Raw genomic sequence first — 72,089 nt, 5'->3', positions numbered from 1 at the left:
TTGGGAGGAAAAAGACAAATCACAATAAATAAAAAATAAATAAATAAACGAGCAAATAAATACATAAATGAACTGACATCAAAAAGGAAGTTTAAAAAATTAAAGAATGTACCGTCATAATTATTGATCATAATTATTTGTTCATTTAACAAACATTTATTAAGTGTCTCCTATGTCTTTGGAACTGTACTAGGTGAAGAGGATTCAAAGACAAAAGCTAAACTAACTGTACCCTCAAGAGGCTTACATTTCATGGGGGAAGGGAAGAGATAATATGTAGATAGAAGAGTAAATAGAAAAATAGACCCCACAAAGTAGTTATTGGAAGAAGACACTAAAAAGGGGTGGGGAAAGAATCAGGACAGGATGTAGAAATGTAGGAGATGATACTTGATTGGAATTTCACAGAAAGTTAGGGATTCTATGAGGCATATGTCAGGAGGGAATGTATTTCAGGAATAGGGGACAACATATATTCAAAGGTACAGATACAGGAGACGGGATGCTGCGTGTTGGGAACAAGTGGACTTTGCCTGTTCCTCACTTTAAAATAAGGGTTCCATCTTTTTCTCCATCACTACTAGGGCAGAAAAATGAATTCATAAACTATAAGAAAATATTTCAAAAGGATTGAACAAAACTGTTACTTAGAAAATTTCATTAGCAAGAGAATCACATTCCCTAAGCAGTGGTCAAATTCAATTTAGTTCAACAAACATTTCTTAGGAGTTTACTATGTGTAGAGCACATTCTAGGTACTAACAATCAAAAATAAATATCATCTTTGCCTCTTAAGAGCTTCCATTTTAGTGTGGAAATGCAATGTGGACACAGAAGTAAATACAAAATCATCTCAGGATGTGGGAAAGAATGCTAATAATTAGGGGGACTATGAAATGATCTGTGTATGAGGAAGCACTTGAGCTCAGCCTCCAAACTGAGGATTCAGAGACAAAGTCAAAGAGGAGTACATCTGAGGTATGGGGGACGGCCCATACAAAGACAAGGAGACAGGAGTTAGAATGCTAATCTCAGGGAACAGTTTGACTATAGTGTATGAAAGCAGATGAGAAATAAGTCTGAAAAGGCAAGTAGACTGTGGAAGATTTGAAACTCCAGGATGAGAAATTTGCATTTTACCTAAATATAACAAGGGTCCCTTTTGAATTTTAAGAAGGGGATAGACGATGCATTTTAGGAAAAAAATTTTTGAAGATATATGGAGGTTGGATAAGAGAAGGTAAGACTAGAACCAATGGGACCAATTAGAAGGTTATTACAGAAGCCCAGGTAAGAGATGATAAAGACTGGAGTAGAAGTGTTCACCATATGAGGGACAAGAAGATGAATGGGAAACATATGAAAGTGGACCAAAGGAAGGGCAAATAATTAGATGTAGGAGTGAGGGAGGGGAAAATCAAGAGTATCTTTGAGACTGAACACCTACATAACTAGAAGATATTGCTGAGGAGTAGCCTCCACAAAAATATAGAAGTTTTGAAGAAAGGAAGATTTGGGAATAGGTTTGATGACAAGTACAGTTTGGGGATATGTTGAGTTTGAGATGCCTATTGGACATCCAAGTAAAGATGTCCAAATTGATAGTCTATGAAGGTAGTGCTGCACACTTAGTACGTATGAGAGAAAATGTTAAAGTATCTTTATGGAATAGGACCCACTTGTGAGAAGGTAAAGAAGGGAACAAACATTTATTAAGTGCCTACTATGTGTCATGCACTGTACTAAATGGTTTATAAATTTAATCTTATTTCATTCTCATTTATAAAAACATAAATGCCAGAGAGCATTCCATGCTCCCAGAAACCTCTTTATCCTAGAATTTTATTCTAACTATGAAACTCATTCACTGGAAGTACCCTTATCTCTGCAGCCTCACCCTCTGATTGAATGGCTTCTCCTAGAATCTCCCTTTAAGAGGTAAGGGGATGCTCAGGCTAGGCATATCTCATTCCTCTCCAGGCTGTACTTCTGACTTTCTCTAACATGCCCCTTTACTAGAGGTACCTTTGTCTCCCCAACACCCACCCCTGCTTTTCAGCTTCCTTGTAAGTGTTATCTTTCCCCATTAGAATACAACCTCCTTAAGGACACAGGATGTCTTTCTTTCCATTTGAATCTATATTACCAGCACTCAGCACAGTATCAGACACATAGTAGCTCTTAATAAATGCTTGCTTACTGACTGACTGACACTGGACAAGACGTACAAGTTCAAACATTGTTGATTCAGAGATGATAAATGAACCCATTGCACTGAGGAAGGAAACAGAGAAATATAAGAGGACCCAAGACAAAACCCTACCACATTTGGTACTTAGGATATGAGAAATGGATTTTCTGTAACAGAATACTGAGAAGCAGTTACATAGGTAGGAGGGGAACCAGGAAAAAGCAGTATCACAGAAGAAAGGGAGGGAATATTAAGGAGGAGACAGAGGTCACCCTTCTCACAAGCTGTAGAGAAATCATGTAGGGTGAAGACTGAGAACATACAACTGGGGCAAATGGCAGGGTTGAATGAAGCTTTGTCTTTTTCTTTTTTTGAGGGTAGGAAGAGCTAAGAATGCTTGTGAGTAAGAGGGTATGAGCCAGAAGATAAGGAGATTGAAGATAAGAGAAAGAAAGGAGAGAGAAAATGGAAGAGAAATGAGAAGAAAGAGGAGAGAAGAGAGTAAGAGAGGGGAGAAGAGAAGGAGAGAGAGATCTGAGAGAGAAGAGAAAGAGGAGAGAGGAAAAAAGAGAGGGTGAGGAGAGGAAAAGAAGAAGCAGTGGGGAAAGAGAGAGGATGGAAAGCAAGGAATGAGGAGACAGAAGGGAGGGGAAAAGGATGAGAAAGGAGAGAGAATATGATTGATGAGCAAATTTCAAGAGAAGAAAGAAGATAGAAGCAGGGACACAAGTAAAGGAATTGACCTTGGCAAGAAGAACCAACTCTATATCAGAGATAAGAGAAAAGGAGGGAGGAGGAGATGATGTAAAGGGTTTTTACATTGTGGAGAAGGAGAGAGGAGAAAGCTCATGACTGACAACCTCCCTTTCCTCAGCTGAAGCCCTATACTGATGAAAAAGAAGGGGTGGCACAAGATGCTGGAGGAGAAGGGAAAATGTTTCAGTCACTCCTGTGGGGAGCACACATTCAGATATGGCAGACAAAGTATTATCCTGTAGTAGTGAGGATCCAGTTAATATTGGAAAATGATTTCAGGAGATACTGTCTGCATGATTGTGTAACTTCCTCCCATGGCATTCAATGGCATATTAGTAGGAAAAAAGAAGGCATATAATGGTAATATCATAGCATCGGGGTTTTCATCACAATCTCTAAAAAATGATGCCTAGAATAGACAGTGGTAGAACAAGGAGGAAAGGGATTCAAATGCAGAGAAAGTGTAACTGTGTGTGTGTCAAAGATGGGACTTAAAGCAGGGCTTCCTTACTTTAAGGCTAGTTCTCTGTATTGTCTGTCATAAACATATTTGTGGGTAAATATGTCTTATCTAGTTGAAACAACTCTGTTTTTATTTGAAATATCCTATAAAGGGGTAAGGCCAGCTAGATGGCACAGTGCCTACAGTGCTGAGTCTGGAATCAGAAGACTTATCTTCCTGAGTTCAAAAATGGCCTCCAAAACTTATTAGTTGTATGACCCTGTATGTATGTCACTTAATCCTGTTTGCTGAAGTTTCCTCATTTGTAAAATGAGGTGGAGAAAGAACTGACAAACAATTCCAGTATCTTTGCCAAGAAAACCCCAAATGTGGTCACAAAGAGCTGGGCACAAGTGAAACAAGTAAATAACACATAAAGGGAGACATTTCAGGTTCGCGAATGATCATGACTCCTAGATGACTCGTTTGGTTACTCATTTGTGCTATAATTTGTCTCCCAGTCACATTCCAAGATACTGTGATGACAGAAGGTGTCATCACTTTATTCTCTTTGGAATATCGAGTTAGAAAGAAGATTAAGTCAAGTTTTGAGGTCAGTAAACGCCTCTGATCATGGAAAATAAGTGTTATTTTTATCCCTTCTCTATACTTAAGGAAACAGGTTAAGTGACTTGACCAGGACCCCACAGGTAGAAAGTGTCGGAGATGGAATATGAACTTGGGTCTTCCTGAGTTTAGGCTCATTGTTCTAGCCCTTGACTAGTATCAAAAGGAGGATTTGAATAGGCTTTGGAGTCCCCTTACCACGAAGGTTACTCTGCTCTGGACTCCTTCAATTTGTCAACCATCCCATCTGCTTAAATTAAGGGTCCTTCCGATCAATTTCCTTTGAGAAAAAAGCCTGAGGTCACCAAATATACAATTCCTGTACATTCACTGATGTGGAAACTCTTTTACTGAAGAATATTACAATGTATTCATAATTAAAAGTCTTAAAGCGTTGCTAGAGGTAGCAAACTGATCAAACAAAATGGTTCATACAAGGACAGTTCTGTGGGTGATGAAAGTCACAGTGCTGTCATGTATGGATTGGTTGAAAGAACTGGGAATACTTAGCATGAGAAAGAGAGTGTTGAGCATTTGGTTGCCATCTTCAAATATTTAAAAGATCATCACATGGAAAAGGGATTGTTTGCTTTGCCTGGCCCAGAGTAGCAGAAGAAATAGAGAACTAATGAGAGAACATTAGAGCTTCCTAACAATTAGAGTTGTCTAACAGTGAGACAGATTGCCTGAAGGAGTAATGAGTTTCCCTCACTTGAATTGTTCAAGGAGCTGGATGAACTTTTTTAAGAACATTTTAGGGAGAATGTGTGTTTGAAGTAGGCAACTAGCTAGATAATCTGTAAGATCCCTTCCAAAGAATCCCAGTTTTAAAATTCTAGAAAACTCCTTACATGCCATTGTTTCTTCCTAGAAAAAAAATCTATAATGATTAGGCAATGATTTACATCAGGGGTCATTGGGATTCCAGGGTAATTATCAATCTGGTCATGATTTCTAAGAGGATGAACCTGACTAGAACAGAAAATAAAGTACCCACTTTATGCTCCCTAAGTTTCACTGTGACAGGCCATTTACTTCCCCTCTTCCTGAATGGAGCTTGTACTCCAAAACTAAAGATGGAAAGAGAAAAAATCATTGTTAATAAACCCGCTTCCTACCTCTTGGTGCCTCTCGATGGACAAAAGGTGCAGAATGAAACATTCATTTTAACACATGACCAATTAAATGATTAGTTTTGTTTGACAGTATTTATTTATTACAAAGAAGGGCTTCTGTGGGCAGGTGGGGAGAAGACTGGTGGTGATGGGTAAGTTAGAGAGAAGTGATAGAAATGCAAAAGAAAAGATATCAATAATGCATAAAAATACAAAGAAGAAAACAAAAAGAATGTCAGAAGGGGAAACAAACAGTACAATTTTGTTATTACTATTTTATCTGTTATGATTTTTAAAACTGTGATTTTTCCTCAATTACATGTAAAAAAACATTTTTAGCAAATTCCAGTTTCTCCCCCACATTGAGAAAGCAATTTGCCATAGATTATACATGTTCTGTCTTGTAAAACATATTTCCATGTTACAAAAGAAAACAAACAAAAAATAGAAAAATAAAAGAAAGTTTTAAAAGTATGCTCTGATATGCACTCAGATTCCATTAGTTCTTTCTCTGGAGATGGATAGCATTTTTCTTTTTTTTTTAATTAAGTTACTTGTTTTCAGTTTTCTACAATCACTTCCATATATCTTAGATTTTTTCCTCCTCCCTCCTCTCTTTCTCCTCTCCTTCCCCCTTACCTCCCTGAGATAGAGTGCAATCTTACTTAGGTTCTACACATACGTTCTTAATAAAAACATTTTCACCTTAGTCATGTTGCATAGAAGAATTAAAATGAAGTGAAGAAACCCTGAAAAAAACAACAAAACAAAACATAACACAAGAGAAAATGGTCTACTTCATTCTGCGATCCAATTCCATAGTTCTTTCTCTGAATGTGGAAGGTGTTTTGCCTCAAAAGTCCACAGGGAATTTTTTAGATCCTTGCATTGCTGTGAAGTACAAAGTCTATCAGAAAAATTCCTCACATACTGTGGTTGCTGCTATGTACAAAGTTCTCCTGATTCTGCTCCTTTCACTCAACTTCAGTTCATATAAGTCCTTCCAGGTCTCTCTGAAGTCCTCCTGTTCATCATTCAATATAACACAATAGTATTCCATTACATTCATATATCACAACTTGCTCAGCCATTCCCTAATTGATGGGCATCCCCTTGATTTCCAGTTCTTGGCCACCACAAAAAGAGCTGCTATAAATATTTTTGTACATATGAGACCCTTTCCCATTTTTATGATCTCTTAAGGATACAGTCTTAGAAGCAATATTGCTGGGTCAAAGGGTATGCACATCTCCAGAATGGTTGGAGCAGTTCACAGCTCCACCAACAATGAATTAGTGTTCCAGCTCTTCCACATCAGCTCCAACATTTATCATCTTCCTGTTTTGTCATGTTAGCCAATCTAATGGTGTGATGTGGTACCTCAGAGTTGTTTTGATTTGCATCCCTCTAATCAATGGGAATTTAGAGCATTTTTTCATATGACTATAGATAGCTTTAATTTCTTCCTCTGAAAATTGCCTGTTCATATCCTTTGACCATTTATCAAATGAGGAATCACTTGTACTTGTACATTTGACTCAATTCTCTATATATTTTAGAAATAAGGTTTTTATCACAGTCTCAAGTTGAAAAAATTCTTTCCCTGTTTTCTGCTTCTCTCCTAAACTTGGTTGCATTGGGTTGCTTTGTGCAAAAACTTTTCAATTTAACATAATCAAAATTATCCATTTTGCATATCATAGTGTTCTCTATCTCTTGTTTAGTCAAAAATTTCTCCATTCTCCATAAATCTGACAAATACACTATTCCTTGCTCCCCTAATTTGTTTAGAATATCAATCTTTATACCTAGATCATGTGTCCATTTGGACTTCATTCTTGTGTATAGTGTCAGGATTGGTCTATGCCCAGTTCCCACCGCACTGTTAACCAGTTTTCCCAGGGGTTTTTGTCAAACAATGAGTTCTTATCCCAGAAGCTGGGGTCCTTGGGTTTATCAAACAGTAGATTGCTAGATTCATTGACTACTGTGTCTTGAGTACCTAACCTATTCCATTGGTCTACTCTATATTTCTTAGCCAGTACCAAGTAGTTTTGATGATTGCTGTTTTATAATACAATTTGAGATCTGGTAGGGCTTGGCCACCTTCCCTAGCATTTCTTTTCGTTAGTTTCCTTGATATTCTGGACCTTTTGTTCTTCCAGATGAATTTTCATACTATTTTTTCTAGCTCTAGAAGATAATTATCTGGTAGTTTGATTGGTAAAGCACTGAATAAGTAAATTAGTTTAGGTAGAATTGTCATTTTTATTATGTTACCTTGGCCTACCCATGAGAAACTGATGTTTTTCCACTTACTTAGATCATACTTTATTGGTGCAAAAGTGTTTTGTAATTGTGTTCATATAGTCCCTGGGTTTGTTTTGGTAGGTAGACTTCCAGATATTTTATAGTGCCAATTGTAGCTTTAAATGGGATTTCTTTTTCTATCTCATGCTGTTGGGCTTTGTTAGTGATATATAGAAATGCAGGTGATTTATATGGGTTTATTTTGTAACCTGCAACTTTGCCAAAGTTGTTTATTATTTCAAGTAGATTTTTTATTTGATTCTCTGGGATTCTCTAGGTAGATCATCATATCATCTGCAAAGAGTGATAACTTAGTTTCTTCTTTGCCAATTATAATTCCTTGAAATTACTTTTCTTCTTGTATTGCTAAAGCTGAAATTTCTAGTACCATATTGAGCAACAGTGGTGATAATAAGTATCCTTGTTTCACCCTGGGTCTTATTGGAAATACATCTAGCTTATCCCCATTACATATAATGCTTGCTGATGGTTTTAGGTAGATGCTTATTATTTTATGGAAGGCTCCATTTATTCCTGTGCTTTCCAGTGTTTTCAATAGGAATGGGTGTTGTATTTTGTCAAAGGCTTCTTCTGCATCTATTGAGATAATCATATGGTTTCTGTTAGTTTTGTTGTTGATATGATTAATAATGCTGATAGGTTTTCTAATATTGAACCAGCCCTGCAATTCCTGGTATAAATCCTACCTGATTATAATGTATTATTATCGTGATAAGTTGCTGTATTCTTTTTGCTAAAATCTTATTTAAAATTGTTGCACCTATATCCATTACAGTAATTAGACTATAATTTTCTTTCTCTGTTTTGGCTCTTCCTAGTTTAGGTATCAGAACCATATTTGTATCATAAAAAGAATTTGGTAGCAATCCTTCTTCACCAATTTTCCCTAATAGTCTATATAGTATTGGAATTAACTGTTCTTTAAATATTTGATAGAATTCACTTGTAAATCCATCTGACCCTGGAGATTTTCTCCTAAGAGTTCATTGATGGCTTGCTCAATTTCTTTTTCTGAGATGATGTTATTCCTCTTCTGTTAATTTAGGCAATTTATATTTTTTTAAAATATTCATCCATCTCACTTAAACTGTCGAATTTATGGGCATACAGTTGGGCAAAGTAATTTCTAATTATTGTTTTAATTACCTCCTCATTGGGAGTGAGTTCACCCTTTTCATTGTTGATATTGGTAATTTGGATTTCTTCTTTCTCTTTTTAAATCAAATCGATCAAAAGTTTATTAATTTTATTGTTTTTTTCATAAAACCAACACTCCATTTTATTAGTTAAATAGTTTTCCTAATTTCATTTTTATTAATCTCTCCTTTGGTATTCAGTATTTTCAATCTGGTATTCACTTGAAGGCTTTCAATTTGTTCTTTTTCTAGCTTTTTCAGCTGCATGCCCAATTCATTGATCTCCTTTTTCTCTGTTGTATTCATGTACAATGTAGGTGTTCAATGATATTCTTCCCCTAAGAACTGCTTTTGCAGTATCCCACAAGTTTTGGTAGGTTGTCTCATTATTGTCATTCTCTTGAATGAAGTTGTTGATTGTTTCTATGATTTGCTGTTTGATCCTCTCATTCTTTAGGATTAGATTATTTAGTTTCTAATTAATTTTTGGTCTATCTTTCCATGGCCTTTTATTATATACAATTTTTATTGTATTACCTCTGCTTTTCTGCACTGGATTGTGAGGTTTTTATGCCTTAATACAGGGTCAATTTTTGTATATGTGCCATATACTACTGAGAAAAATGTATATTCCTTTCTATCCTCATTCAATTTTCTCCAGAGATCTATCATATCTACCTTATCCAGAGTTTTATTCACCTCCTTAGCTTATTTTTTGTTTATTTTAAGGTTAGATTTATCAAGTTCAAAGAGGGGGAAGTTGAGGTCCCCCTAGTATTGTTTTGCTACCTATTTCTTCCTGTAACTCCCTTAACTTCTCCTCTAAGAATATGGATGCTATACCACTTGGAGCATATATGTTTAGTAATGAAATTGCTTCATTGTCTATGGTGCCTTTTAGCAGGATATAGTTTCCTTCCTTATCTATTTTGATTAGATCTATTTTTGCTTTTGCTTTTTCTGAGATTAGGATTGCTATGCCTGCTTTTTTTTACATTAGCTGAAGCATAATACATTCTGCTCCAACTGTTTACCTTTACCCTGTGGGTATCCCCGTGTTTCAAATGTGTTTCTTGTAAAGAACATATTGTTGGATTATGGTTTTTGAACCATTCTGCTATCTGCCTCCATTTTATGGAAAAGTTCCTCTAATTCACATTCACGATTATGATTACTATCTTTGTCTTCCCTCTTTCTTCTTTCCCCCCATTTATGCTTTTAGTTTTCCCTTCTCCCTTCCCCTCCACAATAGAGTTTTTATTTTTGATGACTGCCTCCCTCAGTTTTCCCTCCCTTCTTTCAGCCCCTCTCCCTTTTACTCCCCCTTTCCCTTACTACTTCTTCCCTCTCTTTTATCCTGTCCTCCCTTTTCTTTCCCCTTTCCACTCCTATTGCCTGTAGAACTAGTTAGATTTCTATACTTAACTGAGTTTGTTGTTCCCTCCTTGAAACAAATCAGATGACAGTAAATCTCAAACAGTGCTGATCTCTCTTCCTTCTTTCCCCTCTTCTGTAATATGTTTTTGTGCCTCTTCCTGTGATGTAATTTAACTTTTTCTGCCTCTTCCTTTTCACATCTCCCATTACAATCCCTTTGTCCCCTTAAATCACATTTTTATCATCACATCATTTAATTTATACCCACCCCATCTATCCATGTATATCCCTTTTAAATATCATAATAAATATACAATCCTCAAGATTAACAAGTATCATCTTCCCTTACGGGATGTAAACAGTTTGCTCATATTGCATAACAAGTTTTTTTTTTTCCTCCTCTTTACCTTTTTATGCCTCTCTTGAGACTTATATTCAAAGATCTAATTTTCTATTGAGCTTTGGTCTTTTCATCAGAAAGTTCTGGAAATCCCTTATTTCCTTGAAAGTCCATCTCCTTGCCTGAAATTTTATGCTCAATGTTACTGGGTAATTGATCCTTTGTTGTAGTCCCAACTCCTTTGCCTTACAGAATATCATATTCCACTTCTTCCTATCTTTTAATGTAGAAGTTGCAAGGTCCTGTGTGATCCTGACTGTAGTTCCTTGATATTTTAATTGTTTCTTTCTGACTGTCTGCAGTATTTTCTCCTTTACTTGATAGTTCTGGAATTTGGCAAAGATATTTCTTGGTGTTTTCAGTTTGGGATCTCTTTCAGGAAGTGAACAGTGGATTCTTTCAATGACTATTTTGCCCTCTGGATCTAGGACCTCTGAGTAGCTTTCCTTGAGGAGTTCTTGGAATATATTGTCCAGGCTCTTTTTTTTTCATCATGGCTTTCTGGCAGATCAATAATTCTTAGATTTTCTCTTCTGGATCTATTTTCCAGGTCAGTTGTTTTTCCAATGAGATGTTTTACATTTTCTTCTATTTTTCATTCTTTAGATTCTGCTTGGCTGATTCTTGATGTCTCATAGAGTCATTAGCTTCTACTTGCCCAATTCTAATTTTTAATAGATTGTTTTCTTCAGCTAACTTTTGCATCTCCTTTTCCATCTGTCCAATTGTTCCTTTTAAGAAGTTATTTTCTCCAGTTAATTTTTGTACTTCTTTTTCCATTTGTCCAATTTTCTCAGTTAGGTTTTGTGCTTCCTTTTCCATTTGTCCAATTATCCTTTTAAATTCTTCCATGATTTCTTCTTTCATATTTTTAAAATCATTGGGCAGTTTTTCTTCTATTTTTCTAATTTTCCTTTTAAAATCCTTCTTGAGTTCTTCCAAAAATGCTCGTTGGGCTTGAGACCAGTTCATATTCCCTTCTCAAGTTTCAGATGGGAGTATAATCTCAATGCTGATCTCTATGGTACTTGTATTTTGGTCCTTGACCCATAGAAAGATTCTATGGTCTTTTCTTTTCTAGTTTGCTTCTTGTTCATGTTAATCACCCTTTTCCTGGCTTTTAAAGTGGATCTCTGCTTCTGTGGTACAGGGGGGGCTCTGTCCCACAGTTCTTGTGCTTAGAACTTGAGGCTTTTTGTATTGTGGTCTCTGGTTCTTTCAGCTAGAAGCTAAGATGCTGCAGCTTCCCTGGTGCTGATCTGGCTGGTATGCGAAAATAGAGCCAGGTGAAGTCTTTTTGCATTTCCCCAGAATTACCCTGGAGTTAGCTGCATTAAGTATGGGGGAGGGGTGGTCTGGGCACAGTAGGTCTCCTCTCTCGAACTGGAGCACAGGCAAGCCCAGCAGTTGGTGAACCTCATCTGTGCCAGTGTCTTTTTGATTCCCCTAGCTGTGCTGAGGCATGCCTAGGGTCCTGGTGTTGGAGATTACAGGCTCCATCCCCCTGGTGCTCAGGATCTCCTCCCAGTTCCCTGAGATGGGCTGCCTGGGACAGCTCTGGTCCTACACTGGTCCTCTTCAGCCACAGAAAGAGGGACCCCTCTTTGCAATTTTCCTAGCCTCCTGGGCTAAGAGACTGTTTAGTCTCTGATTCCACTGTTCAAAGATTTTTCCTAAGGAAATATTCTCCACATTTTTCAAGGTCAACAAGGGCAGGGAGATATCATTTACTGATCACTCTGCCATCTTTGCTCCCAGAAGTTCAAGTAGCTGACTTACAGACATTTAATCTGCGAACTGATAGTCTCCAGAGCAGCGGTTGCTGTTACCTAGGGTTCTGTGCTTCTCTCTTGCTCAGTGGAAGCATTTTTCATCACAAGTCCTTCAGAATTGTCTTGGATTGTTATATTACTGAGAATAGTTAAGCCATGCACGGTTAATCATCTCATCATACTATATTACTATTAGTGTATACAGTGTTCTCCTGGTTCTGCTCACTTTACTTTGATCAGTTCATAAAAGTCTTCCCAGGTTTATCTGAAAACATCCTGCTTGTCACTTCTTATAGCACAATAGTATTCAATCACAATCATATACCACAACTTGTTCAACCATTCCCCAGCTGATTGTTGTTCCCTCAGTTTCCAATTCCTTGTCACCACAAAAAGAGCTGGTATAAATATTTTTGTGCATGTAAGCCCTTTTCCCTTTTCTTTTATCTCTTTGGGAAACAAGTCTAGTAACAATGTTACTACCATTTTAAATGTAATTTATATTTTAAAAAGATAATAACATAAATTAATGACTTCGCATATAATCTTATTTTTATTGTCTTTTATAATGTTTGTGTTTGTTGATGAATATGCTATTAATAAATAAAATTTTAAAAATAAAATATTTTAAAATCATCTAGCTCTTTCTGAATACAAGAAATTCCCCACTTACATATGCATTATTTTCCAAAAGAGGATTTGTCATAAGTGCATTATCGCTCAGTATATTTTCTCATAGGAATGACTACATGAATTACAATTAGAATTCTACATTAGCCCATAGTTTAGCTGAATTAGGGTATTAGCAAAATGACCCTGAGTTAGGGACCCTAGAAGCAACTAAGGGAACCATAACTAAGTCTGGATAACTAGGACTTAGTCTAAGGACACTGAATTAAGAGGGTGAAAAATTTAGAGGTAGATGACAGCATTTGTGGTCCTTCAACAGCAAAGAAACAACAAAGCTTAATTTCTAATTAGCAAAAATATGATTCATTAGAACAGAGTGCTACCAAATGGCCAACTGGGGTGAACTCTTTCTTTCACATTTTCCCTTCTTCCTGACATGACAAATAGGGATTTCCCTTCAAGCAACTTCATCTCACTCTCTCACCAACATGTCCCAATCAAGTACATGTGTTGAGGCATTGGCCATAAATGCAGTTTGTGCTACTTTCTCCAGAGATGAAACTTTCTCATTGTGAGTCTGACAACTAGATTATATAGTATGGAAAGGAGGAAGACAATTTACTCCACCTTTCCTAGAGATAGAGCTAACCATAGGCAAAATGCTGAAAATGAATCAGAGAAATTAAGTTAGAATTATCCTTAGAGAAGTCCAGACTCCCACTTTAGATAAAATCCCCTTTCAGAACATCCGTAGGAAGCAGTCACCTCTCTTCATCTAGACCATTTCCTATGAGAAGGCATCAACTACCTCACAAGGAAATCCATCCCATTTTTTTTTATTATATCTAATTGTTAGAAAATATTTCCTTATGTTGAATCAAAATCTGCCTCCTCTTTCACTTCTAATTCTACCTTCTGGAGCCAATCAGAATAAGGTTAATCCCACTTCCATAATGGCCGTCTTTCACATACTTGAAGAAAACTATCATATCCTTATCTACTTCTCTTTTCCAGGCTAAACCTCTGCAGTTGCTCATATAATATTGTTTCCTAATTATTCACTATCCTAAGCACCCGTTCTCTGGATGATTCTAGTCTGTCAATGTCCTAAAACCATTAGAGGTGCATTGACTCATATGGGCATCTCAGGCCCAAGGCAGTGTGCTAAAGTGGAGCACCTTCTAGACTGACTGATGACCTCTCAAAAGTTGACTTTCTTTTTAGAAAAGCAGATCTAAGAACCTGAGATAGCAGGCCCTCCTGTGTATGTTGGGGTTGAATGTGTTCAGAACACTTGTGTGGAACATCTGTTAAACTAAATCTCCCCTATCCTATGCAGTTGGTATTTTTTTTAAGTACCAGACTTTCCCATTTATCACCATTACTTTTCATCTTGGTAATTTTAGTACACTGTTCCAGCCTGTCAAGATCTTTTCAGATCCTGATTCTATCAGTTTTGCATAATATAAAAATTTGATAAGTATGGCTTCTCTAGGTCTCCATCTAAGACATAAATAAAAAATGCTGAACAGTCAAGAGCTAGGAAAGAATGCTATGGCACACTGCTAGATTTTCCTTGCCAGGTTGACTTCGATCCATTAATCAACACATATAAACCTACCCAACTGCACTATTATCCAACCCCAATGTCTCCATCTTGTTCACATGCGTAAAATAAGATAAACATATTAGAGTCAAGCAGTCAGTGAATAGGTGCTGCAAAAGCAACTGGAAGAAGAAAGTGAAAGATTTGGAAAAATTTAGATCAAGAAGCACTATGTATTTGCTGAAGGAAGCCGGGCTGATATTTCAGTAGTACAAATTAGTGGTAATTAATAATAAATAGGAGCTTAGTAGCAGCTACAAAAAGAAGATGGTATTACCAGGTCAACTTAATTTTGCCAATCACAGGAATCCTCAGTTAACCAAAAATCCAATGTTGAACAAGAAGTAGATAGGCAGTTTATCATAGAAGCTTATGTCAGGAAGAATAGTGACAAAGAATTTTCTTGATGATCAAAAGATATGAATCTTTAGCAAACTGTTTGAGGGACCTTACAGGATATGCCTTACTGTCTGAGGGACTTGCTGCTTGCAGAATATGTCCCTATATTCAGACTTGTTAGAAAAATTTTAGGATTTCTAGATAGGATGGGAGAAGTATACGAGGGAAATTAGAAAGAAAAAGATTTTGATGAGATACATAAAAGAGAATCAAAATAAAATGTTAAGAGTAGGCAAGTAGAAGAATGTGACCCAGAAGAAAAATGGAAGAAAACCCTTTACACAAATTGGCCTTTATGAGAGGCATAGAATTCTTCCACTGAAGATGAAGCCAGACCTTTTGAAGTAATAACAGCAGCCCATTCACCACAGAAAAGTAGGGAAGATTGGAAGGTAATGAAATGTTTAAGGAATTTTATTATTGACTTTGAGAGAAAGAAAAGTCTTGTCTCTTGTCTCATGACATCCTGCCGAGGATAGCTGTGGAGATTGTGTTATATAAACCTGACATGACTAATTAATCAAGTTCTTCAAGATGTAACAGAGAGTTTATCAAAACATGTCAAACCCATTGACTGCTATCCTCTTCTGATGATTCATATGGGAACAAATAACACCAAAAATATAATCCCATATTTCTAAGGATTTTAAAGACTTAGGTACGAAACTGAAATATTTTGAAAGGAACAGATAGTTTCTACTTTTCTTTTTTTTCCCAGTTGAAGGTGGTAGCTTTAAAAGAGGAAGAGGAAAATGGAAGAGAAAGAGGCATGTGGAATATAAATAGCTAGTGTCATCTACCTGTGAGATTCACCTGAAGAAGCCATAGGCTTTTCAAACTCAGCACGTCCAAAACAACCAATCACACAATCACCAAGTATTTAACTAAGCACCAGTCACCATGTTAAGTGCTGGAGATACAAAAAAAGCACAAACAGTCACTGACCTAAAGAATCTTATTGTCTAATTATCTTCAATCCAACCCCTTTCCTATCTTCCCTGCTTCTGTTGAGAGCACTACCATCCTTTCAACATGATAGGTTTGCAACCTCAGAGTTATCTGCAACTCCCCATTCTCATCAACATACCCCCATACTCACTCAGTTATCAAAGTTTCTTACTTCTACCTCCACAGTTCTTACATTTGTCCCTTTCTCTTCACAAAGGCAATCAAGACCCTGGTTCAATCCCTCAGTACCCTTTGCTTGAATTCTAACCTAGTCTTTAATCACTGAAGGGGCATTGCCTCAGACAAACTGAGGCTTAAAAAAGCCAAGGTCTCCCACTGCATCCTGGACCATTGCCAGTTGTCCTGACATGTCTTGCCAGTGGATTCCAATGACTCTGGAGGAAAGAGTGAGGATGATGACTTTGCCCAGCTCTGCCTCACTTAAGTCTAATTCACTTGCAAGTTAAGACATCACCCTCCTGATGTCATTGGTCTTCTTTGAGAACAAAGGACTGACAACAACAAACCCTTGCCTAGATTATTTCAATAACTTCTTCAATGATCTCCAGGCCTCCAGTCTCTTCCTTCTCCCATTCGTCACACAGTTTCCAAATTGATATTCGTCAGGCACAGCTCTGACCGTGACAGTACTCTGCTAAAGAAGCTTCAGGAGCTCCCCATTCATCTCTAGAATAAGATAAATACTTCCCTTTTTGATAATTAAAATCTTTGACAATCTAGCTTCAACCCATCTTTTTGGACATTTCGTGTTACTTCTTCTGACATAATATTCTGTGTTCTAAAAAAAGTACTCTCACTATTGTGCTCCATAGAAGGTATTCCTTCTCTCATCTTCCTGTGTTTGTACAGGCTATCCTCCATGCCAGAAATGTTCTGTCTTCTCACTTCTGCTGCTCAGAATTCCTAGGTCTCATCAAGGCTTAGGGCAAGTGTCACCTCTCCACAAGGCCTTTTTAGACCTATATAGTAGCTAGAGCTGCTCTCCCAAAATTACTTCTCATTTATTGTGTATGTTTTTTTTCATTTACTTAGCTGTATTGCGTTGTCTTCTCTCCCCATTTTGTATTATAAATTTCCTGAAGACAGAAACTATCTTCATTTTTGATTGGGTAGTGGTCAACAACCATTTATTAAGCATTTCTATTGTGCCAGACACTATACTTAGTGCTGGAGATATGAAGGAAGGCAAAAGATACTCCCTATGCTCAAAGAGTCATACTTTAATGCAGGGGATAACATGCAAACAAGAGAAATAGCTAAATAGCTAGACAGACAGACAGACAGACAGACAGACAGACAGACAGACAGACAGACAGATAGATAGATAGATAGATAGATAGATAGATAGATAGATAGATAGATAGATAGATAGATGATAAATGGTGGGCAGCTAGGTGGTGCAGTGGATAGAGTACCAGTGCAGGAGTCAAGAGGATCTGAGTTCAAATCTCATCTCAGACACTTGACACTCATTAGCTGTGTGACCTTGAGCAAGTCACTCAACCCCAACTGCCTCATCCTGGGTCATCTTCAGTCATCCTGATGAATATCTGGTCACTGGATTCAGATGGCTCTGGAGGAGAAATGAGGCTGGTGACCTTGCACAGCCCTCCCTCACTCAAAGCAAAGTCAAGTGCAAGTCATGTCATCATTTCTCTGATGGCACGGTCTTCTTCGGCAAGAAAGGATGAACACACAGATAATAAATGATAGCGTGAACATCATCTTAGCAGGAAAGCACTAGAATTAAGGGGTCCCAGAAAAAGCTTCTTATAGAAACTGGGAGTTTTGCTAAAGAAATCCAGGAAGAGAGGAAAGAAGGGAGAGAGTTCTGAGCAAAGGAAAAGCCAGTGAAAATGCACAGAAACAAAAGATGGAGTGTTCTAGGCAAGGAAAAGCAAGGAAGCCATTGTCACAGGATGATAGAGTATATGCAGGAGAGTAAGGCATAAGAAGATCTGAATGTAGAGGCAAGTTGAGGAAGGGTTTTAAAAATCCAAAAAGAGGATTTTACATTTTATTTTAGAGGTAACAAGGAACCACTGGAGCTTACTGAATAGGGGAGGTGACATGGTCAGACCTGTCCTTTACCAAGACCGGTTTGGTAGCCAAATGAAAGATAAACTGAAGATTCTCCCAGTGACTAACTTAGTAGATGCTCAAGAAATGCTAGCTGAATTGTTGAGTTGATTTCACAAGGAAACCAATTCAATAGGAACCTACTTGTACTGTATTAATAATAGTAATAGCCATACTTGTATGGTGCCATAATGGTTGTAAAGTGCCTCACATGTGTTATCTCATTTGACGCTCTTAGTGATCCTGTAAATAGATTCTATTACTACTCCTATTTTACAAATGAGGAAATGAAGACTGAGAGACATTAAGTACCTTGTGCAGCATCACAGGACTAGTAATTGTCTAGCAGCAGGATTCAATCTCAGTTCTTCCTGATTTCAGGTCCAACTCCCTTATATGCTACACCACCTTAGGCACCATCCAACATACTAGAGTTTATTATCTGATAGAACAATGCCTCACATTTCTAAAGCAGTTGAAGGAGGCCCAGGACAATCATGCCTTAATTCTCCTCCAGACTGCACTCCAGACTCTCTTAAACTTTCTCTACAATGCCCTCATTATATTTTTTCCTTCCCACCCTTTTTCAGTTCCCTTTTTTTTTGTCTTATCTTTTACCCATCTTAATTCAAGCTCCTGGCTTTCTGTCTGTAGTCATATTCCCAACATCTAACTCACTTCCTGGAACATGTTGTTGAAGCTGTGTCAGTTTTCAATTGTATCTGACTCTCTGTAACCCTATTTGAGATTTTCTTGCCAAGGAGACTTGAGTGATTTGCCATTTCCTTTTCCAACTCATTTTACAAATGAAGGAACTGAGGCAAAAAGGGTTAAGTGAATTTCCCAAGGTCACATAGCTAGTGTCTGAGACCTAATATGAACTCATGAAGAAGAGTCTTCCTGAAACCAGGTCCAGTGCTCTATCCACTTTGCCACCTAGCTGCCCCACCTAGTAAAGAGTAAGCAAGTTGACTTAATAGATGCTAGTTGACTTAACTTGCATAAAACACTTTCTTCATAAAAGATGAAGAGAAGTAAAATAGAAGAGGAAAGTAAAATAATTTACCCCTGGTCACAAAACTTTTATTTATCAGCACAGGACTAGAACTCCCAGCTCCACATCATGATTTAGGATACTGAAAAGATAGGCTTTTACAAAGGGGTAGAATATCTCTAATGAGAACTGGGAAGTACATGCCTGACTGGGGACACACAGGGAAAAGAGAATAATGTCAGCTCCCTTAGGTTCATCTGGCTTTTCCTAGCTCCTTTCCATTCTGAACCCGTCTCTCCTTTTGAAACTATAAATTCTAGAAGATCTGCAGGTATTTTCACATAGACTCCTAAAGTAGCAGCCGCTGACCTCTGCACCTTGATGGAAAGTACAATTAAAGGAGACAACTCAAAGTGGTCTTTTCTCTGGGGTCTGACTAAGGGCAGTCCTACTGTTTAAGGAGGAGACAATCTCAGTTAGGTGGTCTGCCTCATCCCTAACTGCAATTGCTGGAGGCCTGGTGGCTTAGGTAACACATCTCTGCAGATCCCCAATTTGTACAAATTCATGGAGTTGGCATTCCTGGTGATAAACTTAAATGGAGCAGAAATAAATCTGCTCCATCAGGTCTTTCTCTGAACTGATTAAAGGTCACTTCAACCTTATCAGCAGCTCAGGAAGAATTTTGTCTTTAAGCTAAAGAATTTTAACAGTTCCTTCCCTACAGAAGAAAATCACTTAGCTAATTTCCTCCCCCACATTCAATTAAATTTATTAATTCAATTCAACAGATATATATTAAGTGCCTACTCTGTTCAAATTCTGCCCTCAAGGAACATATGCTTTATTGGGAGAATAGATACAAGGTGGGCAGAGATAATAAAGGTAATGCAAATATTGTCACATTTGGCATAGTTCCAAGCTGCCCCACACTTTTAATTTTCACCTGATCCGGTGGTTATTGTCCTCCAAGTTCAAAGAGGACCAAAATGACATCACTAGGTCAGGGTCAATGTACAGTGTGTCCAACTGTGACTGATCAGACCTATACAAACTTGAAAAACTCTACCACAGGTCAGGCCCAAATAGTTCACATGAATATTTGGAATGGAGATGCCTCTAAATTTGTGCATCTCACATTTCTTTTGAGTTACTGCTATTCTGCTTGCTCATAGAGCAAAGCATCTTCTTTGATTTGGGCACACCATGCTGGTTGGTCCTGTGCCAGTGTCTCCCATGTTTTATAATTGATTCCAAAGTTCTTCAGAGAGATAATGTCCTTGTATCACTTCTTCTGACGTCCATTGAGCATTTGCCTTGTGAGAGCATGTGCCTCTGCAAAATGGTCTTTTAGGCGAATATATGTTTAGCACTCCAACAAAATGGCCAGACGGACCATAGAAGTTGCACTCTCTGCAGTCGAGTTTGAATGTTTGCTGGTTCAGCTTGAGAAAGGACCTCAGTGTCTAGTCTCTCGTCTTGCCAGGTGATCGTCAGAATCTTCCTAAGACAACTTAGATGGAAATGATTCTGTTTCATGACCAGGTGCTGGTAGCCTGCCGAGGTTTCATAGGCATACAATGAGGTCAGCTCAATAGCTCTGTAGACCTTCAGTTTGGTAGGCAGCCCAATATCTCTTCTCTCCCGCACTTTCCTTCAGAACCTCCCAAACACCTAGCTAACTCTGACAATGCGTGCATCAAACTTATCATCCATGTATACATCCCTGAAAAGTCTTTGCTAAGGCAAGTGAACTTATCCACAGCATTCAGAATTTCTCCATTTGCTGTAACCAAAGCTTCTACATGTGGATGGTGCAGTACTGACTGGTGGAGAACTTCTGTTTTTTGTGTGTTGTCACCAAAATTAGCACATGTGGTGGAGAATTTATCCATATTCTGTTGTATCTCACCCTCAGAAGCTACTTTGTTTATATAATCATCTGCAAAGAAAAAGTTGAACACCCTCACCAACTCTCCCTCCACTTTAGTCTTGACTTGTAGTCTTTTCAAGTTAAGGAATTTACCATCAGTGTGGTAAGCTGACCTTGACATTGTTTTCATCCTTGTTGAAGGCATCTGACAACACTGTGAAAACATCACGTTTTTAAAAAAGCATGGGATCAAGCACATAGCCCTGCTCCATTCATTGGTGACTGGGAAAGACTGGGAAAGTTCCTTTATCCAGAAACCATAAAAGCTGCCATGAAACTGGTATACGCTACTGAAGAACCTCTCTCAGCAACCAAATTTTGCCATGATCTTCCACAAGTCCTCAGGACTGATAATGTCAAAGGCCTTGGTCAGATCAGCAAACATTGTGTTCAGATTTGTGTTCTACTCCCAGCATTCCTCCTGGAGTTGTCAGGCAGCAAACACTACCTCAGCCGTAGCTTGGCCTTTTCTGAAGCCATACTGGTTCTCAGGCAGATGACCATTTTCCAGGTGAAGGATCAGCTGATTAAGGAGGACTCTGACAAGAATCTTGCCAGCAATGACTGAGAGAGATTCACCTATGATTGCCCCGGAACAAACTATTTCCTTTTCCAAATTTTAACTTTCATCTACTTTGATGAATGTTGTCCTAATCTATTTTGGTCTCACAATGAATAAGGAGGCCACTAGAAAAATGATGATGCTGATACAGATTCACTAAAAAAAATACAGTCTTGTGCATTCAATTAATTTTAAAATACTTTCTAAATAGTTAAAAGGTGGCAGATGAATGCTGTGGGGGAAAAAAAGTAAAAGATAATACCTTTGTCTTCTAGGCTGTTGTAGCCTTGCTGAGAAAACCAAACAAAACCTATACAAATAGAATACTTAAATATTATAAAATGCTAAATTGCAGTCTTGGGATCATCTTTCACCCTTTCCCTATCATATGTCCCTATCAAATTCTCTCAGTTTTGCCTATAAAGAACTGGAAAAAATATTTAAATTTCTATTGATCTAGAAATGGCTAAGCAAACTGTGGCACATGAATGCACTGTTATATAAGAAAAGATGAAGATGAAGCATAAGTGTGTGTGTGTTCATCCTTTGTTACCAAAGAAGACCATGCCATCAGAGAAATAATGACATGACTTGCACTTGACTTTGTCTTGAGGGAGGGAGGGCTGTGCAGGTCACCAGCCTCACTTGTCCTCCAGAGCCATCTGAATCCAGTGACCAGATATTCATCAGGATGACTGGAGATGACCCAGGATAAGGCAATTGGGCTTCAGTGACTTGCCCAAAGTCACGCAGCTAGTGAGTGAGATGTGAACTCAGGTCCTCCTGACACGTGCTCTATCCACTGCACCACCTAACTGCCCACACAGATGCATAAGAAGGCATGAACTTAAGAAAAGGGAATTAAAAAGAACTAAGAAAATACCATACCATGTTATTATAATGTAACTGAAGAGAACAAGAAACCAAAACTGAACGTTTCTTAGTTGTAATGACTGACCTTTATCAGCTGAATGGAAAGAACTTGACAATTGTCTTTATAGGATAGAAAAGGAAGAGATACAAGTACGCATCTTTCTCTTGGAAGAAGATGGGGACTAATGGTGCAGAATAATGCTGAACAATTGGTTGAAATATTGGTTAATTTTGCTTAACTGCTCTTTTTCCTCTTCTTTTTTATTCATTGTTATAAAAGACAACTCATTGTAGGGTGGTATAAAAACCAAAGGTATCAATAAAACATTTCTAAAGCAAAACTTCTACCAATGATAGCTCTTACATGTCTCTTGCTTTCCATACCCACCCCAATATTCTAGTCCAGGCCTCTATCTCTTCTCTCCTTTATTATTATTATTACAACATCCCAAATGACCATACTGCCTTCATTCTCCCATCTCCAATGGAACCATCATCCTGTTCTTATTCATATTCTCAAAGTAGCGTTGTTCACCTACTCTTCTTTTCAAAAACATTGAGAGGAACCCTGTTGTCTTGCCACATCATGTATACTGTAAATTTCTGATATGAACAATTATGCCCTTCTACTATCTACTTCCAACACAGAGATGGAATAAATGAAAAATCTTACATTTGAGATAGTTATAGGCAGCATAGCAGAGAGAATGTGAGACTTGGAGTCAGGAAGACTTGAGTCCACATCTTGACCTTGGGCAAGTCATTTAACTTCTCTCCATCTCACTTTCCTCAACTGTAAAATGGGAATAACATTGACACCTACCTCCCAGGACTGTTGTGAAAAAAAATTAGGAACCATTTTAAGTACTTTGCAAATCTCAATGCACTACATAAATGCTAACTATTATTCACTAATATGTTTGGGCTCAAAAGTGTCCTTTACAAGTTCAAGAATAGATAGGTACGGTTAGAGAGCATTTCCTCTGAAAAAGATCCGGGATTTTTAATTGAGTACATCCTCAGTATGAATCAACAGTGAGGTGTGGCTGCCAAAATAATAATGAGGAGGAGGAGAAGAAAGGGGATGGGGAAGGAAAAAGAAGAGGAAAAGGGAGGAGATGGAGAAGACTTCATCAAGAAAAGCACAGCTTCCAGGAATAAAGTGATAACCTATTCGACTCTCCTCTGATTGGAGGAGTATTTGTTTCTGTGTATAGCAGTTTAGGAAGACTATTAATAGGGAAATCATCCAGAGGAAGACAGTCAGAGCAGTAAGGGTCTTAAACCCATGCCATATAATATTTAACCTGGAGAAAAGACTTAGGGGTGTTATGTCAGCTGTCCTTGAGTGTTCAAGCGATCAAGTGGTTAAAAAACAAAGAAATTACTTACTCTTCATCCTGGAGCCATAGGTGGAAGTTCTGTGTTCATCCTTCCTTTTCGAAGAAGACCATGACACCAGAGAAATGATGATATGACTTGACTTTGTTTAGAGTGACGGAGGGCTGTGCAAGGTCACCAACCTCACTTTCTCCTCCAGAGCCATCTGGGTCCAATGACCAGATATTCATCAATGCATCAATATGGATGGAGATGACCCAGAATGCAATGGGAGACCTTGATCTTTTTAGACTGACCTTTTCAGGTACTCATTTAGAGGGAGATAATACCCATATAGGAATGTAAATAGTTTGCTCATATTAAATAACAAGTTTTCTTTTTCTTTTCTCTTCCTGTTTATTTTTTTATGCCTCTCTTGAATCTTGTATTTGAAAACAAAATTTTCGAATGAGCTCTGGCCTTTTCATAAGGAAGGTCTGGAAATCCTTTATTTCATTGAATGTCTATCTCCTTGCCTGAAAGATTATGCTCAATTTTGCTTGGTAATTGAGCTTTGCTTGTAGTTCAATCTCCTTTGCCTTATGCAATATCTTCTTCCAATCCCTCTGATCTTTTCATGTAGAATCTTCCAGATCCTGTGTGATCCTGACTAGAGTCTCTTGTTATTTAAATAGTTTCTTTCTGCCTGCTGGCAGTATTTTCTCCTTGACCTGATAATTCTGGAATTTAGCAACAAATCTATGACACAATGAATTCAGGTAGCAGAAGGAAAAGATCAGATACAAGAGGAATAACAGAGGATGCAAGGTGAGAAAAGGAGCAGGTACAAGGTGAGTACTGTTCCAGGTATTTTATTAATGACAAAGTGATGGACTTAGACCCAAAGTCATGGGAAAGTTCCTAATGATGGGAGTTATTCAAAAGCAGACTGGGCTTCCTTGGAAAATATTGGATTCTGGCTTACTGGAAATCTCTGGAAAAGAGACTGGATAATCTGTTCTATTGTAGGGAGATTTTTTTCAGGTATATATTGGATTAGGTGTCCAACGACATTCCTTCCAACTGCCTCTGTGATTATGATGTCATCTCTGGTTATTGCTGTTTCAAGCACCCATCACAACAAAAAGCAAGTATTATCATGTTTAGAGGTGGTTCAGAGCACTGAGTAGGGGAGGGGACATATCAGTGTGGACACAGCCACATTCTACCATTTTACCATTCCTTGTGCAGTTCAGTTTTTCTGTCACCCTGATTTATGTATTTGTTGCGCTCATTCTCCCCAAGCCCACCCTCAGACATCTCATCCCAGAAGCTAAGAAAACCCAAGTCATTAAAAAAAAAAAACAGAAAAGGTAGAAGAGAATCAACAATGTGATCTTTCCATAGGCTGGACAGCCTTCTCCACTCCTTAGATGACTAAAGAAGTACATGAATCCAAGAAAAATGAAAACTATGAAGAGAATAGAATGCTCTTATGAGCACAAGTGAACTCTGTGATGTATTAATACAATCAGAGCTAAAGCAGACCCAATAGGCCCTCCTCGACCCAATATATGACCAAATCCCTCATCTTGATAGAATTTCTTAATGTTACAAGTTTCATTTATCTACTGTAAAGCTCTGTTGGTGCTTTTGTTTGTTTGTTTTAAGAGTTTATAAATAAGTCCATTTCCTGATTTATTATTCCACCAACTACCATATTTCAGATTTGGGGATTATCATCACATCAGACTCCAAAAGTAATAGCTTCTAAATCAAGGTTTACCAAGCCTGTTAAGATGTATCTGATCAAGTTTGTAAATCAGAAAAATATACAAATTGTGCCCAGGAAAGCATATAGCCACAGCTGAATTTTTTAACTCTTCCTTTTCCTCCAGCACCTTTTCTATACATATTCACCACTAGTGACTCTGGCAAGACTACTCCCTTACTAATAAACATAACTGCCTGCCAGGTAGAAAATGCATGTCCCAAAGGTTGACTAGTAAGTATCATCATAGCACAGCGAAGAACTTAGCTTTCTTCAATGGAACACTTTGAACACTTCTGTCCGGGACTGCTGAATTTCCCAAACCAGGATCCCAAAAGGCTGCAAATGCTACTACCTCAAGTATCTTCTAAAACATAAGAAAGGAAACTACCTTCTATTATCACCAAAAAAAGTATTGATTGCATTGTGACCAAGTATTATTGTGCTGTAAGAAATACTGGAAGGGATAGTTTCAGAGGAACCTGAGAAAACATGGAAGAATTGATGCAGAGTAAAGTGACCAGGACCAGAACAATTTACATAACAACAATAATTTCAAAGATTTGAAAGATTTAGGGAAAGAGAGGATTCTGGGAAGATGGTAGAGTAGGTCAGAAAATTCCAAGCTCTCAAGATTTTTCTCCCACAAAAGAGATAAAATAGCACCTCAAGGTGAACATAGCGTGGTAAAAATAAATAAGAGGAGGAGCAGAACAGGGGTCCTTCTGGGACAATCAGAGAAGATCTGAAGAAAAATTCCAGGAATAGGTTGGTCCCTGTGAAGGATAAATACCTCCAGTCCAGGAATTACTTAAACAACAAGCAGCAAGTTCTGTGGTTAGCTGGGTTTGGAGGTTGCCTTGGCCCCAGCCACAGGAAACTTAACCCCTGGACAGTGAGGGGAATTGGACATCAGCGCTGGAGAAGTTCGAGGGAACCTTTGCTGACAAGGAATGCCAGCCAGCTGTGCTGTGAAGACATGAACCAGGACGTGCCTGGTGATTGCAGAAGCAGTGAGGCAGAAAGCCCCTGACTGTGGCCACTTACAGGAGACTGGATGTCTTGACCTTGGTTCCAAGCCAGAGAGGAGAACTAAAAGAGGATCTGAGACCAGAGGGAACATCTCCCATGCCTCAGGACTAGAGGTGAATACAAAATTTAAGCTAGTATAAGAAAAAATGCACAGGCAAAGGAGAAAGAATTTAACCATAGAGAATTGCTATGGGAATGAAGAAGACTGGGGTTTGTCTTCAGAAGAGGATACTGAAGTAAAGAAACCTTCTTATACCCAAAAGAATAACGTCAAATGGTCACCTGACAAGGTGTCAAAAGAAGTCATAGATGAATTTTAAAAAGACTTTAAAAATCAAATGAGAGAGATTGAGGAGAAACTTTAAAAAATTAAGGAGAAATTCAAGAAAAACAAGAAAATTATGAAAAGAAAGTCAACCAATCAGAAAAGGAGATCCAAAATCTAAAGGAAAAAAATCAGAACTGGACAAGGGGAAGTCAAGAGATCAAAAAATAATGAAACAAAATATAAGGAATGAAAAATATAAAAGAATGTGAAATATCTCATAAGAAAAACAACTAATCTGGAGAACAGATCAAAGGGAGAAAACATAAGAATTATTGGACTACCTGGAAGCTATGATGAAAAAAAAATCTTAATACAATAAAATAAGAAAATTATCCTGAAACATTAAACCAACAGGGGAAAATAGAAATGGAAAAACTCCACTGATCACCACCTGAAAGAAATCCAATGAGGAAAACCCACAGAAATATTATAATCAAATTCTGAAACCCTCAGCTCAAGGATAAATTATTAAAAGCAACAAGAGAAAAAATTAAATATGGTGGTACCACAATTAGAATCACACAAGACCTACCAGTAGTGACACTAAAAGACTGCAGGTCTTAGAGCATTATATATGGAAGAGCAAAAGAAATGGAGTTCTGGCCAAAAATACTATACCCAGCAAAGCTCAGCATAATCCTGAATGGAAAATAAAATGGATATTTAATAAATTGTCAGACTTTCAGGAGTTTGTAAAGAAAAAAATATGAACTTAATAAAAGATCTGACATACACAAGTCAAGAGAAATATAAGGTACATACCAAAGACTATGCTGAGTGGAAGAGATTCAATAAGGACAGACCATTAACCTTTTATGCAAGTAAAATTCTAAATATATGTGTAGGATTGTTATTAGTAATTGGGTAGTTTGTAAGAAAGATTGGGATAGACCTGAGTATAATATGACTTTAAAAAGTAAAACTGTTTAAGAACAGCTAAAATGAGTGACTATCTTATACAAATGAGGTACAAGAGGAAGAATCAGCACAGAGGAATTAGATGGGGAAGGTGGGCTGTTAATTCTGGAAATCTACTTTAACTGGGAATGAGTCCAAGAGGGAACCACACATACCTATCTAGAAGAATATAAAAGTCTCCTAAATTCAGAATAAAATAAAATGCTAAGGGGATAAGGAGAGGGAAGAAGATAAGGGAGGGTGAGGAAATAGGCTAAGGTGGGTATAGAAGGGTGTTTAGATTAATGGGAATGGGAGGATAAGGGATTTTTAGAGGGGAAGGGTAGGGAATGTATCAAAGCGTAGGTATAGAAGGAGGTTTAGATTCATAGGAATGGGAAGATAAGGGAAGGATACGGGGGGGGGGGGTAGGTTAAGTAATAGGAAGGCAAGGTAGCAGGCAGAAGTGAAGACTCAGGAGGGTTAGGAAATAAGACATGCATAAACATAAAACACAGATCAGGAGTAGAATTTGTTAGGGAAAGTATATGTTTATGTATGTATATGGGTATGTGTGTATATATGCATATATCCATGTATATATCTATATCTATATATTTATGCATTATATATAATTCCATATTATATATAATATAATATATATTAACATATAATTATACTTAATTGTAGCCTTCTGAGGGGGAAGGGGAGAAAAACAAAGTAAAAAATGCACAGCAGAGAACAAAAGAAAACTTGCAAGAAAACAAAGAAAAATGAATAGCTCTCAATACAATATGCAGTATTTATTACATAGGCTTTCTTGAAATAGAAAGTTATTACTATATATTTTGAATCCTCTCTTACATCCTGCTGTGCATGTGATGTGTTTTTTCTTTTCTTACTTTGTATTTGTTTTAATATTTAAGTTTATGATATGTTTCTTTTTCTTTTCTTATTGTGTATTTAAGTTTTAGATACAATTTTTAAAAAAAGATTTAGAAACCATAGTTTAGGAATCAACCATAATTTCAGAAGCTTAATAATGAAACAGAATAGTCCCCCTCTTGATAGAGTGGTGATGCGCTCAGAGTGCAGGGAGGGTAGAGTAGGAAGGTTGCATGTAAAAGGTACCATTTGACCTGACCACTAAAGAGATGACATAGATGTAGAGTTGAGGAAAGAGCACATTTCTTAGCATGGAGGACAAGCAGTTCAAAGGCACAAGATGGGAAATGGAATCCCATGTATGAGAAATAAAGAGAGCACCAATTTGATTGTATCATAAAGAGTGAGGAGAGTAATGTACGACATAGTGGGAAAGTTAGATTTGGGATAGTAGCTCTAAAGGGTACCACTGCCTAGGCACTATGATCCAGTTTTATGATAGTTAATGGGACAGGAACCCTCAAAATTAGAATTTTTGTGATGGTACTCATATCAGATTGGCAATGAGGAGCTTCAGCTTCAATCCGTTCTCTTGTTCCTTAGGAAGACTACAAGTCAACTCATAAGGGTAGCAACATTTGACCCTTGTTAGTCAGCATGGAGTCTCTCATTTTTTGTGACCCTTCCAGCCAAATGGCAAAGAAATATGGAGTCCAGGGCAACATCTTAAGTGCATTCTAAGAAGAGTGGACTATTACTTATCAACAGCAAATCATTTTACTTTAGGGTGTTTCTGCTTTGTTTTTGTTGTTTTTTTTTTTAAGAATAAATACTCTCACACATGGTACAATACTAAACTAATGTCAGATGACCTGGAAGTTTCCTCAGGGAACCCAGAGCTGTAGAACCAAGTTCTCTTTCATCGTCCTGAGTCTGACAGCTCAATTTCTCCAGCTCCTGGAGACCATATACAGCACTAAGGACAGAGCCAATCACAAATGTCAATGTTTACTTTGAGTTCTCTTTGCTAAAACTCTCTGTAATCTACAGACTTGGTATTAATAGTCTTTAGGCAAAGCATGATCTGAATTAATATAGTTGAGACCCCTCTGTAGACTGTGCCTACATTTAAACAAAAGGGAGAGGCTTTGTTTGATTACCTTTGGCATAAATTATAAAACTCTAATTTACGTCTTGCAAACATGAATGTAAAATGAGTGAGAAGAGTATTAACTAAAGCCTGCCCCACAGTCACCATCTTACTCACATGTAAGCATTTACTAATTTACCCAAATACTGCTAATAAGGAAACATAACAGAGCCAGGAGAAATATCCTGTCTAGCAATTCTTCCTGTCTATACTGTTTAATTTGCTTCATTGAACTTCAAAGAAAAACATCTATAGTTGAATCCATGGCATAAGAATAATTTTACTTCTAAATCTTGATGGGCAAACAGTTAGAAGTTTGAGAACAGATACCCAGAGACATATCCAATGCCTCTTACCCTCTCACTTACTTGGGCTGTTGTTTGTCCTTCATTCTCAAAGAGGACCATGACATCAGAAAGGTGATGCCATGACTTGCAAATGAATTGGATTTAAGTGAGGGAGGGCTATGCAAGGTCACCAGCCTCACTTTCTCCTCCAGAGCCATCTGGGTCCAGTGGTGGTACATAGATCAGGACCACTAGAGATCACCCCCACCTCGTTGGCAAAGAAATATCCAATCTATGATTGTTCTCAAGATTTAAGCAATTTTCAACTTTTTCCCCCATTTATTCAATAAGTATTTATGGAGCACCTAACATATACATGCCAAGGCATTAGAACTATCAGAGGATAGTAGGGCAAGTGGGACATGGTCCCTTTTCTTAAGAGAGGGAGTTTGATGTAGTTCACAGGATACTAAACTTGGGAATCAAAAAGACCTGAGTTCAAATTCTGCTTTAGACTCTTCCTAGCTATGTGACCCATTCCCTTAGTATGTTAAATGAGGACTCACCTTCTAAGGCCTCTTCTAGCACTAAATGGATGGTCCTGTGATCTTATAATTCAATTAAAAAGAAAGAAGTTACAGGATCTTAGATCGGTATCTGGAAGGGACCTTAGAGGTCATCCATTCCAACCCCATTGTTTTATGAATGAGGAAACTAAGGACTAGGGAAATTAACTGACCTATCTAAGGTCAGAAAGGTAATCAGTAGCAGTGCTGGGATTTACACCTGGGTCATCTGACCCCAAATCCAATGATCTTTCCACCATATCATGTTGCCTCCATATTTCATTTTGTGTGTGCAAGAGTGATAAGAAAATAATAGACATCACAGAATCTGATAAATGGAAGAGACTTCAGACAACATCTAGTCCAAAGCATATCTGAATGATAAGCCTCTTGACACATTCCTGACATTAAAAGTCAAAGAAGTGGTCCAGGGAATAATGATGTTTAAAGAAAGGATTTATTGGGAAGGTTTCATGGAGGAAGTAAGATTTGAACAGGACTCAGCAGTGGTATTTTTTTAATCCAGTTGTAACTGCCACAAAGAAACCCTGCTTTTTCTGGTGCTATGAAAATTTTCTCTCTAATTTCTAGATAATTCAGAAAGAGTAAAAGTGCTTTATGAGAGAGAAAAGTCTGAATCATGCACGGAACCATGCTGGTACAAAATATTTGATTGGCTATTTTAGATACTGGGGGCAAACCAGAATATTTTCTGACTCCATTTTCTATGTAAGAAGACAACTAAGCAAAACACTAAGCTGCAGACAGCTTGAGGGGTGAACATGCTGTTGTATTTCCTGGATTCAGGATGAATCCTTAAGAACTTGACAAACAGGTAGCCCCTAAATAAATGCTATCGATTTTTGCAGCCAGGAAGGATCAAGGAGAAAAGAGCTAGAAGGCAGCTACCATGGCTAACCTTTAATGACGGGGTGGGTACCAGCTCTAATGCTTTGCCTGAGGTCTAGGAGTCCAGCTTAAAAGTTTATGATAATAAAATCCTTGAAGATGACATGCCAATTCAAAAGACATAAAATGCTAGAGCTGGACCTTTCTCAAATATTCAAGACCACATAAGGGGCAGAAGTTTGGGTTAGAGTAGTAGCAGGTTGAAAAATCAGGACACCAGGATTCTCCTAGCTTGGTCTTGGAGTTACTCTTACATCATAGCACTCAGTCAATTAATATGCACTTATTAGTCAATTACCCCATTCTCTGTCATTGTACTGACTGTCATGTATGATGGAAATTCACTCCCTTCTTATCTTTGCCTCAGAGACCTTCTCTTCCTCTCAGTAGCCAGAGGTGTCGAACAGGCCCACAGTACTCCAGAATGCCATCTGAATAAGATCAAAATGTAACTGGGAAATATTTAGGAAAATAAATAAAAATACAATAGAATATAGAAAATGCTAGCACGTGATTTTCTAAGTCAATGTGTGGCCCACAGAGATACTGCGCTGCTTGGTAGCTTTTATTTCTATTTGAGTTTGACGGAACTGCTTTATGAGATAGTTCATATACATCAAGGCATGAAGCCTTCTCTTCCAGACTACCTTGTATTTAACTTCTTTGTATTTTTATTCTTATTTATTTAATTAATACTAATACTCGTACTTCTTAACTCCATCATTAGAATGTAAGCTGTTTGTGGGTAGGGATCGATGCATTCTTTGAATTTGTGTCCCCAGCACCTGCATGTGGCACAATAGTAGATATTTTAAAAATATTGCTTGACTGACTGCCAGGCACTGCATTGAACTCAGTGAGGGGTGGTTTGTATTTGGTGGTGCTGCAGAAGCAACATCAGGCTATGCTTTGTTCATCCTCCCCCTGCCTTGGTTTCTACAACTAACAGAAAAACGGGGCATCAATTAACTGTTTAAGTTGCTGTTGCTAGTCTTTTATTTTCCAAGACTAAGGACATCATGATGCTAGTGTAGGGGGGAGGTCTTGAGTTAATTTTTGAGTAAATTGAATTTAAGTGAGACAGTTGCCAAAGTCCTCAGATTCACTCTCTCTTCCAGAGTCATTGAAGTCCAGTGGCAAGACAAAAGTCAAGTTGACTGGTGATAGACTGGGATGCAGTGGATGACCTTGGCATCTTCTATGTCTGACGAAGCTCTGAGTACTCTAAAGCATCTGCTTCAGTCACCTTCCTGATTGTTATAAACAAATTGTTCCCATCTACCCATTCCACTGGGGAAAGTCTTCACATGCTTGGGTAGACACCCCCCTAACTCACCAATGGATTTGATGCCCCTTGGTTATCGTCAACCTGGTTTAGCCCGTCTGCCCAGAAGGTTTACGAGGAGGTAGCCACCACACATGCTACAGTTTCTTGGAACCACAGATGAAAGTTGCATGATAGGAGGACACCAAAGGTGTATGAGCAGCTCTGAAAAGCACTCAGTAAGCCTTCACACCAGAGATATTAGTCCTCTCTGAACACCCCATACACCCCAACTGGTTAAGTAATTAACCAGTAAGGACAGGTAAAAATTTTGGCCACTAGGCAGCACTATTCTGTAACACTCCTCCCCTTTCTTCCCCACTACTCCACTTAATGACTGTTCTGAGGACCCTCCTGGCTTAGAGTGATTGTCAATAGGAACTGTTTCCCTTCCCTTCCAGCTTGATTTTGTTATTTTTTTCTTTTGTTCATTAAAGGGGTCAATCCCTGACTACTTCTTAAAGAGGCCTATTCGCTGAATGGGTGTTACCTCCCTCTAAGTGAGTACCTGAAAAGGCCTTAGCCTAAAAAAGCCAAAGTCTCTCATTGCATCCTGGGCCATCTCCAGTCATCGTGATGAATATCTGGTCATTGAACCCAGATGACTCAGGAGAAGAAAGTGAGGTTGGTGACCTTGCACAGCCCTCCCTCACTCAAAACAAAGTCAACAGCAAATCATGTCATCATTTCTCTGATGTCATGGTCTTTGAAAACGAAGGACAAACACAACAACAACTCCCTTTCCCACCACCCAAACAAAAGAGAAGATTCTCAGAGAGTATTCATAGATTCAGGTGTACAGACTTTCCCAAAGACCAGGTGGCCCCTGCTCACCAAAGGGTTTTAGCCTACAAATTCTTATATAGCTTTTCTTCCCACTTTTCTGAATTTCTAGTGCCTGAGCACTGACTTCAGTTCAATGCTAGGATGGGGGTATGAAAAACAAATAGACAATCCCTCTGAAATTTTAAAATCATGAATGTCTCAATGACTCCACTCCAGTTCCCATCTGGAAAACCCTGTGTACCTGACCAACTAACCTCTATCCAAAAAGTTCAGAAGGATGACTTTTTAATGTCAACATGAGTTATTAAAACATAGTGGAGAGTTGTTCTCTGACTCAGGAAGACAGGTTTGGGTATTGCCTCTGACATATACTGAGGGAATGACCCTGATCAAGTCATTTATCCTCTCAGTGCTCCAAGACAACTCTCTTAAGACTATAAGTTACAAAGATGGTGTTGTTCTTCCCCAGGGAGCTAACTGCCTCAATCCAGAGAGAGAGAAATGGCTGGATGGATGAATGAATGAATGGATGGATGGGTAGACAGACAGATAATAGAAACAGATAATATATACACAGTCATAAGTGAGTGTATGTGTATATGTGTTGGTATTCATGGGCAGGGGGAAGGTGGCATGTTACAGTGGAAAGAACGTTGACTCTGGAATAAGAGGATCTATATCATCCCATCTCTGACGCTACTTGTGTTAAGTTCCTTTGACCTCAGTTTCCACATCTTTAAATGAGGAAGCTGAACTCTGAGGTCTCCTCCAGCTCTAAATCAATGCTGCTATGCTGTTGAATATGAATACACACCCATATAGAAGGAAAGCAGTATATCCCTGTAAATATACACTGATTCCTTCCTTTGGTGTTAGGGTAAATACAAAAGAGGCCTTTTAAAACTTGTTATATGAAATCATCCTTCACTGGATAGCAACAAAAGAGGTTTTGCTGAGTCGGGATGGAGAATATCCAGAGTGGAAAGAAAATTGTAAAGAATGTTGATGATATCTCATTTAGCAGTGATACCCAGGTAACCTCTCTCCATTCCAGATTGTTCTCAGACTACCTTTGTCCCATTTTTTACCTGTCTGCAAATATGAGAAGCTCATTCATTTGTAGTGAATGATTACAGGCAAAATTACCAGTCAAACAGTGCCCGCAGGACAGGGGCACCTGAGAAAGGTGAGCCTGCCCACTATAGTGTATATGAGATAAGCAAAGTGTTTCTGGGAATGATGGATAAAAGAAGGGCTTTAGCAAAACTTTTCAGGAGGAACCATCCAGAATTTAACCTTATACCACTGTTAGTAACGGATCTGATGCCAACACTCAAACAAGGAAAATGAAAATTCAAAACAGCTTCACTAGACTCCTAGATTTTAAAAATTTGTGGCTCAATGAATGAAGAAATGACCATTATACCTGGCATAGTAGACAGGACACTGGACTGATAATTGGGAGGCCTGGTTTCTAGTCCTGGCTGTGCCACTCACCAGTTATGTGACTCTTTGGGCAAGTCCCTTAAATTCTTTAGGCCTCAGTTTTGCCATCACTAGAATGAAGATAATCCTACTCACAGGATCAATCACTGTGATACATTTATTTATTTTGGAAAGTGAACTACAAAGCACTTACAAATGTATGACTTTGTTTTCTGGTTTCTACAACAACCCTTCACTCTGATCCTTCTCCAATGCATCATAAAATGGAGGTAGCAATGGGTTCTTAATGGTTGTGCCCTTGGAAAGCAAGTTCTGGTGAGTCCTATTAAGCTGGAAAAACTTCAATAAAGAATACACTAACAGACTAAGGACCAGCCTACCTAAGCTCAGACTGCACTGAGGGGCTCATCACCCATAGATTGGTCACTAGAAGATGTTTCTTTGGCCACAGCAAGTCAGAACAACTTTCTACCCACGCCCAAATTGACAAAATTATGGATCCCTGACTTAAGTATTATATGAAAATGATGCAATAAAGATACCTTTGCAGGAAAGGCTTTTACACCAAAGAAAGCAGTTGGTCTCATAACTATTCTCCACCAGTCCTTTTCTCTTGCTTCACTCAAGAGTAAAGCACATTTTTAAAACTGCCCTTTTGGTTAGACCTCCAAATTTAATATCTTCATAAAACATTTTTATTGTAACTCACATAGATATTTTATCATGCATATAATGTATGTGTTGAATCTTTGCATTATTTACCAGAAAACACTCCTTGGATGCTATGAAGAGGAGACAGCTTAGCCAATCACAGTATGTGACCAGTGAAGTAATACATTCCCTCTAACTCAGACTCTCCTTTCTCAGATTGCATACGTCTTTAACTCTCCCAAATTTACTCCCTCAGGGGTCAGGTCACAGGTTGATGGTACTATATGTCTAGAGCTGGAAGGAAACTCTGAGGTTCAACCCTTTCATTTTACAGATGATGACACTAAGGACCAAGGAAGTTAAGGGACTCAACCAAGGTCATACAGATTACATGTGCCAGAGGAAGGATCTCCACCACTTCAAGATCCATGATCTTTTTCCTGCACCATGCTGCCTCTCTTCTCCCAGATTAGTGTTTCCTCTGCGCAATCCTATAAATACTATATACGCATTTCCTGGGAACAGGGTCAAGCAGAGCCACTGGCTAATATATTGCTGATTACCTAGAAACAGGTGAGCTAGTTGTTTGCTTCTTACTCTCAAGGGGCTATTTGGAGGCCATTCTAATTTGCCAGTCTTGAGAAACTACTGAATATACGTTTTTAAAATACAGTTGTGTTCTTATTACATGTCTTCTAAAGTATTATCAGAAAGTAAGATCCTTTAAGAATCAGAAAGAGTTTCAGAGTGAACTGGAAGTCTGCAGAGATCAATCAAGAAATTAACCATATATTCATTCAAGATACCAAGGAGGGGAGAGGGGAGATTGCCTCTGAGAAGGGAAAATGACTGTATTCTAATAAGGAGACTATCCATAAGGGGCTCTTGTGCTGATGATCTACATGCATAAGACAGCCACAATCTCTCTTCCAATTTTGTTTAGGCACATCAAACAGATATCCCATTTCTTCTTCATTCAAAAAGAAAGAAATGCGTAGTTAGTAAGAGAGATAATTGGAAGTGTTAAGAAGAAGACAGCACGTATTCTCTGAGAAATTGCAAGCAGACATTTAAAGACTCTTCTTGAAAAACTAGGAGAAAAACTACCTGGAAGATTTCTTAATATCAGTCTGTCCAAAGCTCCAATGTGCTAATCTAGGAGTACAGTATATGCTTCATTATTGTGTTTTGGGTTCATTAGTTGTTATACTCCAAAAGATTCATTATGAATTAAATCTGCATGCTAAACAAAAAGAGTTCTGAATTTGAAGTTATGGTACTTCGGTTTAAAAAATTTTGCAGTAGGATTCTGGAAAGACAGCGGAGTAGGTCAGAAAATTCTAAGCTCTCAAGATTTTCCCCCACAAAAGAGTTAAATTAGCACCTTAGGGTGAAGAAAGTGTGGGTGGGGATAAATAAGACTGAGTCACAAAGGGGTTCTTCCTGGGATCATTCTAGAAGATCAGAAGAAAAATCTCAGGTTGAGGCTTGGTCCCTGTGAAGAGTAAATACCTCCGGGCTAGGTTCCCTTTTAACAACGAGCTGCAAGCTATGGGGTTGCTTTGAGAGGCTGTCTCAGCCCCAGTCATAGGAACTTTCACCCCACGGATAGTGAGGGAAGTTGGGCCTTTGAGACTGGGAAGATTGAGGGAACCTCTGCTGATAAGGAACACCAGACCAAGCTGTGCTTCCAAGAGTGTTGAGGATGAGAAGGAACCAGCAGTCTCCCAGTGAGTGCAGAAGTAGTGGGGCAGAAAGTCTCTGACTGTGGGCACTTACAGGAGGTAGGGGGTTTGGCTTTGATTCCAAGCTAGAGGGGGAGAACTGAAGATCTGGGACAAGAGGCCCCATTTCCCATACTCCAAGAGTAGAGGTGATTACAAAAATTAAGCTATCACCACACACACACACACACACACACACATACACACACACACACACACACACACACACACATACACATACACACACACACAGGCAAAAGAGAAAGAATCCAACCATAGAAAGCTATGGTAGAATAGAGGTGACAGGGGATTATCTTCAGAGGAGGATATGGAAGCAAAGAAACTCCCAAAGAGTAACTTCAGATGGTCACCTTCCCAAAAATAATTTTTAGAATATTTTTTAAAAGACTTTAAAAATCAAATTACAGAAATGGAGGAAAAACTAAACATATACATATATATATGAACAATCTAAGAAAAACAAGAAGGTTATGAAAGGAAAATCAATCCATTAGAAAAGGAGATCCAGAATCTTAAGGAAGAAAATGACACCTTGAAAATCAGAATTGTGCAAAGTGTAGCCGGGGAAATTGTAAGAGATCAAGAAATAATTATACAAACTATGGATAAAGAAAAAACAGAAGAGAAAATGAAACATCTTATGAGAAAAACAACAGATTTGGACAATAGATCAAGAAGAGAGAATATGAAAATAATCAGACTAACTGAAAGTTATGATCCAAAAAAAGAATCTTAATACAATAATACAAGAAATAATTAAAGAAAATTGTCCTGAAGCATTAGAACAAGGGAAGTCAAAATAGAAAAAATTCATCAATCACTACTTAAAAGAGATCCTATGAGGAACACTCATAGGAATATCATAGTCAAATTCTAAAACCCCCAGCTCAAGGATAAAATGTTAAAAGCATCAAGATTAAAACAATTTAAATATGATGAAGCCCCACTTAGAATCACACAAGACCTAGCAGCAGAGACATTAAAGAACCACAAGTCTTGGAACACAATATATTGAAGAACAAAAGAACAGGGGCGCCAGCCAAACATTTCATACCCTGCAGAGTTAAGTATGATTCTGGATGAAAAAAGGACATTTGATGAACTCTCAGACTTTCAAGACTTCTTTTAAAAAAATCCTGAACTTCATAAAAGATATGACATATAAGAACCAGGAGAAATATATGGCATATCCCAATGACTGATTATAAGGGATTCATAAAGACAGACTTTTATATTTGTAAAATGTATGTCTAAGATTCTTATTAATAATCGGGTAGCTCATTACAAAGATTGGGGTAAACCTGACCTTGATGTTAATTTAAAAAAGTAAAACCATTTAGGAACAGCTAAAAAGAGTAATTATTTTATACAAATTAGGTACAAGAGGAAGAATTGACACAGCGGAATTAGATGGGGGAGGAGGCCTGGTAATTCTGGTAACCTACTTTCATCAGGATATGAGTTTAAGTGAGAATAATACATACATATTTAAAAGAACATAAAAATCTTTTAAATTCAGAGGAAATAAAATGATAGGGGTATAGGAAGAGGGGAGAGGCCAAGAGGGAATCTTTACAGGGGAGGGTGAGGGCATAGGTAAAAGGAGGAGTAATAGAAGGGTATTTAGATTCATGGGAATGGGAAGATAGAGGAGGGATCCTTGGAGGGGGAGTAGGCAAGTAAAAAGAGGGCAAGGTAGTGGGTAGAAGTAAAGTAGAGGAGCCAGGAGGGATAGAGATATCCACAGACATAAAAACAAAGATCAGAAGTAGAATATTTTTGGGAAAGTACATGTCTATATATGTATGTGTATGTGTGTATGTATATATCTATAGCTATAGAGAAACATATCTAAACTTTATTGTAGCCTTCTGGGGGTTGGGCGGAGAGAAAAAAAGAATAAGGCAAAACAGTGTACAGCAGAAAACAAAAGAAAACTCACGAGGAAACAAAGAATAGATGGACAATTCTTAATACAGTGTGTATTACTCATCATACAGGTTTTCTTAAAATGAAAATTTATTGTTACATATTTTGAATCCTCTTATGTTCTGCTACATGTATAACATTTTTTTCTTCTTATTTTGCAGTTCAGTTCAAATACTTAAGTTATGATATGTTTTAGTTTCTTTTCTCTATTCTATATTTGTGTTTTGGTCCTTGACTCCAAAATTAAAAATTAAAAAAAATTTTGTTCTGCCAGTTTCCTTATCTAGAAAATTATGAAATTTAGACTGGACATTTAAGGTCCATTCCAGATCTAAATCTATTATTTTATGATTTCCACAAACAACATAGTTCAATCTTTGAAAATTATTTATGAGTCTAAGGGAAGATCAAGGCTTAGATTAAGCACTGGTAGCTAATAGCTAAGCCTTAGAGGGAAAACTACCAAATTGTACCTAACTGTTCATTTTTCCTTAACTCATGCTCCAAATAGCATATCACCTTTTCCATATATTTGGTATAGAAGAGTTCATCTTTATATTTCTGTAATTTACAAACAAATTCTCTTTTATAGGAAAAACAAAACAGTAGAATTGGGAATGTAGTCAATGTGTCTGCTTAGATCATTGTACCACAACTACTAAGGCTCAGAGGCAATTTATCTGAAATATCAGCTTAGGAGAAAATAAGCATTTGCAAATATGCAAACTCAAACCTTTAAAAATGATATCAAATGTTCAGTCAATATGTCCTAGCTGTTTGTGGTTTTCCAAAACTTTTCCAAAACTTCCTTTATATTCCCAAACCACACCTTTGACTTAAGGACCAAAATCTTTTGTATCCATGTCTATTTCTTTGAGTCTAGACCCTCATCTGAAAGTGGAAACTCCTGAGAAAAAATTAAGCATGTGCCAGGTTCCTAGCACTTACCTAGACTATTTAGATTTTCCCAACAAGCAGACAAAAGCCTGAATCACTCTGGACATTTAGGCCTATAGTCTTACATTCCAGGAGTTGTGAGTCATATCATACTTTGCTGAGGATCCTGAAGTCTTGGGATTCTTACTTTAATCTTTAGAATCCTAAAGTCTAGGTACCCACTCTTTTCCTTCTCTCCTATAATTCTCTCTTATTTTAACCTTCAGAATTCCAAAATCAAGGTCACTGACTTAGTTTTCTTCCATTTAGTATGACAGATTCTAGTTTCTTAGAGTTGGAGGCTCTTAGAGAAAAATCTGGAAAATATTTCTTTCTACTACCAGACCCAGGGGAAAGCATAACTCAACTCAAATTACTAAACTGTATTGTAAATTAAGCAAAATATATTCACAGCACACATCAGGGCAACACACAGGGAACTAATCACTCTGATGGCTACAGAATTTTCCCAACAACCTTGAAAAATACACCACATATTAGTTTTTACAAGGTTGATTAATCTAATTGATTGCCAGAATTAGGAACTTCAGGAACATAGTTATTTTAAAATCAATCAGTCATCATCATCTGATAATGTTCATCCATGCTGAGATGGCCACTGGACCCTGGAGAGCTTTCATCAGAGTCACTGTTTGAAACTCTCTCAGACATTCCAATCACATTTTGCACATCCTATTCATCTTGTGGTATTCATCTACACACACTATTGCCTATTACTGACATCAGAAGCACACATCTCCAAGCATGAAAAGTGATCCTATGCATTCTCAGTAGAACTGAAGCCGTGTTTTCCTCCTCCATATCTTTATCTATATCCTAACCAGCCAAGATATTTCCTAAAGTCTAAGAAAGCCTAGTGCTTTCAGTTTTGCTCTGTGGGTATCATAGATCTTGTTAAAATGCAGTATTTTAACTTTTAATTTTAATTTTTAAATTTTAAGGTAGCAGAGCTCCATTTTGGACTTAAAGTTGTTTTGTAAGCAAGCTGTGCAAAAGAATTCAGTGACTCTCCAGGTCCGAAAAAAATGTCCACTAGCCCAATAAGTGTGGGTTGAAATCTTCATAAAAGGACCAATGCCAATGCTTCCTCTCCTTTCCTCCTGCATTATCAGTCTCATGGCATCTTTAGGAGCAAATCCAAGCATCTTTCTGCAGCAAATCTGATTTCGAGAATTAGAAACCAGTTCTCCCTCAGATACACAGTCTATCCTAGCAGGAATAGAAACAACCGATACAAGACAGAACTTTTGAAGGACTCCTTGGACTCAAGGCCTGATTGCAATTTGTATAATGGGATAAACTGGTGTATATGGCTGCAAATATGCTTACATTTTAGCTTATAAAGCTGCATCAGAACTTGTGGTGACCAGAGATTTGGAACTGATCTGATTTCAGATTGCTTTCCTGCTTGACACAAGAGACATGACAACATGAAAGCCAGGGGCACTGTAAGGGAGAAGGAAATGTGGAAAGGGGGGATGGGGAGGATGCAGAAAGGAAAAGCTATGAATAGTCAAGATAATGGCACTCCACAATTCTGCCTCAGGATGGCCCTGGTCCCTGCTTCCTTTTGGCAAGTTATGCATTTGATCCATCCCTTTCCTAGAAGGGCAGCCAGTCAATATCCATTTATTAATGTGCCTACTATGTTCCCAGCTCCATGCTAAGCCCTGGGAATACAGAGAAGAAAAAAAAAAGCTAGTTCCCTGATCTCAAGGAGTTCAAAATCTAATGGGGGAAAACAACATGCAAGAAACTGTGCACAAATAAGATAGTTGCAGGATAAATTTAGGGAAACATGTTTTTGCTTTTCTTTGCATCCTAAATGCTTAACACAGTCCCTGGCACATAGTAAGTACTTAATGAATGTTTGTTGACAAGCTCTGGACCTGCAGTTTCTGGAGCCTCAAATGAATTATTGATCAGAAGCTTGGGGGAAAGAGGTGAGGCTATGTAAGAGCAGAGACAGAAAAAAAAAAATTAGCCTCCATTTTCCCTCTAGAATCCTGATTTATTCAAAGGCAAATTTCCTTCAGGCCTAGGTTCACAATCATTTGCATATTTGGAAAAGATGTTTCTGTCAAGGTCATAAGAGAATTTTTAAAAGCTACAAAGAAAGACTAGTTAGTGAACTGACCAATAGGTAGGTAGGACTGGCTTTGTACAAGGATATCTACTTTCAATGGCTCACAAAGAAGACTCCTATATTTAATAATATATTATACATATATACGTGTGTGTGTGTATATATATCCATTTATTATATATATATATGCATATATATCCATTACTTATCATGCTGCCTAAACTCCAACATTAGAGCTTCAACCTTGTATTTTCCTCTCCTAACATCCTTTGTTTCAAAGTAAACACTCCTAAGAGGGGTAAAGACATAAAGTCACTGGAACCTTATGGTGAACTTGTTTAATATTGTGGTAATGACCAGGGCAGTATGAGAGTAGAAGGGAATGAAAGATGAATTGGAAGTACTGAGGATGAAGATCACCTGCTTCCTAGTTTCTATAATGATGGAACCTGTAGGTGAGGATGGCTGTGAAGTCTGAATGCCCACCACTTGGGAGCTTCATGAGATAAATCTATATAGGGCCTTTCTGTGCTGACCATTAAATCACAAAGGCCAGGATATACTGCTGGATGATTCTATTAACTCCTAGTTTGTTTGGGAAGAAGCAATGGCAGAAAGTATAGCCAATAAGTTTGATGAGAGAATCAGAATCCAAAAACTCTTGACAGGCTAGAAGACTTGCTTGATTTGAAAGAAATGAAATTCTATAACTATCAATGTAAATTCTTTTACTTGAGTTCAAGAAATCAACTGACAAGTATAAAGAGAAAGCATGGTTAGACAATAGTTTTTTTTAAAAGACCTGGAGATTTTGGAGGACTGCAATTTCAACATATCAAGGGTGGTTTGCCAACCAAAACAGCTGAAACAATCTTGGGCTGTATTAAAACAAGTAAAACTTCCAGTAATGAGGCAATCATTCCATTGTATTCTCCCCTGATCAGACCACATTGGAACAATTGTGAATACCACATTTAAAAAAAATGATAAGATGGAGAGCTCCAGGAGTGAGTTACTAGACAGTAAAAAACCTCAAATCCATGTCACATGATGCCATGAGGATAAGTTGAAGAAATCAGAGAATGTTTAACCTGGCTCAGGGATGAATATAACAGCTCAAGAGAACAAAAAATGGCTCAGGTGAAAACGATAGTTGTTTTAAAGTTCTTAAAAGGCAATCACACGAAAGAGAGATTAGACTTTAGTCCCAGAACACAAAACTAGGAGCAATGAGTGGAAGTTGCAAAAAGAGCCAATTAAATCTTGATGTAAGAGAAGGTTTCAAACCAATTAGAGCTATCCAAGGAAGTAGAATGTATGGAGTGACTTTTGGTCTTCAAGAAAAGAATAGATAATCAACTTTTGATTCTGTTAAAGTAGGTATTCTTTATTGGTTATGATTTACACCACATGTCTGTTGAGATCCCATCCAACTGTGATCTTCTGACCTTCTGCAATTGGGGACAAGGGTGAGGAAGGGGGCCAGGAAGAGGGAATTCACCTATTTCTTCAAAATTTATGTTCCAGTCAAGATAGACTACTAACTTTGGCATCAGAGGAACTGTTGGAATCCGTAGTCTGAGTCCATATTTATTACTTGTATGATTTTAACACGACCTCCCTGAGTCTCAGTTTCCTCATCTGTAAAATAAGAGATCTGAACTAGATGGCTTCTGGGGTCCCTTCCAGGTATTTATTTACTAGTTTATGCACTTACTCTCTTCCATGTCTTTATCCTAGACTTAGGGTAGACTCCTGTCTTCCTCCAAATGCTGTGTCTGCCTATTATAAACCTCCCTTTGCTTCAGGGTCTAACTTTAATGCCACCTTTTCCAGAAAGGATTTCTTCATCTTAGCAAAGTCTCTGTCTCTTTCTCTCTGTCTCTGTCTCTGTCTCTCTCTGTCTGTCTCTGTCTCTGTCTCTCTCTGTCTCTCTCTGTCTCTCTCTGTCTCTCTCTGTCTCTCTCTGTCTCTCTCTCTCTCTCTCTCTCTCTCTCTCTCTCTCTCTCTCTCTCTCTCTCTCTCTCCCTCTCTCCCCCCACTCCCAACATCACCTCAAGTTTCTCATAACTCTCTATCTAGGGCTCCCATTCTGCCTTATATCATAGTTAATTGTACACATTACCTAGTCCCACCCCACTAAGTTAAAAAGAGTCTGTGTCTTGTTTCATCTCTGCATTTCCAGCACCTAGGACAGGGCTTTGTACTTAGAGCAGACCTGTAGTTTCATAAATATAGGGAACTCTCTGTGAGGGACTTCCTCTACCAGCTAAATGGCATGGTAGATAGGGTGCTGGGTTTGGAGTTAGGAAGACCTGACCCTGAGCAAGTCATTTAATATTTGTCTGCCTCAGTTTTTTCAACTATAAAATGTGGATCATAATGCACTCCTGGACTCCTAGGATTATTATAAGGATCAAATGAGATATCTGTAAAGCACTTAGCACAATGTATGGCATGGAGTGAGCTCTTGAAAAATTGTTTCCTTCTCTCCCATGAATACCTGCAACTCACAGTCTTAGAGAGTTTCCTGGGACACTGCAAGGCTAAGTAGCTTGCCAAGGGTCACGAAGAAACTATGTGACCAAGGAAGGACTTGAATCCAGATCTTCCTGACCCTGAGGTCAACTTTCTAATCACTACACCACACTGCCTCACTAGCAACTAGGAGAGGGCTTTGCAAATTGTAGTCACTTAAAATACTGAATAAAATGGAATCTTCCTGGCACCCTTTGGAGCCTTTCTTGAATCAATTCCCTCTTTCCCTCTTCAGAGTCTACTCTTTCCTTTACCTAGTTGTACATACTGTTTCTCAGACTGTAGAATGGTGTACTAGTAGGCCAACGAAGGGAATGGAAGCAAAAAAAAAAATCCCAAAAAACCATTAGGTAGTATTGATGACAAAATGAGGACTGAAAGAAAAGACTGAAGTTATCATCTCCCTGTGGACCCGCCAGACTTTATATAGCTATGATATCTGTGTTGACACAGAGAGGGAACCAAGCCAGCAAACTACCATTGCTTTCTGGCAGTGGGGAAAGCTTTGAGATAAACTGTGAAATTTTAGTTTTGTGTATACTGGAAGGTAATGGAGACTGCAGATCACAAGATTTAGAGATTGAAGAGACCTTGGAAATCATCCCTTCCATTCCACTTTCTCACTTTTCACATGAGGAAATTAAATGCCAAAGGTCGAATAAGTTATCCAAGGTCATATAGCTAGTAAATAGGAAAGCCAGAATTTGAAATTAGGCCTCTAGTTCCAAATTCAAATTCTTTTTCTTGTCTACTTTATCTTGGTAACTTCATCAGGTCCCATTGGTTTAATTATCATCTCTATGTTGATGTCTCCCAGATCTACACATCCACCCCTAGCCTTTCTCTTCAATTCTAGTTTCACATCACCAACTGGCTATTGGTCATTTTCAACTGTATCTGTTGAAGACCTCTCCAACTCAACAGGTCTAAACACTCACCCTTGATCCTTACCACAAACTCATACAAGCTTCCCTATTTATCAATGGCACCACTTTTCTTCTGACCACTCGGGTTCACAAAAAAGTTGTCATCCTCAACTCCTCTCTCTTTTTCACCCAATAATTCCAATCAGTTGCCAAATGTTAATAATCTCTACCCCCACAATAACCCTCTCCATTCATGTAGTCACCACCCTACTAGTTCAAGCCATCAGTCTTTCAACTTAGACTACTTAAATAGTCTTTGAATCATTGACACATTGTAAGCACCAACTAAATAATAAATATTTGATGATTCATTTATTGATTAGCCTCCTAATTAGTCTTCCTGCCTTAAGTCTCTGTTTGAACCAATCTCTCCTCTACTCGCCTGCCAAAGTGATTTTCCAAAAGCTCAGATGTAACTTAATAGATCTCTGAAGAAAGAAAACTCAAAGACTTTGAGAACAAGCAGATAACCCAACAATATCAGAAGGAAATATGGCCTCCAGATCATCTAAATGAGTCCAAATACTTCTGAATAAATATTACAAGATGAAAGAATATGAATCAATACTTGATGGGGTAGCAGACCCTGTGGATTTCCAAGAAATCATAGAACTAGAGCAGAATATGCCCAAATTGTACAAGAGATAAATAATCTCCATAAACATAACAGAAATAATTGGCAGAATGGAAAAACTTGAATCCATAGTGACAAATCTCACCAAAGAAATAAAACAGAGTAAAATTAGTTGTAAAGTAAGTATTGAGAAGTAAGAGACAATCTCAAATAAAAGCAGAAAATGATAACTTTAAAAGAAAATGTATTGATCTACAAGACAAAATGCATAGATACAACTTAAGGATTATAGATCTCTTAGCAGAACATGACAAGTCAAAAAGACCTACACCATGATTCAAGAAATAGTGCAATAAAGTTACCCAGAATCTCTAAACACAGAAAACAAGGTGTCAATTGAACAAATTCACAGTTTTTTCTTGAGTGATCTTATGCTACAGCTCTAAAACATATGGTAGTGAAATTTAACATTTCTAGTAACAAACAACAAATAACTGCAAGTGACCAGAAGAAGTGCTGTCGTTTAGTCATGTCAGTTATGTTCAACTCCTTGTGACCCCATTTAGAGTTTTATTGATTAGGGTAGTGGAGAGGTTTGTCATTTCTTTCTACAACTCATTTAACAGGTAAGGAAACAGGTAAACAGGGTTAAGTGACTTGCCCAGTACCATACAGCTAATAAGCATCAGAGGTCACATCTGAACTCAGGAAAAGGAGTCTTCTAGACTCCAGATTCAGCACTCTATCCATTTTGCCACCTAGCTGCTGACCAGGAGAAATACTTTGAGATAAAAAGGAAAGGAAATACAAATAACTCAGGACTAATATCTATCCCCCAGATACCAGAGGATGGAACAGAATAATAATGTAGAGAAAAGAAGCTCAAAGGGTGACTCAGGGTGATATTCCCTATAAACTTGAACCTATTCATTAATGAAAAAGACTGACATTTAATAAAAGAGGAACTTGAACTGTTCCTATAAAGAAATTCCTATTAAAAAAACTGAATTTGTGCTTATTATCTGTTTTGCAATGCATTCCTCATCACCTGTACCTCTTTAAATCCTTAATTTGGTCTTTGTTTGTTTGTTTGAAGTCTCAGTTCAAGTGATATGTCTTTCATGCTAAAGCCTGGCTTCTTGAGCTTCCTCTCCAAAATCACTTTACGTTTGTTCTGTAACTTCCTATATACTATACACACTGTCTGCCCTGACTAGACTAGAAGGTCTTCAAGGGCAGGTACTTTCTTACTTATCTTTGGACCTTGAGCATATAGCAGTTTCTTAATGAATACTTTTGATTGATTGTTTACAATATATTTGTCACACAGAGAATATTTGCTGATTATTGAACTATGACAGGGCTACAGCTGGAAATGATCTTTCTCCTCTGTGACTTCTCAGGGACTGCTGATTTGCCTATATTCAATGTTAGTCCACCTGTAATCCCTGTCTTCATCTCTGGGCCTTCCTGGGGAGACATTGATTCAGCCAGCCTACCTGTGTCTTGGCTCATTGTATTGATCCAGTCCACCTGCCTATGGCTTCCTTATCCCTGACTCTTTTCAGGATGACCTACTTAAACCCTGGATCCAATCTTCGGGCCCCTCACTTCTTCCTTCACACCAGGGATTTCTCCAATGTTTCAGAGGCCATTCACACACAAGATTTACCTCAAATTACTAGTTTTTGCCTCTTGTCGGCCTACCTCCAAAACCCATCCCATATTTTGTGCCTGCATGTTGTGTGATGGGCTTCCTTATCCTCACAAGACTCAACATTGTAGCCTGCCACAAGGTTGGACATCAAGGGAGGGATCTGAACGATCTAATCACCTACCTTCCTCAGGGGACTTCTCTCCAGTCACTGATAATCTGCCTGAACTCATTCCTTAATGCTTAGTATATTCCCATCTCATTATACTAATCCCATGCCAGTGATTCTAAACCCCAACACTTAGTGTACAAACCCCACTACCAGTCACCCACTGCCTAATACTTTATTCTCATCCTCCATAACCTGATTTCCCTATCACTGAATCAAGATCTGGCCACCCCTTACACTATGCTCTTTGAAATATCTGAAATATCAAAAACTTGTTTTCATTCTCATGAATTCTACCATCCCCTTCACTACACAGTTCTTTCCATTCCATCATCCCTGCACTGATTAAACTCTCTTTCCTTCCCTACTTGAACTCTACATCATCCTTTACTCTTAAGTCCCTTGCCCCCTTATACTGTCTCTGATTATGTCCTACCAAGTCCCACCATTAAGCATTTCTCTAACACCTTGGGCACACAGAATACACAGATATCCATTTTGCCAAGATCTGCCTGCCTAACCACACTCAGTGTGGCACAGTAGAAGGAGCACTGACTGAGAAGTCAAAAGACCTTGTTTCAAATTCAGCCTGTGGTACTCATTACCTGTATGACCTTAGGTGAGGCCTGGGATTCAGTTTCCTCATTTATAAAATGAAGGGGTTTGACTAGATGACTTATAAGATTTTTTTCCAGCTATACATCTATGATGCTATGAAAAGATCTCAGGATTTCTCCATTGTTTAGAAGATTATGAAAGTGTAGTACACACATTCTACAAGTCTACAGGACTGTTCTCTCCTTCACCTCATCTGCACTATCAGAGGAGCCATTTCCATTCTTTGTCCCCAGCCGCCCACCACTCCAACCTTCCATTATAAACCCACTACTATGCTGATTAACATGCTCTTGTCTGGATAGGAATTGATATCCATTTGTCAGCTGCAGTAATTGCCTCTGAACTGAGTGAAGATTCTTCCTGTACTAAGAGTTTTGAAATTTTCCTTCTAAATGGCATCTTTTGTAATTGAACTGACTGGACTGGAATTTACTGTTAGTAGCTTTCAAGACTCCATTTCATTTAGAGATCATAACCATTCCCTTGCTTGCAACAAGACACATAGTCATCAGGAAGCATACAGAAAACAAGCAGGTTGAGAAGTCTGATCCTAAAGACAGCATCGGTGTACGTGTACTGGGAAATAGTTCAAAACCCCACTCCCACCCAAGACACTGGCCTGCAGGGTAGCCCTCCAGCTCCAGCTTCCTGACCTTGAAGCTAGAAAGAATCTAAAGAGATTATTCACTTTTAGCAAGCAATTAGGTGGTATAGTGGATTAAGTACAGGACTTGGAATTAAGAAGACCCTAGTGCAAACCCTACCTCAGACACTTATTAGCTATGTGACTCTGGATCACTTAACTACTGCCTGCCTCAGTTTCCTCATCTGTAAAATGGAGATAATAATACCACCTGCCTCCCAAGGCTGTTGTGAGGTTCAAAAGAGATGACAATCATAAAGTGTTTAGCACAGTGCCTGGCACATAATAAACTCTATATAAATATTAACTGTTATTAGTAACAGCAATAATCATATTTTCAAAACTACAAAGAGCTCTCAAGTGGGAAAGGTATTAAGATTCTTCCACTCAGACTTAGAGGACCAATGGATTGAAGTCACAGCCTATCAACAAGCATGTATTTAGTGCTTACTATGTGCCAGGGAACGTGCTAAGTGCTAAGGCTTTAAAGAAGAAAAAATAAAAGCAAACTCTGCCCTGAAGAGTTTCCATAGAGTCATTATATAAAGAAAACATTCCTGTCCATGAAACCGTCCAAAAGAGGAGTCCAGTGGGGTTTCCTCAGAGAACTGTGATTTCCTTTCTCACTGGAAGTCTTCAAGTGAATGACCACTATTGGGAAATACTACAGAATAGATTTCAGTTTGGGGATGTGTTGGACTAGACAGTTTCTGTAATGATAACAACTTGCATTTATACGATGCTTTAGGGTTTATAAAGAACTTGCCTCACAGTGACCATAGGAGGGAAGCATAATTATTCTAATTTTAAAGATGAAGGAAAACTCAGTTTCAGAGAGGTTAAAGGATTTGATCTGGATCGCATAGCTATGAGCCAAAAGGGCTTAAATCTCAAGTAGTTATTTCTGTACCTACGATAAGACACCTAGGAAAGAAAATTTAGGGGGCAGGGCAAGGGAGGAAATACAGTGGGGAGAAGTATACCCTCGAATGAGCTATTAGGAAATTTCTAGGCCATGCCATCTGTGCTGCCTTTATGCTCATAGTCCCTCAGCACTGTAATTTAACCAGTTGTGACCATGTAATCTAAGACTCTCTGGACCTTGGCACACACCCCACTGTGGTACCCTTCAGGGCTTCCAGCCTTTTCACTTCACTCTACAACTGTAACTTCTTTTGTTCATTAACTTCAATTAAAGTGAGTTCCTTAAGAACAGAGATGATCTGACTTTCTTTTTGTATCCCTAGGGCTTAACTCAGTGCTTGGCACATAATAAGGGCTTAATACATGTCTTTTAATTCATTCATTAATTTATTCATTTGCACCCTGAGGCAGTGGCCTGACAACCCTGCCCTAGGTGTGACTCTGACCAAGGAGAGAACAAGCAGTCAGCTGACAGATATGCCATCAGATCATCACATTACTCAATGTGGAATCAGGCTTGACTTCATCACTTCAGAGTAAGAACCCTAGACTTCGAATTAAGGAAAGGGATACAAAGAATTAGTGGGAAAGCGTGATGAAGTTGGACCAATAAATCATACAGCCATATGCAGAACTAGAAGAAATCTTTGGGACCATTAAATCCATCCTCCTCATTTTACAGATGAGTAAGGTGAGGCCGAAGAAGGTTCAGTGACTTGCCCAGGGTCACACTGTTAGTAAGTGTCTGAGGTAGGATTTGAACTCAAGTTTTCAGACTCCAAAACTAGTTCTCTTCCCATTGTACGAAATCATATCAACTCACAAATTGTCTCCTGTCCCTTTTCCTTTGAATCAACATGTAGAAATGAACCTAACTCAAAATGTAACATCTTGGGACCTGGAAACTCCTCCCCAGGCTGATGTACTGTATTTAAAACATTGGAAAAACATGTATTATTTAATCAGAATAGGTCCTGCAGGATGGCTAAATCTATCAAGTAAAGAGGTGTTTAGAAAACTTAGCACCCATTAGTGGTTTGGAATGACTACAAGGGCGCTATTAGGTGCGCCCGAGGAACTGTTTAAATATCCTGATAAGCAGTTGTGTGCAATAAAATACCTCATAAAGGTAGAGCACATGCAGCTGTTTCCCCGGGGAGCCAGTGCCTGCTTTTCAAAATTAAAATGATACTTTAATATTTTCTCCCCAACTTCTGCAAACATTACAGAGACAGCAAAACCTCATTACTGTAAGATGACATTTGGGAGACCTCAGACCATCCTGTCAACGTCAAAGTGAAACAAGCTCAGAGGAGTGGCCAAAAGCTCATTCCAAGTCTGAAGCTCTCAGCAGCCCCCTTCACATCCTACCAGCTCAGCTGCAGCACCTGAGAGCCAACCACATCTATAGGGATGAGTGGAGAGGGAATATAGAATCACTCTTCTAAAGGTAGAGGAGACCATCGAGGTCACTGAATCTAACCTTCTCCTTTTACATTTGAGGAAACTGAGGCCCAGAGAGATGAAGGGACTCCCTCAAAGTAACACAACAATAATGTGGCTGAGCTGATTTGTAAAAACTTAAAATTGAAATCTGCAGACACGTATTAAGCACCTACTGTGTGAAAGACACTGTTAAATGTAGCAAATAGTTTCTTCCATAACAACCACAGTGGTAACAACAGAAATATGCATTAATAGCATCTACTATGTAGCACACCCTGTGCTAAGCACTTTTCACAAATCTCTCTCCCCCATCAACACTAGGTTCCTGAAAATGTTACAGTTTCAGTCAGGTAAAGGGCAACTCTGTCTGGTCTGGTTCCATGGTACTACTAAGCAACGGTTTTCATGTAAGGCCTCAGAACCCAAATTTATCCATCCGACCTCTGTAAGCAGTAAAAAGGACCATTCTTAAGGAAAGATGATCAGGCCTTCAACAAATCCCACCTCCAGTTTCTATTCTGTGTTCTTTATTTCCTGCTGTTCAGTTGTTTCAGTCATGTCTTGTTCTTCGTGGCCCCATTTGGCATTTTCTGGGAAAAGATATTGAAGTGGTTTGCCATTTCCTTCTCCATATCATTTTACAGATAAGGAAACTGAGCCAAATGGGAGTTAAGTGACTTGCCCAGTGTCACACAGTTAGTAAGTGTCTGAGGTCAGATTTGAACTCAGGAAGATGATTCTGCCTGACTTCTGGCCCAGCACAGTATCTACTGTGCCGCCAACTATCTGCCCTATTATTTCCCACTAGGACTCCTCCCTCGTAGCTTGGCCCAGCAAGATCATAAATTTAGACCTAGAAGGGTCATTAGAGGTCAAGGAGTCCAACCTCTTCATTTTACAGGCCATTCAATCAATAAACATTTATTAAGCACCTACTACGTGTTAGTAATTGTCAGGTACTATATGCTAACACACCATGTGGTGATACAAAAAGAGGTAAAAGACAGTCTCTGATTTCAAGGAGAGAAAAAATGAGTCTCCCAAAGGTTAAGTCCCAAGGTCATACAGCTATATGTCTGAAGTAGGATTCAGCTACTAGAAGACAGAGACAATTTTTTTCCTTTTTCTCCTCATCTCCCAGCGCAGAACCTCATGCATTGTTTGCCTGCTTGTTGGCTTGATTTTGGTTTAGACCTATAGTTTCATTGATATAGGAACACACATGGTAGAAAGTCTCTCCACTGCTGCAGGTCAGCAACCTTTCTATAACTTATCGTCTTACAGAATTGCTTCGAATGATTGACACAGCCAGGAAGTGTCAGAAGTAGGATTCGAAATCAAGTTTCTTACTTCAAGATCAGCTTTTCTTATGCCCTACCTTGCACTGAATGATCGTTTGTAGATCGAACTGATCATGTATGCACTCGTACCAATTCATTTCTCTGGACAGGAGGAATGTAGCAGGCTAATTTATTCATTTTTAGTGAGCCACTGTATTAGTCATTCAGATATATTCACATTTTATAAGAGAAGCCTAGAGAGGAAAGTATTTAACCCAAAAGTAAGAACAATGACATTTTAGGCACTGTGACACATGGGTGGGGATGGTGCATTTGTTTGTACCTGGTACCTGATGAATTTATTGTCATAAGCACAGGGTTGAGTTCCAGCTTTACCTATGTGATGGTTAGCAGACCATCAAACTACTTTGGGCCGGTTTCTTTATATATAAAAATGAAAAGCTGTTCCTTCCAGTTGCCAATCTGTAATCCTACGCCAATGTCAGTCAATAGATATTTATTAAACGCCTGTGTGCCAGGCACTGCGCTGAGTGGCAATGTGCAGGACTATCTTTTTTTGCCTTTTTTGTCCCTTCATTCAAGGAGCTCATTATCTAATCCTGGATGTTAGAGGATTCAGCCTCACTGACCATTTCTTTTTTTCTAAAGGAGGCTTGGAACCCTTCATTGTAATATGCACAACTTGACTTATTACAAAATAAACATCCATGTGCCATGGAAAACAGAATTTTCTAATGTTAAAAATGTATGCATTTGTGAAAGGCAAAATAAAATGCCCTTCATACTTCTCCCTTCTACATGTCATTTTTCCTATCCCAAGTAGTTTGACCAGGCATTCTGACCAGTGTTGTCACTGGACTCAGATGACTGTGAAGGAGAAAGTGAGACTGTGCACAGCCCTGCCTCACTTAAATCCAATTTGCTTGCAAGTCAAGACATCACTCTACTGATATCATCGGTCCTCTTTGAAAATGAAGGATGAATAACAAATCACAACACTCCAAGTAGTTTGGACATGAGGCTGCAACATGTAAAATAGATAAAAATCTCCTTATTCTCAGAGCCCTTCAAGTCCTACCAGGTTAGACCCTACCAGGTCTAGGGCCAGCTAGGTGATAAAGCAGATAGAGAGCCTGACCTGGAGTCAGGTAGACTCATCTTCATGAATTGAAATCTGACCTCAGACACTAGCTGTGTGACACTGTGCAAGACATTTAACCCTATTTGCCTCCATTTCCTCATCTTTAAAATGACCTGGAGAAGGAAACAGCAAATCACTCCAGTATTTTTGACAAAGAAAATCCCCAATGGAGTCACAGAAGTGTCCAAAAATGACTAAACAACCACCAAAAAACCTGAACCCAGTCCCAATTAAGACCATGACTCCAGTGAAATGGAGATATTTTGATATGTTTTGTTTTTCAGCTCTAAATGATCCCCTGTCTCACATCTTATTTTCTTTAAATAGGTTTTTCCCAGACCAAAGTCTGTCTTTGCAGTACCCTCCAGTCTGTGAAAGAAATTTGGCAGGTACTCAACCAAAAACTCTTTAAATTGTAAACAGCCCCATTTATGATGTGCCTATGAACTGTCCACACTTAAATTGGTAGTACACTTAGAGACACTGTTGCAGGCAAGGAGGAGATCTAAAAGGGAAGTCTGCTGCAGAGAGAAATAGGGAAAATTAACCATTGCTAGACAGATCAGCAGGCTGAGAATACAAGACAAAATGCCCACCTTCGGGCGTTTGGGGGCCAATACTAGACTCTAGTTACATTCACATCTGCAGTTGACAATGTGGAATAGCTTGTGGCAAGAACTCTGGCTCAGCTGCCTATTAATTAAATGCCCTTGAAACAGTCACCTCTATCCTCGGGACCTCACTTTCTATATCTGCAAAATGAGAGGGTTGAAGTAGAAGGTTCCTGGGAGTCTTTCCACCCCCAACAGCTTGGGAATGTCTATGATGAAGCTTTCTGTGCTCCCTCTAGTACCATTTCTCCATACTCCCAAATTATGATGGGAGGAAACAAAATGAAATTCCCAGAGCACAGCCCCCCAAAGGAAGGAAGGGACCAAGTCTGCAGTCCTGCATGTTAAGACAATATTGTTATTTCTCTTGGAAATTTCATCTTTAGCATTCTTTCCATCAAACCAACCTATCTCCTCTCCTATAGCCTACTATATATCATAGGATCATAAATTGGGAGCCAGAAGGTCTAGAAGTCATCAAATACAATCTCCTAGAACCTTTTGAGGGTGTAGGAAAATAAGGCCAATGAGAAGTTAAATAACTTCCCCAAGATCATCCACTAAGTAAATATCCTAAGTAGTCAGTCAAATAGCATTCATCAAGTCCCTACTATGTTCCAGGCACTGTTCTAAGCACTGGGCATACAAAGCCAGGCAAAAGATAGCCTCTGTTCTCAAAGAGTTCACAGATTATGGGAATTAAACCCCATGTCTTCTGGCCAAAGAGAATTTGCTCCATATATTTTCCATATCCAAGTATCTATGAGATCTCATTATTGAGCTGTTTCCTCTAGTGATGATTATGTAGCCTGTCCATATTTGCCCATCATGAACAATTATTGCCCCTTTCCTCACATGACTTTATCACTATGGTCCAACCAAGTTTCAGTGAGTCTTCCTCATTCTACTGACATTGCAAAGAATCTAGTAGAGTGGCATCTGTTATCCCTCTCTCACAACATTACTAGCTCCTCATATTTATCAATCCTACTCCAATTATTCCTTTACTCCAATTATTTTTAAAACTTCCTTATCTCTTATATATCACAACCCATATATACCTTCAGGTACCTCTCCACTGCCCTATGGGATGGAGCTAGACCTGTAATTACATTGGTATAAGGACCTCATGATGAGAAAACTACCTTTACCAACACAAATCAGTATCTTCTTTACAACTTAGAGCTTTAGAGGGTCACCTAGGGAATTGAGGAGGCAGCTAGGCAATTCAGTGGATAGAACACTGGGCCCAGAGTCAGGAAGACCTGAGTTCAAATCTGACCTCAGATACCTACTAGTTGTGTGACCCTGAACAAGTCACTTAACCTCTATTTGTCTTAATACACTGGAGAAGAAATGGCAAACTACTCCAGTATCTCTGCCAAGAAAACCCCTTAGGCAGTATTGGCTTACTATGGTCTCTGGGGTCAGGAAGAGTCAGACACAACCAAATGACTGAGCAATAATAGGAAAATGAGATATTAAATGACTTCCCCCGGGTCAATCAGCCAGTATGTGTTACTAGCAAGATGTGAACTGATGTCATCCTAACTCTGAAGTCAGCTTTCCATCCACTAGGCCATGCTACTTTTCATTCCACCAAATATCACCACTATTTGGTTTTGAGCAAATTGGCCACTAAGCAATGGATTCTTTCCCATGGTAATCCATAAAATGAAGCTGTATTTTTGTTGATACTTTTTGCTCCTGAAAAGCTCATATATTTTCCCTCCTATTCTCATTCTGCACAGCATAGGATCACTGGCTCATCATCTCATAGATTTGGGGCTGGAAAGTACTTCCAAGGCTATTCAGTTCAATCTCCTTTATTTTAGAAATAAGGAAACTGAGGCCCATGAAAAGGTTACTTGCCCAAGATGATGAAGCAGAAAGCGGCAAACTAGAATCTGAAAATAGTTCCTCTGGCTCCTGATCCAGTTACCTTTCTAGTGAGAAGGTAAATTATTGTCCCATTTCTAATTTACAGATAGAGAACCTAGAACCCAGAAAAGATGAAAAGAATTAACCTATTAGACTGTGAAATCCTTGAAAGTAGAGACTTTTGTCTTTTTTTGTATCCTAACCCAGTGATTAGCACATAGTAAGTGCTTAATAAATGCTTGTTGACTGATACAAGACCTAAAAAGTCAGTAGTAAATCTGTGACTACAACAAAGGTATCTCAGTTCTCATTTTATCCCCAAAATAGAAGCACCCAGGTGACACAGTGGATAGAATGCTGGAACTGGACTCAAGATGAGTTCAAATTCTGCCTGACTTCCGAAGTGTGAAACTCTGGGGAAGTCATGTAATCCCTTCTGGCTTCCATTTCTTCATCTGTAAAATGGGGATAACAGCACCATCAGTCTCATAGAGCTCTGGTGAGAATCAAATGAGGCAATTTCTAAAGCATTTGGCATGCCCTGAAGTGCTACATAAATGTTAGCTATCATCAATTATTACAATTTAATTAATAATTAATATTAAAGTATTATCAAAATTAATTAACATTAATGTGTGTTTAATGTCATTGTCAATTATTATTGCTTCTGTTATTACTACCAGTAATACAAAAGCCCTGTGAAGGCAGCAAGGAAGTTATTATTATGACAGCTTTAGATAAGTAAGCAGAGACAGTATGTGACTTGCACAAGGTCACAAAGCTGGGTAGTGACACATGGTTTCTACCCAGGCTAGGACTCCTTATGTAACATCTCACTGTCGCCCTATAAGACTTCCCCTCTCTGAGTCCCCAAACTTATCAGTGCCATACTTGGAGCAGCATTCTTCTCAAAACCATACAGATATAATTAAGTGGAATAGATTCTAAAGAAAATAGATGAACCTCTCTGATTTAGCCATACTCCTCTTTGATCTCTTTTGTTCCAAATTTCCTTAAATATTTGGGTTTATATTGAATGCATTTACACTTGCTCTTAAGATTGTATTATTTTTTTAAAAAATTAATTAATTTATTTTTAGTTTACAACATTTGCTTTCACAAGATTTTGAGTTCCAAATTTTCTCCCCATCTCTTCCCTCTCCCTCCCCCAAGACAGCATGTATTCTGATTACCCCTTCCCCCAATCTGCCCTCCCTTCTATCACATCCCTCCCTTCTCTTATTCCCATCCCCTCTGTTTTCTTGTAGGGCAAAATAGATTTTTATACCCCATTGCCCATATATATGATTTCCCAGTTGCATGTAAAAACAATTTTTAACATTCATTTTTAAAATTTTGGGTTCCAACTTCTCTCCCTTCCTCTCTCCTCACCCACCCCCACTGAGAAGGCAAGCAATTCGATATAGATTAAACATGTGTAGTCATGCAAAACACTTCTATAACAGTCATGTTATGAAAGACTAACTATATTTTCCCCCATCCTGTCCTCTATTCTCTCTTTTGATCATGTTCCTCCTCAAAAGTGTTTACTTCTAATTACTCCCTCCTCCCATTTGGCCTCCCTTCTATCATTCCCCCACACCCCTGCTTATTCCCTTCCCCCCTACTTTCCTGTAGTATGAGATAGATTTTCCTACCAAATTGAGAGTGCATGTTATTTCCTCCTTAACTCAAATGTGATGAGAGTAAGGTTCACTCTTTCCCTCTCACCTCCCCCCTCTTCCTTTCCATTCAAAAAGCTTTTCTTGCCTCTTTTATGTGAGATAATTTGCCCCATTTTATTTCTCCCTTTCTTCTTCTCCCAATATATTCCTCTCTCACCTCTTAATTCTATTTTTTTAGATAACATTCCTTCATATTCACTTCACCCTGTGCCCTCTGTCTATAATTCCTCCAACTACCCTAATACTGAGAAAAGTCTCAAGAGTTACAAATATGATCTTTCCATGTAGGAATATAAACAGTTCAACTTTAGTAAATCCCTTATGATTTCTCTTTCCTGTTTACCTTTTCATGCTTCTCTTGATTCTTGTGTTTGAAAGTCAAATTTTCTATTCAGCTCTGGTCTTTTCATCAAGAATGCTTGAAAATCTATTTCATTAAATGACCATCGATTCCCTTGAAGTATAATGCTCAGTTTTGCTGGGTAGGTGATTTTTGGTTTAATCCTATCTCCTTTGACCTATGGAATATCATATTCCAAGAGCTTCAATCCCTTAATGTAGCAGCTTCTAGATCTTGTGTTATCCAGATTGTTTCCACAAAATTTAGATTGTTTCTTTCTGGCTGCTTGCATTATTTTCTCCTTGATCTGGGAACTCTGGAATTTGGCTACAATATTCCTAGAAGTTTTTCTTTTCATATCTCTTTCAGGAGGCAATTGGTGAATTCCTTCAATGTTTATTCCACCCTCTGGTTCTAGAATATCAGGGCAGTTTTCCTTGATAATTTCTTGAAAGGTGATGTCTAGGCTCTTTTTTTTATTATTATCTCTCTTGGATGTATTTTCCAGGTCAGTTGTTTTACCAATGAGATATTTCACATGTCTGCTATTTTTTTTTCATTCCTTTGGTTTTCTTTTATAATTTCTTGATTTTTTATTAAGTCATTAGCTTCCATCTGTTCCATTCTAATCTTTAAGGAATTATTTTCTTTAGTGAGTTTTTGGATCTCCTTTTCCATCTGGCTAATTCCGCTTTTTGAAGGCATTCTTCTCCTCATTGACTTCTTGGATCTCTTTTGCCATTTGGGTTAGTCTATTTTTAAGGTGTAATTTTCTTCAGCATTTTTTGGGTCCCCTTTAGCAAGCAGTTGACTCCTTTTTCATGATTTTCTTGCATTACTCTCATTTGTCTTCCCAATTTTTCCTCTACTTCTCTTACTTGATTTTCAAAAGCTTTTCTGAGCTCTTCCATGGTCTGAGACCAATTCACATTTTTCTTGGAGGCTTTGGATGTAAGAGCTCTGACTTTGCTCTCTTCTTCTGTTTGTATATTTTGGTCTTCCTTGTCACCAAAGTAAGATTCTATAATCTGATTCTTTTTCTGTTTTTTGCTCATTTCCCTAGCCATTTACTTGATTTTTGAGATCTCTGTCAAGGTAGTTCTCTGCTTCCAGTGGGGGTGGAAGGGTATACTGTTAGACGCTCAATGCCCCCACAATCTGTGGGCCTAGAGCTCCATAAACAGCTGCTACCCCTGTCCCTGCTGCTTCTGTGGCTGCTGCAGGCTCCTCTACCCCTCCCTCACCTTTGAGTTGGGGCAAGACCACTCTATTCTCTCACACAGGTCAAACAGGTTTTTTCCATTCACCTTCCAATTTGTCCTCCATGTTTTGGGGTCATGAAGTCTAAAAACTGCTACAGGTGCCAGAGATTCAGTCCCCCCACCCTAGGCCTGCTCACATCCTATCTGTGCTGGTGCTGCTCACACTGGACTGCACTCTGCTCCCAGCACTGTGTGATTGATGCTTCCTGTCAACCTTTCAGGCTGTCTTGGACTGAAGATTTGCTTCACACTGTCATTCTGTGGGTTCTGCAGCTCCAGAATTTGTTTAGAGTCATTTTTTACTAGTTTTTGACTGGGTTTCAGGGGAGAGCTCTAGCAAATCCATGCTTTTACTCCACCATCTTGGATTGTATTACTTTTAATATTTTTTATATTTTTTTTAATATATGCCTATGCTCTGCATCTCTGCTGGACTAAACCCTCAAGAAAGAGAATCAGACCTATTTCCTTCATAGCCACCAACTTACTCCTTCTTCTCTGCTGACCTGGAACTTAAGTTCCCTAGGCCCCAGTTTTCTCATCTGTCAAATGAAAGGATTAAACCTGATGATCACTATGGTCCCTTTCTAGCTCTGATCCATGACACTTTCTCTCCCTGCACCCCAAATCCTGAATATGTAAGACTTGGGCATATAAATGACTGCCAATCAATGTTGAGTCAATATTATAGAGTGGAAAGAAAACTGGACTTGGTATCAAAAGAGATGCCTGCTTTTGAATTCTGCCTGTGATACTTATTAGCTGTTTTTAATCAAGGGCAATTCATAAAAGTGTCAATTTCCTCATCTATAATATGGGGATAATAATACCTATAGAATCTACTTCAGAAGAGTTATTGAGAGGATCAAATGAAAAATGAGATAAAGCATTTGGCAAATGTTAAAATACTATATGCATATCAGCTTTTGTTAAATATTCATGAATAATAATTATTTGTAATAATATTAGTGGGCTAAAACCAGCTGTGAAGGAGAAGCAATTCTACTAAAAACTAGTCAAGTTGATAGTTAAGAAAAGCATCTGCTATTAATGGGGTGCTTATGTTCTGAAAGAGTCAGGACTGCTGTGCCTGCAACTGACCTAGACAGTTCTACTGGAGAACTTCTGTTATTTATAGAATCCAAAACTATTTTTTATCGATTGTTCTTAACACTGGTAACTTTAGATGAACTTCATTAATAGCAGTGACTGCTTCAAACTGTCCCAAATTGATCAGGCATAAGGATTTTCTATTAGGCAGAAATTAAGGAAATATTTCTTCCAATATCTCAATTAAAACAGCCTCTGTTTGCAAAGGTAGGCGCTACTAACTTGATTTTAGTGCTTGACGGGCCATTTTGTTGAACAAGGCGATCAATAAGAGAGAATGCTCACGGAAAGACAAAGTGCTTCACCAAAAATCTTCCTTCCTTCTAATGCTACTCTCCCAAGTGGGCATTCAATCACCTGGACGTGGGCCAGGGCAGCTTAGTATTGACAGCAAGACTTTAGGTGCTCTTGGATTTTATTAGGATGAGAGGTTGAAGCTGGAAGAAACCACAGCTCATCTAGTCCAACTCTCTCATTTTTCAGATGAGAAAACTGAGGCCCATGGAGGTTAAATAGTTTGCCTCTTAGAATCTCTTATCTCCTTTGAGCTTGAGCTTAGTTCAAATGTCTCTTCCTATATAAGATCCCTTTCCTGATTCTCTGAGCTTCCAACATATCTTCACCACCCCTTTTAAAATCAATTATCTTGAAATATTTTACATGATTGCACTTTGATCTTCTGTTTATTCATCTGTAAGCAGAATAGACTTGACTATATGACCTCTGACATCCCTTCTAGGTCTAAACATATGACCTTCTAATGTACTGGAGAAATTTAGCATCTAATCCTGAAGACAGAGGGACAGCATGTAAAAATCATAAGAACACATAAAGAAACAAGATTCAAATGAATGGAGATTGCGTATGTAAGTATTCAGTGCATACTTGTTTAATGAATGGAGTGATGCGTTAATAGAGGTATTCCCTGGTTTCCTGGAGCCTAAAAGAATTGTTTATAATTTGTCTTATTTCTAGACCACCCCCCTATTTTATAAATGCTTTTAAAATATTGATCCTCTCTGTTTGGGAGGGTGAGTAGAGCCAAGATGGTAGAGTTAAAGCAGGGACTTCCCTGAGTTCTCCCCAAAAACCCTCCTAATACCCATAAAAAATGACTAAACAAATTCTAGAGCTATAGAACCCACAAAATGACAGAGTGAAACAAATCCCCAGTCCAAGATAACATGGTTGGTTGATGGGAAGGGTCTTTGCACCAGGCAGGGAACAGAGCACAGTTTGGTGTGGGCGTTACTGGCACAGACCAGCTGGAGCAGGCCTCAGGGGACTGAATCATAGGCAGCTGTGACAGTTTCTCGACTTCTCGACCCACGGACACCAAAAAGCTTGGATTTGCTTCTTACAGAGGATTTTACAGTTCATTTCATGAAAGACCTAGTTTTTTGTTAGTCATTCAAATAATGAGAATCAAATATCACTGTTGGTTCTCACATCTGGGTGTGCATCTACATCAGTACATCAAAAATTCCTAAATCTTTAGCATATATTTCTATTTCTGTCATTTGCATAGTACAGTTTCAGCCATCTATCTATCCATTTTAAATGAAAGTTAACCTCAGGAAGAAATTATTAAGGGAAGGGAATAATATCTAGTGTGCATGATCTTAATAATCTTTCACACTGACATCTTCTTCTTAGATGTCTGTCCTATCTCTCTCATCAGAATGTCCACATAATTTTAATGACTGTTATTTTCTAGTCTTTGATGTAAACTGAAAAACTCAGTGGGTAATTTTCCTGAATAAAAATAAGTAAAATTTCAAAAAATAAAATATTGATCCTCACGATACCCATATCCTCAAGCTATCTAACACCTAATATATAGACCTTGGGATGTCAAAATTGTTTCATAAAGGGTGTCATCCTACAGAATTTGAATATCCTGACTTTTCAGAACACAAGATCCCTTACAAAAAGACCAAGATGAAGAGGTGAATGTCTTTACTCTTCAGAATCATTTCATGGATGCAAATTTGATATATGTTGGTGAAAATATGTATAAAAGGACTCTAGATTAGTCATTACATTTCTGTAACACTTCCCCTCTGCCAAATAATTTTTTAAGTATTACATAGCTTCACCAATAGGATGTGTATTTGTTTTAAGAGGATTTACTTTACTTTTCCTACCATGGGGGAAAGGGGAGGGAGGGGTTAAAGAGGGAGGGAGAGAAAATAAATTCTTATTAATAGAAAAAAATTTAATTAATTTTAAAAGATAAAAACAATCTCTAAGATTCCTTCCAGATCCAAATCCTATGATTCAAATCAATTTAACAAGAATTTATTGTGTCTATTATGTACAAGGAACTGTGCTAGATATGGTAATCCAATAGCTGGGTGAGGGACCCGAGAGGGGAGGGAATCAGATAAAGAAGGCTAGATTAAAACAAAACCTCATTATTTTATAAGTTGGATGAGCCCCAATATGTCTTGAGTTTTCCATGGATCCCACCTGCATATTCAGCAGCTTTCATTTGCACAGAGGGCTCGTTCAAACCCAGCTATGCTTCATCTTGTCCATGGTCCTAAGAAATCAATAGCACACATCCATCATTTTATCTTGGATATTTTCATGGAAACAACAACCCCTTTGCCAAAGTACCTTCCACTGGACAAGATGTATCTCTATTTCCTAGTCACATACATCTATCTTGAAAGAGGTCGTTGTTTGCATACTACTGTTTAAATGGTGTAGGTCCTTTGCAACAGGAGATTTATTCCTGTTTCTCCTACATTTTATTAGGGAAGGTTTATCATCAATATGAAACTTTAATTCCCCCAAAGCCGTGCATTAATAGACTCATAAACTTTAATGTCGACTGCTTTGTGTACTTCTTGCGTGATGTATAGAGCACAATTGGTGAGTGACAGCTTTTTACTATTCTTTGCATCCTCTGCCTGACCCAGCTCTTAATTGACTTGGAGAACAAGACTGTAACTTAGATGTAACTAGGACTGTAACTGGGGCTTTGCAACCAGGGTAACAGCATTTAAAGGGTGCTAATAACACAAACCTTAGCATAGAAATAATTAAGCTTAGCACTTGATTAGCTAGAATAATTAGTGAAAATAAGAAACTGACAAATGATGCACTTCCTTCCCCAATGTCTATACCTTATATGAGCTCCTAGGGGTATAGCCCTAACTCACTCCATAATCCAGGATACTATCCTCCAAAGTAGACTCCTGGTATCCTAAGATCTTTACCCCTGGCCACTACCCTTTTACCCAAGGTGATTTGAAGGTATGTATATAATTTTTTGGTTTTTCTTTGTATTTCCAGTACACAGTACAGTAACTGGCATACAATAAGTACTTAATAAAATGCTTGTTGACTCCTGGAAAGAATAATATGACCTGATGTGAAGTGAAGTGAAAAAACCAGGAGAATGTTATCTATGCAGTAATTGCAATATTGTTGGATAAAGAACTCTGAATGATTTAGCTATTCTCAGGAAAACAATGGTCCAAGAAAATCCCAAAGGACCAATGATGAAGCATATCTCCTGAGAAAGAACTGATATTGTTTGAATACAGACTGAAGCATGCTATTTTTCACTTTCTTTCATTCTTTTTTCTTTTTTTCAAGTTTTCCTGTACAAAATGACCAATATGGAATCTTTTATGTGATTGCCCATGTATAAGCTTTATCAATCTGATTGCTTACTGTCTCAGAGAGGGGGTAAGGGGAGGGAGGGAGAGACAGAATTTGGAACTCAAAACTTAGAAACAAATGTTTAAAAAAGTTTTAACATGTAATTAGGGGGAAATATGTTTTAAAAATAAAAATAAAAAGTTTGTTGACTGGCTTTATGTCTTTTGCCTTAAATCCCAACATTTCTTGTTATAGCTGTGCTGCAGTTTATCTTTTAAGCACCAAGTCATTGTATCTACTATGTTATGTTTAATTTTCAGGTGTTTAACCAGCACAAAATAGAGCCTAGTGGTTTTCAAAACAAAACAAAATAAGAGTTACCACGTGAGGCTGATGGCTAAGGCAACTGAGCCAACTGACTCCATCCCTCAGCTCAACTCATTATTCATTGTTTTTTGAAAGCATCCATTTGTTTTTAGATCATTTCATTATTTAAAAGGCATGCATTCACCACTGCTTACTGTAATAAGTTCCAAATCAGGAGTTGTTTCCATATTAGAACTCAGACTGTTTTCTGAAATAAATCTTTCAGCCCTGAGTTTACTCTACAGTCATTTATAATTTTCCTCTTCTTTGAAGATAATTTGGGAGAGTGAAATGCATTGTTCTAAATGGAGAATTATGTCATGGCTTTCATTTTTTTTCCAACAAGGTTTCTCCCTTCCTCTCAGAAATGTGATCTATAGTTTTTTAAACTGGCAAAAATAATCAGCAACTAAAGGGAGTGCTGTGGCCAACAGGAATAAAATGATAAATTGAACTAAAACTCACATGAAATTTAAGTTTGAAGTAAGATCTTTGGATCCATGCTGTTGTATTTAGTCAGGAAGACCTTGGTTCAAGTCCTACCACCATTTATTAATTGTATTGGCCAAGTCACTTAAACTCCAAGACTCAGTTTTCTTATCTGTAAAATGGGGGTAATAACCCTTTTATTACCTACTTCATGGAGTGTTCGGAGCATGAAAATGAGAGTGTCTGCCAAGTGATTTGCATATTTCAAAGCACCGTATAAATGTCAATTTGTCATTACTAATAATAGCATGATTATTATCTACGTTGTAAGTTTGGAATGGATTTTCTATGTTACCTATCCCTCTCCTTCAGCCAGGCTCAAAACTTGGGCCATCCTTAATGCTCCCTTCTCTCTCATGGTGCTACATTTAATCAGTTACCAAACCCTGTCGTTTCTACTTCTAAATATCACTCACATCCATTCCATCTTCTCCACTTCCACTCCCACCTTCAAGCCCTCTCATCTGGATTGTTGTAACAGCATACCAATTGGTCTCCCTGCTTTCAGGCTAACTCTTTAGAAACCCATGCTTCACACAACCACCAAAAACCTTCAGCAGCTCTCCACCTCCTGATGAATAAAACAAAAAACTTTCCTAGGCATTCAAGGCCCCCAGTGCATCTCTCATCTACCTGACTGGTGTGATTTCATAGCACTGCCCTTAACATTCTAGACTCCAAACAGAGTTACTTGCTAATTTCCAATCTCATCCTGCCCTCTTCTGTCTCTGGATATTTGTGCATGGCATCTCCTCTGCCTGGAAGAGACCTTCCTTTCTTAGCACCTATTGAAATGCTTCTGTCTTTCAAGGCCCAGTTCATGTTCTAGATACCTTCCCTGATCATTCCAAATCCCAACATATATTCATATTCTCATTCTCTCTCTCTCTCTCTCTCTCTCTCTCTCTCTCTCTCTCTCTCTCTCTCTCTGTTATACACACACACACACACACACACACACACACACACATATACCCTTTGCCCATACATTTAGCATAATCATACTGTCTTTATTTGTATATGTGTTATCCCATTATTAGAATGGAAACTCATGGAAGATTATGGTGGTTTTGTATCCCTAGTACCAAGTACAGTGTCATACATATAAATGCTTGTTATTTTTCAATCATTCAGTCATGTCTGACTCTTTGTAACCCCATGGACCATAGCACACCAATTCTGTCCATGGAATTTTCTTGGTAAAGAAACTGGAGTGATTAGCCATTTCCTTCTCCACTGGATTAAGGCAAACTTGCCCAGAGTCACACACCTAGTAAATGTTTGAGGCTGGATTTGAACTCAGATTTTCTTGACTCCAAGCCCAAGACTCTATGCTCAGAGCAACCTAGCTGCTTCACTTAAATGCTTACTGAAATGATTTTTTGACAAAGCTTATAGAAACTCTCGGGCCATTACAATGAGGAATCTTGCCAGGAATCTACATGCACGTGACATATGTTATCCTAGTTTTCCTTCCATAAGCACCAATGCTGCCTAAATAAAATATGAAACTGCTTCTCCCATAAGCTCCTTGAGGATAAGGACTATTTTTTTCACCATTTTTTGTTTCCCCTGGCACATGGTAAGAAGTGCTTAATAAATTCTTGTTAACTGATTCCTGGTCTTAATTATCCTTTCATTAGGAGCTGGTCAATCTAGAGGAGATAATTATTGGAGATCACTCCCTTTCCTCCTCTGGCTCCCCAAGTGGATTCCCTCACTCCCACTGTTTTTATAGGCAATGTGCCACAATGTAAAGACATTCTAGATTTGAAATCAGGGGATCTGAGTTCAAATCCCAATCCTGATACTATGTAACCTCAGGCAAACCACTTCATCTCTCTAGGCATCTGATTCTCCTCTGTAGAAGAAGCGGGTTGGACTTGATTACTTTTAACATCCTTTCAAATTCTCAATTGAATGTCCTGTAATATGTTGTCACTAAATGTGAAATCAAGGAAACACTGTAGAACACCCCAGCTTTACTTCATATAGACTATTACCATTCATGAAGCTCTCAGACCCCAGTTCCCATCTTGTAAAGGATCTAAGTAGCTTCTGCCATGATAGTAATATAAGTAACAGAAACTAAAGACTTTAAGAAGACAGGTAACATTTACATAGTACCTAAAAGTCTTGACATTTTACACATATACACATCATCATCATCATCTTTTCTAATTCTCAGAGCAATCCTCTGAAATAATTTATGTTATCCTTATTTTACAGAGGAGGAAACAGAGGATGGGACAACTACTAAATACCTGAAGCAAGATTCAAACTCAGGTCTTCCTGAGCCCAAGTCTAATATTCTATTCAATATGTTAGACTGCTTTATAGGATTTAAAATAGTCTCCAATGTTTGGGGGTGGGGGGTTATGGATCTGGAGTGAATGTTCATATTTAACGCCATGCCACTTAAGAGAGAAAAACAGACTCCAGGTTAATTAAAGGAAACATACTTCTATCCCTTCACTGCTACAGTAACACCAAGGTACAGTGGACCCTATTACCAAGAACTAGGCAACTACCCAATGCCTATGGTGATTAATGGATTTAATTTACTGTTAACTTCCAGATAGGCTGGCTAATCCCATCGCTTGCTCAGAGGGGACACTAGGAGTCCATAGGTAAATAGAGGCCATATTTATATTCATTTGGCACTGGGGACATTTCTAATCTGTTTGTTTCTCCTTTCCCCAAGTTCACTACATATTACATATGAGGGCACTGACTAAATCAGAGACCCAAGGAATAGATGGTTGGGTGGGGAAGAAGGAAAAAACAGAAATCTTGAACTGAGTGAAGCGGTAGAAGGACAAAGGTGGGGGGGGGGGTGGTCCTGGGACATTTTACACTTATTCTTTTAGGTTGTCTATATCCATTGTTTATTAGCCATGTGACTTTGGGCAAGTCATTTAACTTCTCTGGCTTCCAGTTTGGGAAAAAAATGGGGTTGCACCAGATGACTACCAAGATCTCTCCTAGCTCCAAATCTATGATCTTATGATACAGAAGTACTAAGTTGCTCCTTGACTGGTAATAAGAAGCCTAGCAGACCAGAGGAGTTTCTGGAGGTCCTGATGTGGGAAGGGGCAGAAGAATGCCAGGGGTGAGGGCAATATTTTATTATTTCTGCAATAGCTTTTTCCTCAATATTCCTGGATCCTTTGGTTAATTCCTACTCCATAAAATCCCAGGGCAGCATCTTCCATCCTTTCCCTAACCATGAAACAACAAAAGGCCCAGGGACCCACAAATAGTAGATGGCCCAAGTCCAGAAGAAAACCAAAAGACACAATGCCTACCCCATTTCAACCTTTTGTATATAACAAAAAAACAACAGTTAGCATCTATATGGCACTTTAGGGCTTACAAAGCATTCTATATGCTTTCTCTGCTTGAAATCCTACAACCACTCTGAGAGGTCAGAGTTTTTATTAACCTCCATTTGACAGATGAGAAAACTGAGACTCGGAGAGATTTAAGGACTTTCTCAGAGTCAAACAACTAGTAAGCTTCTGAGACAGAATTCTAACCAAGATCTCCTGGGCTCCAATTAAAACACATAGGGAGGAGAAAGAATGTCTAACTGACCTTTCCTAAGATGAAGGAAGAGACTGACTACCCTGACTATTGTTCAGGCCATGCAAATGGCACTCATAGATACTGAATTACAAACTGTCTTATACTCAAATCCTATTCCTCATACTTTGTATAAATTTAAGTCAACTTCTCATACTATTCTTTATACATTATGGCCTTTCTCCCTCTCTCTCATGGAAGGGGCAACACAGATTGGTTCAATGGTATGGGGGAGGTCATGGTTGGGTAAATCATGACTCACTCATCAACCACATTGCCCTCATTCCCACATCAAGATCTTGCCACTTCCAGAATGTAGAGATAAGCTACCCACATCACACAGGGAGACCACCTCATCCCTCTCCACAATCCAAGCCACCTCTCTTCACACGGAGACCTGAAAGGCCACCAACTCAGCTCTGAGGCAGATACCTTGGAGAGCTCCCATAATGTTGGCTTTAAGAAACAATAGAAATGGTTAACAACGAACATCCCTGTTTCCATAGTCCACGCATGAAGGAACAGAAAAAGCAATAGGACAGGAAGAGTCAAACTCAGCTCTGCTGATAACAAAAGCCCTGGAAAACAAGGGGAGAAGTTCAGACCAACCCCAGACTAGGCACAAATAGGGCAAAGGGAGTCAGATCTCCCGGCAATAGCAACTCCCTTACCTTGCTGCTCAGAGCTGGTGTCCAAGGAGCCTGCCTGCTGCCAGTGATGTCCTGAGCTCAGAGGGGCTGAGGCCAGGGCTGGGCTGAGATTAATCAGGTTACAGCTATGGCGATGATGATGTTACTCTTAGCAGACCCACAAATTGAGTTTGAAATGAGTAACCTGGAGCCACGCTGCCTGTGTCATGAAAAAGCCTCAGTGAAAAGTGAGCTCTAGACTGAAATTCACCCACTAAACTTCCCCAACAGGCACTGATGTGATTCAAAAGATCCTGAAGCTCAAGTGTGGTCATCTCTTGCATCTCTTGCCTCCTAATGGGGAGAGAAAAAAGAAGGCTCCCTAGCAAGAAACAACAGCCAAAGTAGTTGATCTGAGAAAGAGTTGGGAGGGAGAGAGGGAGAGAGCCAGAGATGTTCAATAAAATAGCAAGCAAGTATTAAGCACCTAACATGTGCCAGGCACTGTGCTAGTCACCAGTAGATGCCAAATAAAATAGGATTCAGTGTTATTGGAATGCAGAAACCTTTCCTCTGAAAAATATACTTCATTCCTTCCTGACTTCTACCTTCCCTTCTTGCCTCCTCCCACCCCCCTCCACTATCACTGTGATGGCACTGGGACTGAGAATAGGACTCTTAAAACAGGAGGTTTTAACTTTTTTTGTGTCATGGAACCCTTGACCAATCTTGGAGATCTATTAATTGACCCCATTCTCAAAATCATGTTTTAAAACACATTAAGTAAAATATATAGCATTGCAAAGGAAATCAATCATAGTATAGCTAAATACAGTTATCTAATTTCTTTTTTGAAAAGCAAGTTCATAGACCCCCACCTTTTAAGAACCCCTACATCTAGAACCCAGCCTCACTGGATGATAAACAATTCCCCCAGTCCTTATATGGGTTTGAGAAATCTGCATCATAAAGTTTTAGAGTCAAAAGGGATTTTCATAAATACATAGTTCATTCCATTTCTCATTTTATAAACAGAATAGGGTCAGAGAAAGAGTAAGAGTCTCTTCATTTTGGCATCTCTTGAAGCAAGGTAGGGGGCATTGTCAGGGAGATGGTATATTCCCAAGAGAGAGGCTAATAGACTACCTTGATTTCAACTCAGGCCACCCTGAAGAAATGGGCTTCAGAGAAAAAACTCAAAACCAGGAAAGCAGTAGGCAGTGAATTCCAAACTGTCATTTAGTCAGAGTCCATTTCTCATACTTTGTGCAAATTTAAGTCAACTTTTCATACTACTGATATTGTGCACATAAATCCAGTGGTCGACATGTGCCTGAATTATTACACTTTGGCAAAAAATTATGTTTGAGTTCAAGGAAATGCCCAAATCTTTCCCACTAGGATGATCTCAACAGTTTCCTTCCTACCTGCCACCCTCAAGAATCCTCTAGGGTAATTAATGTATCCTTTCTCTCTGTGTTTTTGATGACTTTAAGTCTGACTTTCTTCCCTGGACTCTAACCACTTACCATCCCTTGGTAGTTTTGCAAAACCTTGGTGATTTCAAAGTCCCAAGCTGCTGTGTCAATTGATCAGCATGCCCAGCATGGGCACTGCAGCAAAGCCGGGTGCTTGATGTTAGGTGTTCCTCTTCCTACCAAGAGATTGATTTTTTTTCCCCTCTCCTGGCCATTTATTTCACTGGGTGATTCATGCTCCCAGGCCTTCACTAATTCCCTTTAAGAACATTTCTAGGTCCTCTAGCAGAGTGGAACTTCCCACCTCCTCCCCACTCTAGCCTCAGTTCTGTCCCTTCCCCCACAGGTAAGCACCATTTCTGATATAACCGTGCAAGGAAGGATGTGTGGCCAAAGACTTTTCAGATACAGACCTCATCTGCATATGGTGTAGTCAGGATTATGGCTAAGAAAATAGCCTTGACAATGACCTTGCTTGGTCGGGTATGATCTGACTGTATGTTTTTCTCCACCCACTCATCTACATGAGAGAATAAAAGAAAACTGGGATGTTAGGAAAACCTCAAATTTCCAGAGCTTGATTTGAATTTCAGAGATTAAAATCAGTCATAGACTAAGGTGAAGTCTCTGAGGGGTTCAAGTCTAGGTAGATAGTAAACCTTAGTAAATGTCTAACTGACTGATTAATTGATGGGGGGGGGAGGGGGAGAGGGAGAGAGAGAGGAAGAGGGAGAGAGGGAGGGAGGAAGGGAGGGAGAGGGAGAGGGAGAATGAATAAGTCAGTCCAAATGGCAGTAGCTAGCTGGAATTATCCTATTTTTTAGAATACACTATTCTTTTATA

Source organism: Notamacropus eugenii, chromosome 1 (genome assembly GCF_028372415.1).
Source record: "Notamacropus eugenii isolate mMacEug1 chromosome 1, mMacEug1.pri_v2, whole genome shotgun sequence".
NCBI classification, from domain to species: Eukaryota; Metazoa; Chordata; class Mammalia; order Diprotodontia; family Macropodidae; genus Notamacropus; species Notamacropus eugenii.
The sequence above is the reverse complement of the archived record's forward strand: the minus strand, read 5'-3'. Positions refer to the sequence as shown.